Source organism: Myotis myotis, unplaced genomic scaffold, assembly GCF_014108235.1.
Source record: "Myotis myotis isolate mMyoMyo1 unplaced genomic scaffold, mMyoMyo1.p scaffold_m19_p_4, whole genome shotgun sequence".
NCBI classification, from domain to species: domain Eukaryota; kingdom Metazoa; phylum Chordata; class Mammalia; order Chiroptera; family Vespertilionidae; genus Myotis; species Myotis myotis.
In genome coordinates this window covers 117,636,764-117,708,852 of record NW_023416346.1, presented here as the reverse complement: position 1 = coordinate 117,708,852, position 72,089 = coordinate 117,636,764, and the positions used below count along the sequence as shown (strand labels likewise).

The following is a 72,089-nucleotide window of genomic DNA, read 5'->3' as shown; positions in this document are numbered from 1 at the left end:
CAGAGATCCAATTCTTCCTACAGTGTGATGGTTATCAGCCTTGATTAGCCTCGGGTATGGACCACAGGGTGAGGCAAGAGGTCTTTCAACAGGTTGTGGCAACTGCCTTCCCCCCAGGCCAAAACTGCATGGATAGCAAAGGTCCCCAGAGAATGATGTCCTCCGCAGTGTGAGGGAATGACTCAGCACAGGAAACTGGGGTGGCTGCCCTCTGAGCTCCAACCCCAGAGCCCCCAAGCCTGGATTCTCCTCACACAGATCCAGTCCACTCTGCCCTCCCTCTGTTGGAGCCCAAGGTGAGTGGCTGTAATAACCAGAATGGTGAACTGAGGTTCCCCCCCCCCCCCCAAGTCATGTCTCACGGCCCTGAAGAATGAGCACTGTGGACCAGAAGATTTAAGCAAAAGCATGGGAAATTTATTACAAGCAGAGTCACACTCTCCGTACAGGGAGGGGACCCCAGTGAAGCTAGTCAGTCTAGGGCAGGGGTGGGCAAACTTTTTGACTCGAGGGCCACAATGGGTTCTTAAACTGGACCGGAGGGCTGGAACAAAAGCATGGATGGAGTGTTTGTGTGAACTAATATAAATTCAAAGTAAACATCATTACATAAAAGGGTACGGTCTTTTTTTTTTAGTTTTATTCATTTCAAACGGGCCGGATCCGGCCCACGGGCCATAGTTTGCCCACGGCTGGTCTAGGGGTATATATGTGCTACAAGCCTGCTCTATATATACCTGTGTTGCCACCTGATTCCGTCATTATTCTTGCCCAGGAAAGGACATGAACATTCCCTGTTCCTATGCGAAGTACACCTTGTTATTGCAGTCCTTTCCTTGGTTTCACATACCTCCTGCTCTGTGTCTAAGAACATTCTATTATTTCAGCATGGTTGGTTTCTGTGATAAGGCTTGCTCAAACTGCTGTATCTGCCCCTGCCTTTGTTTTCCACTGGTCCCCTTCCCTGTTTATCTGCGTGTCAAGCTAACACCTCTCAGCTGAACACAAAATTTTGTGCGTTGGCTCTTTAAGAGGGTGCTTGCATATCCAGCTGAAGCTTGCTGGCAGACAGCAACCTTCCTGCTTTTCACAGCCAGATGTTCTGTGGGCACCTTTCTCACTTCTGGTTCTCTGGGCTTGGAAGCTCAGCTTGGGGTTTAGACCCCAGGGTTCTCAGTGGGAACCCCTCCACAGCAGAGCCACAAAGGGAAAGGCAGTTACCACATCCTGTTGAAAGACCTCTCCCTGACCCTGTGGTCCATATCCTGAAGCTAATCAAGACTGCAGGCAGAGGCATATCTCTGGAGGCTTTGAGTCTTTGCCTGATCTCCTTCTGGCCCCGGGGCTAGGAAAAGCAGACCCTGTTGCACATCGTGGTCCCTACGGGCCTTCAGCTGTTGTCTCTGGGAGCCCGGCCAGTCCTTTCCCATCTCCGCCCTTCCTCCCAGTCTCTATGTGGTCTCTACTTTCCATCCTTGGTTATCAGGGTTCTCTCCAGCTGGTCTACAGTGGATTTTTCGGGGTGGTTCTTCTGTGTTTTAGTTGTCTTTCCAGTTTGGTCCTGGGAGAGTGTCAGTGTAGCTTCCATTTACTTCACCACCATTTTTAAGACCCCACAAAATTTTTTTTACCTATCAGTAATTGCAAGATGGGTGGGAGCTCGGTTTGCAACCCAGTGTGTGGACAGAGCCACAAACAGGAAGAAGGGGCAGGAAGGAAGCAAGGGTCCACTCTACCAACCAGTGGGAGAAAGCAGCCTGAGCACAGGACCATGTGGGTAAGTCAGCCTTTGACCTGGCACCACTGTGGCTCAGGAGACTTCCTATGATTGTCTCTTAAGACAGAGTGGCGCCTGGCTTTTGCCCCGTGGGCATGTCACAGTTCCACACCAGCAGCTCATGCGAGATGTATACCTGGTGGCTGGTGCAAATCACTGTTTCTTGCTCTATGGCAGTGATGGCGAACCCATGACACGCGTGTCAGAGGTGACACGCGAACTCATTTTTTTGGTTGATTTTTCATTGTTAAATGGCATTTAAATATATAAAATAGGAGCAACTAAGATGGCGGCATAGGTAAACACCGGGAAATTATTGCCTCACACAACAATTGAAAATTACCGCAAAGGACCGAGCAAACATCATCCAGAACAACAGAAAGGCTGGCTGAGTGTAAATTCTACAACTAGAAGGAAAGAAAAGCACGCTGAGAGCCAGAGGCACTGCGGAGGTGAAGTGCAGAGGTACGGCGGCGCGCACGCGCGAGGAAAGGGGGTGGCGCCTGAGGACGCGGCTGTCTTTTTGAATCACAAACTCCCGACGGCTCTGAACTCCGGTTCCGGGAAGTCTCTGGGGACCCAGGTCTCATACGGGGAGAAGCTGGTCTGTCCGGCAGCGAGCGAACTTGAGGGCGGCTTTCCCTCAGAGGTGCTTGCAGCCGTTACCGGAACACTGAGACGCGCGGCTCCGGGCGGAGAATCGGCCATGGCCACTTTCTCCGCCCTCTGACTCCCTGAGACCCCGCCCCACCCAGGCTGCGGCAGAGGCTTTTGCATGTGAATGTACCTAACTGCAGCCGAACCAGGCAGACCCGGAACTTCCAAGAGAAGGCCCAAGGCCCCGCAGCGGCTTGCATTGCTTCACAGCTGAGCCTCTTCGTGGCTCCTGCTGTGTGGCCTCAGGCAGAGGCTGAATTAGCACCTCCTTAGATCCAGGAGCCACTGTACCCAGTGGTCAGAGGGGGTTCATCCAGACTGCAACTCCTCAGATCCATAAGGGACGCACTCAGGGAGCAGACTCAGTGAGCACCAAAGCCCCACTGAAGCAAGTCTTGCCCCAGAAGGGTGTCTTCAGCACAGAAGTGCTCCCACTTCAGACACAGCTGATTCTCACAGCCAGTTGGCCTGGAGGTCAATTCCTCCCAGTGATTCTACAACAACCAAGGCACCAAGAGTGCACCAAGAGTGTCCACCCCAGGTAACTGGGGAGGCTGAGCTACTGGGCCCTACAGGACACCTGGCGCACAGGGCCACTCTATCAACACAGGGAAGCTGCCAAAATGCGGAGACAAAGAAACAGGTCACAAATGGCAGAAATGGAGGAAAGCAAACGATTGGATATAGAGTTTAAGGCCACGGTTATAAGGTTTTTCAAGAATTTTATGGAAACCGCCGATAAATTTAATGAATCCCTCAATAAGTATAGGGAGACCATGGAGGACATGAAAAAGGACCAACTAGAAATTAAGCACACACTGACTGAAATAAAGAATAATTTACAGAGATCCAGCAGCAGAAAAGAGGATCCCAAGAATCAAGTCAAAGATTTGAAATACAAAGAAACAAAAAATACCCAACCGAAAAAGAAAAAAGAAAAGAGATTCCAAAAATATGAAGATAGTGTAAGGAACCTCTGGGACAACTTCAAGCGTACCAACATCAGAATTATAGGGGTACCAGAAGGAGAGAGAGGGCAAGATATTGAAAACCTTTTTGAAGAAATAATGACAGAAAACTTCCCCTACCTGGTGAAAGAAATGGACTTACAAGTCCAGGAAGCGCAGCGAACCCCAAACAAAAGGAATCCAAGGAGGACCACACCAAGACACATCATAATTAAAATGCCAAGAGCAAAAGATAAAGAGAGAATCTTAAAAGCAGCAAGAGAAAGACAGTCAGTTACCTACAAGGGAGTACCCATACGACTGTCAGCTGATTTCTCAACAGAAACCATGCAGGCCAGAAGAGACTGGCAAGAAATATTCAAAGTGATGAATAGCAAGAACCTGCAACCAAGATTACTTTATCCAGCAAAGCTATCATTCAGAATAGAAGGTCAGATAAAGAGCTTCACGGATAAGAAAAAGCTAAAGGAGTTCATCACCACCAAACCAGCATTATATGAAATGCTGAAAGGTATTCTTTAAGAAGAGGAAGAAGAAAAAGGAACTCTTACCATTTGCCACAGCATGGATGGAACTGGAGAGCGGATAAATACCACAGGATCTCACTCATTTGTGGAATATAATGAACAACATAAGCTGATGAACAAGGACTGATCCAGAGACGGAGAGGCATTGATTGGACTGTCGGGTCTTGGAGGGAAGGTAGGGGAGGGTGGGGGTAAGGGGGAAAGATCAACCAAAGGACTTATATGCAAGCATATAGGCCTAACCAATGGACATGGACAACGGGGGGGGGGGGGGGTGAGGGCATGAGCGGGGGTGGGGGGTAGAGGGTAACGTGGGGACAAGGACACATATGTAATATCTTAATCAATAAAAAATATATTTAAATATATAAAATAAATATCAAAAATATAAGTCTTTGTTTTCCTATGGTTGCAAAGATCAAAAAATTTCTATATGTGACACGGCACCAGAGTTAAGTTAGGGTTTTTCAAAATGCTGACACGCCGAGCTCAAAAGGTTCGCCATCACTGCTCTATGGCAAGCAAGCATTTTGTTTCTAGCCCCACTCCTGAGTAGATCGATAGGACTTGTTCAGCCTTCAGATACAGCTGGGAGAGCATGTGCTCAGTGCATCAGCTTCCCCACTGGGAATAGGGGGGGGGATTGGTGGTTCCTTATTCCTTGGTTGGAGTTGAAATTTCAGACTGTGGTCAAAAGGTACAAACTTCCAGTTATAAGACACATAAGAACTAGGGATGCGATGTACAATATGATGACTATAGTTAATACTGCTAAATGGTTTCTTTGAAAGTTGTTAAGAGAGTTGATCCTAGAAGTTCTCATCACAAGGAAATGTTTTTTTCTTTTTTGTATCTCTATGATGTGGATGTTAAGTCAACTTACTGTGGTAATCATTTCACAATTTATGTAAGGCAAGCCATTATGCCGCACACTTCAAACTCATACAATGCTATATGTCAATGATACCTCAATAAAACTGAAAAATAAATTAAAGTGAAAACAACAACAAAAAAATAAATTTCATAGTTTACTGTCTGGATCATGTCCTCTATGGGCCCACGTGTTAAGCTTGCACTTACTGTGATGGGTTTCCACTCCTTTTGTGGTCCATGATTTTAAAAAATCATGTCCCTGAGTATTTCCTGAGACACTGCATCTATCATTTTTACATTTTGGAAACAGAGTGAGGGAAAATTAGCATATATTCACTCTGAGTCAACACAGTTCTTAACCTTAATATAGTCTAAAGCAGGGGTGGGCAAACTTTTTGACTCGAGGGCCACAATGGGTTCTTAAACTGGACCGGAGGGCCGGAACAAAAGCATGGATGGAGTGTTTGTGTGAACTAATATGAATTCAAAGTAAACATCATTACATAAAAGGGTACGGTCTTTTTTTTTTAGTTTTATTCATTTCAAATGGGCCGGATCCGGCCCGCGGGCCATAGTTTGCCCACGGCTGGAAAGCCTTGTCACTGCAAATACGTTCTGTGAAATGTGTTTTAAATTTTTTTTTTTTTTGTTTGTTAATCCTCACCAGAGGATACTTTTTCCTTTTTTTTTTTTTTTTTTTTTTTTTAGAAAGAGTGGAAGGGAGGGGGAGAGACACAGAGAGAGAAACATTGATATGAGAGAGACACATTGATTAGTTGCCTCCCGCACGTGCCCCGACCAGGTCGGGGATTGAGCCTGCAACTGAGGTAATGTGCCCTTGACCAGAATTGAACCCACAACCATTCAGTCTGAGGGCCGGCGCTCTAACCACTGGGGAACCGGCCAGGGCTAAATACTCTTTTATTGATTTTAGAGAGAGAGAGAGAGAGAGAGAGAGGAGAAAAGAGAGAGAGAGAAAACATTGATTTTTGTTGTTCCACTTACTTATGTATTCATTGGTTGATTCTTGTATTGGCCCTGACTGGGGATGAAACCCGAAACCTTGGTACATCAGGACAACACTCTAACCAACTGAGCTATCCGGCCAGGGCAATGTGACACGTGTTTTAAATGTAGAATCTCAGGCTCATCTGAGACCTACAGAATCCGAAACTGCTCTTTAACAAAATCCAGATGATTTATATACATAGTACAGGTTGAGGGACATTCCTTTAAAGGTCACTTACCTTCTGTATAACCAAGCCGGGCAAAATTAGACCCTTAGAAGCTTTTGTTTCCCTGGCCTCTACCCCTTCCTCCCTGTCCTATCACTTCCCTATTGATAGAGCTTGAATTTTAGTCACAGTTTGGGGTTAAAGACCATAAATTTTATAAGTGACAATAATTTAGATTTATTATATATTTTGCTTGATTTCTTTGCTCTTTATTGCTTCTTCTATCCCATTGCTTCTTTTAATTTCATTTTTCTCCTTGTTAAGTTCTTTTGGAGCATCTGGTATGTTAACATTTTTGAGTCCTTGTAATTGAAAGTGTGTTTATTTTGTCCTCACTCTTCGACAATATAAATGGATATAGAATCCAAGTTCAAAGATATTGTCCCTCAGCACACATTGCAGATGTTACTCTATTATCTTCTTGCGTCCAGAAGAAAAAGAAGAAACAGAAAACTGTTTATTATGAACAAAATTAATCTTACAGAAAAGTAGCGGGAATAATGTAACGAACCCCTGTGTATCTCTCTCCCTTGACTTTAGCAGTTATCACTATTTTTTGCATCATTTTGGCTGACAGGAACTCTTACGTCAATCCCCTCCTCATTTTTTTTCAGCAGCTTTTGTTCTGGTAGCTTTTAGGTAGCTCTTTATCTTTCTTGTTTGGAAAATTTGCCACAGTGTCTACATGTGTGTGATTATTATTTTTTTTAAAAATACTGATTAGCACTCAGAGGTCTTTCTCTATCTAAGACTTGGGTTCAATTCTGGGAATTTCTTGACTGTTACTGTTTTTTGAATTGTTGCTTTATCTCCTTTTGAAAATGACTTTTAGAGGAATCTTGTAACTACAGTTTCATGGACACGTCTCTTCATTCTTTTCATACCTTTATCTCTTTGTGCTGTGTTCTGGGAAAGCTTCTCAATGTAACCTCTCAACTTCTTGATGTATTCTTTAGCAGTAAACACCCTGTTATTCGCTGATAAATTCAACAGCTACATTTTTCAATCCCTCAGCTTGTAATATTTTTGGGTTACAATGCTTGATTGTGGATTTCTCCCCTGTAGAGATGGGGTTCCCTGGGGCTTAGCTAGCAGAGGGGCCGGCCACACAGGAGCATGGTGGCTGCAGTGGGAGCCCTGGCCTTCCAGTGGTGAGCACCACCATCTTCCTTAGTGAGGATGGTAGTTGTAACTGACAGAATCCAAAAGCTCCTTTAAAAAGGCAAGGAATTCTATCTCTACTTTTTATTGATGGGTGAAATAAAGTACTTATAGGGCATTAATACACTATATACCTCCACTAACTTTAACATATGTATACAGTCATGTAGGCACCTCCCACGTCAAAATATAGATGAGCCCAGCCTTCTAGAAGTTCACGATGTCTCTTCCCAGTCAGTATTCATCCCCTCCATCCCCTAGAGCTAACCATTTCCTCTGATTTGCAAGACCACTGACTTGTTCCTCAGCAAAAGTACTAGAATGAACACAAAAGCAGAAAGGTAATTTGTTCAAGAAAATTAAACAGTTCACAGATCTCTGAGAGGGCCAGAGGCTGAAAGGAGTGATGGTCAAACCACATCTCCAGGTGCAGACCACTGGACATAGACCCACGGCTTGCACCTTTGATGCTAAGGACCAGATACCAGAACCTCTGAATGCTAGAAGCCAGTGCCACCCTCACTAGAAAGTGGGTTCCACTGGTTTCCTGCTTCCCATGACTCACTTTTGAATCAAAGTCTTACTTCGGTATGCCTAATGGATGAGCCCTAGGTCATGTGTGAACCTTTCTGACAAAGAAAGTTTTCTGGCTTCTTCCATGGAGACAGGACCAACATAGGAGGGTGTTCCAAATATGCTGGGAAGCCACAACCTTGACAAAATTCCCTGACAGTTGTTTTTTCTAAAGCTTGTTGTAAACTTGATTTGTGATGCCTGCACAATAGCACTTGTGATGATTGTACCACAGCTTACCAACTCTTTTGTCAACACATTTGGATTATTTCTAGTTTTTCTTTTGACTTACTTCAAATACTGCTGTGGCATTATCGACCTTTTGGGCTAGAAATAGTATTTTAGCAATTTCTTTTGATTCCAAAGAAATAACTAAGCCCCTCCCCCAAACCCAGCCTATTGTACAAAGGTACTTATTGTTTTATTTTTGCTTGAATTAACCTGTGGGAACAGAGGACAGAACATACATTCCAAGGCAATAGCTCGAGCATCTAAAACCATGGAATGATGGACTGATTTGTGTTACGATAACACACTTCTAAGATTTCCCGGGATGGCATCAGTTCCAAATATTAGATCACATTGTCTCCATCTGTTTGTTTATGCTAGGTCAGACCACGTGTCCAGTTCACATTGATAAATGTGGTCACTGTGACTAAGTAATTGTATTATAATGGGATTTTACAGTAAAAACAATGGCTATATGTTCTACCTGGCTAATACATGGAAAGTGGGTACAAAATTTTTTGGGGGTGGGAAAGAGTGACTATATTCATTACAGCCATGTAAAATGAGTGTTTACATAATATGAGCGGTCATAAGAAGGTTGCTTTTTGTTTTGGGTTTGTAAAGTTGTTTAAATACAGAAAAATAAAAGGAAATTCCCCAGTGTTTATATTCACCTCCTAGCATCGGAGGAGCTTGCCCAATAGGTGGCACTCCTGGATAAGAGCAAACAGAAACGTGTCCAGGCTGCCTCCAAACACTGGTTCTCGAACTTTGGTTACACAGAATGACCTGGTTAGAACACAGCTTGCTGGGCCCTTCCCTTGGAGGCTGTGATGAAGTAGGTCTCTGGATGGGGCCCGAGAATGGACTTTTCGGACAATTTCCCAGGTGAAACTGCTGCTGCGCTTCAGGGTCTGCACTTGAGGCTGCTGCCTTTGCACACGAGGAGCTCCCTGGAGTGTAGAGGTTAGAATGGGCCTTCTTTTCTCCTTCCTCTTAGCAGTCCCACGACCCACCACACTGCCACGTTCGCCTGTGTCCACAGAGGAGCAGGGCTGGCCACTCAGGCGGAGGGAGGTCTGCTTGGCCCCATTCGAAGGGGGGAAATGGGCAAGATGGAAGGGGTGCTCTTTATCGGTTGCTTTTCTGGAGACACCGGCAGACCTCACAAGGGCATCCAAGACTGGCCGACATGGCAAATGACTGGTATCCCCAGTTCCTATCTGACACACAGGATGGGGTGCCTCGTGTCCTGCAGCAGGCGTCTTGGGGTCCCTTGCGCGCTCCTCTTCCCTCCCTTCTATGAACACCGATCTTACTGTGACCCTGAGCCTTTGGGTTAGCTCCCTCCCGGCTTTGTGTGTTTCGTGTTCTAACTACTGAACTCGCCTCCACTTCATTGAAATTCAAACAAAAATCAGCACTGCGATTTTTAAAAGCTGTCTCCTCAAACCATAGCTCTCTCCTTCCCCTATCTTCACCCTCTCATCTGACCTTGTCCTAACTTCTTCCTTCACCAAAGAAATGCAAAGAATTAGAAGAGAACTTCACAAGTTCCAGCACCACAGCTACCCTCCCTCCTGCATCTGGACCCGTATGATCCTTCTCTCTGATAAGGTGGGTGGCTTGTTTATGCTGCAGGCAAGAACAGTCCCCGCTCAAGGCCATGGCGGCAGCATTCCTCATCTCTTTGCTGCATCACCAACTTTCTCCGATTGACCGTTCTCATCAGCAAACACGTGCTGTTATTTCTACTCAAATAGTAGTTCTCTGATTCTAATCTCCTGAGTCCACCCAATGAGGTTTTGTCCCATCTCTCTACCAAAAGTTCCCTCATCACAAATGACCCCCACATTGCTAAGTCCGATGATCCCTTAGTCCTCAGCAGTAGCATTGGACATGTTCATTTTCTCCTTCAAACACTTCCTTCCTTGGCTCCCACAATACCCCACTCACCCCGTTGTCTTCCTTTTTTGATCCCTCTTTCTCATCCTGTGTGCTGGTTTCTCTTTCTCTTTCCAACTTCCAAGTGTTGAAGTGCCCCACAGTTCAATCTTTAGACCTTTTGTGTATCTACTTTCACTTCCTGGGTGACATCAGGGGTCCTCAAACTTTTTAAACAGGGGGCCAGTTCACTGTCCCTCAGACCGTTGGAGGGCCGGACTATAGTTTAAAAAAACAAAACAAAACTATGAGCAAATTCCTGTGTACACTGCACATATTTTATTTTGAAGTAAAAAAACAAAACGGAAACAAATACAATATTTGTATTTGCATGTGGCCCGTGGGCCGTAGTTTGAGGACCTCTGGTTTAATGTCTCAGGGCTTTAAATGCCATCTGTACGTTGGTAACTCTCCAATTTATATCTCCAGCCTGGATCTTACTCCCAAACTCCAGACCTGTACCTCCAACTGCCTGCTTAATATCTCCATTTAGAATATGTGTTAGCACCCCCCACTTACTTGTCCAAAATAGAGTATTTGATGTGTACTGACCCCACTCCAAAGTACTCCTGCAAACTTCACCACCTTAGTTAATAGCAGCTCTACTGGTTCAAGCCCAAAACCTCAGGGTCATCCCTGATTCCTCTCTCTCTCTCACAACCCATATCCAGTCTGTCAGGAAATCTTCTTGGCTCAATCTTCAAACTATATATAGAATTGATCTCTCTCCCTGCCCTGGACTGCTACCACGCTGGCCCAGGCCAGCATCATCTCTCACCTGGATTACGGTAATCCTCCCAAGTGCTCTCTTTGCTTCTGTTTTGCCCACCTACAGTCCATTCTCTCTCTCTCTCTCTCTCTCTCTCTCTCTCTCTCTCTCTCTCTCTATATATATATATATATATATATATATATATATATATATATATTTCAGAGAGGGAGAGAGAGATCATTGATTGGCTGCCTCTTGCATGCCCCACACTGGGGATCGAGGTTGACACTCAACTACTGAGCCACGCCCACCGGGCCTGCAGTCCATTCTTTTTTTAAAAAAATATATTTTATTGATTTTTTACAGAGAGGAAGGGAGAGGGATAGAGAGTTAGAAACATCGATGAGAGAGAAACATCGATCAGCCACCTCCTGCACAATCCCCACTGGGGATGTGCCCACAACCAAGGTACATGCCCTTGACCGGAATTGAACCCGGGACCCTTGAGTCCGCAGGCTGACGCTCTATCTGCTGAGCCAAACCAGTCAGGGCCTGCAGTCCATTCTTAACACAGCAGCCAGTAATCTTGTTAAAACCTCTATCATTCCCTTGTTGAAACCTCCCCTCCATTTTATTCAGAATAAGACCCAAGTCCTTATGAAGACCTACAAGGCCCCTCATGCTCTGCTCCCTCGAATTCTGACCCCTTATCCATTTCTCTTCCCCTGTTCTCATGACTCCAGCAGTGTGCCTGGCATACTCCCATTTCAAAGCACTGTGCTTCTCACACCACTGGATTTCTTCTTCCCAGAAACTTATCTGCATGGCTCGCTCTCTCACCTTCTGAAATTTTTTTCCCCCAAAGCCTCTTTCTTAGTAGACGTTGAGCAAAGCAGATTACCCTCTCTAATGTGGGTGTGTTGGTTTGCAAATTGGCTCTCATAGACGGAGGGAAAGGAGAGACCGAAGGCAGAGGCAGACCACTCCAGACTGGTAGGTAGCAGGATTCTTAAGCAAGGGGACTTATCTACGATACTTGTCTTAGGTGCCACAAGACGAGTAGATCTCTACACCCCCCCGCCCGTTTACACAGAGGCCTTCACAGAGTTCAGTCACATAGTCAGCTCAGCTGGTCTCAACAACAAATTATTTCTCTTGAGGCTGTGACCTTGAAACAGGTTTCAAGGTCAGATGAGAGGGTGAAGATAGGGGAAGGAGAGAGCTATAGTTTGAGGAGACAGCTTTTAAAAAATCGCAGTGCTGATTTTTGCTTGAATTAACCTGTGGGAACAGAGGACAGGACATACATTCCAAGGACAGGGGAGGAGGTAAGGAGCCTCTGTTTGCCACAGTCAGCTTGAGGGTCAGTTGGTGGTCATGTTCTCTCATTGACCTCCTCTAACAGGTTGGGCCTCATTCAATCAATTGAAGGCCTCAAGTGAAAAAAACTGAGGTTCTCTCAGGAAGAAGGCGTTCTGGCTCCAGACTGCCTTTGGCCTTAAGATTGCAAAGTCAACTCTTCCCTCGGTCTTCAGCATGGCCTGCCCGGCAGTGTTCAGACTTGCCAGCCTCACACTCATGTGAGTCAATTCCTTCAAACCTCTCCACCTCTCATGTTTTTCTCTTTCCATCCTGTTGCTTCTCTTTATTCTGGAGAAGCTTGACTAAGACAGATTTTGGTTCCCTGGCCAGCTCATCTAGAATTGCAGCATCTATCCCCTGACATTTCACACTTTCCTGCTTTATTTTCTCTTCCTAGCACACATCATTATCTAAAAATGCTATATATTTTACTCATTTATCTTGTTTGTTGTCTGTAAGTGACTGGGGTGTAACTTATTAGGGAATGTAAATGATCAATTTTTGGATTCTGGAGGATCAAGGGTGTGTAATGGCAGTAGCAGTTGCATTTTATCATATGCTCCCACATAGTTGGTGCTAAATAAGTAGATGTTTTCCATTCAAGATTGGGAATCTGCCCGGGGGGGAGAGGGAGGGCGGGGAGCGGGGTGGAGAGGAACTTAAGTTACATGTGGATTTTAGACTCTGTGGTGGTTGGCGCCCTTAACCCCCCACATTGTTCAAGGGTCGCTTGTATTTATTAAACAACTGAATAAGTGAATAAATAAATGTTTGAATGATTGATTGAATGAGGAAATGGCTGATAGTGAAGTGGCCCCCTAAAATGACACCCACCCAAGCCTATAAAGCTTTTGACAATTTGGGGGCATGAGAAAATTCCTAATACTGTTGCTGTGATGAGATGATTTGCTGTCATTGAATGAAGTATGTCACGACCTGTTGTGACTCTAATAGCTTAATTAAGTCACAGAACATTCCCTTTTTAAAGTCCCCTCCTGAAGAGGGAGGGAAATGTTCCCAGAAAAGCAATTGTTAACCCTTCATTTCCTCCTCTTTGGGGTGATTTTAGAATCTGCTTTTTATCTACTTGACTGAGGGGTGTGAGGAAAGCCCATGGCATCAGTGGACTGTATATTCCATCTGGGCAGGCCAGGTGTAATCCTGAACTTGGAATCTTTTTTTTATCCTCACACGAGGATATTTTCCCCATTGATTTATACAGAGAGGAAGGAGAGGGGGCAGGGAGAGAGAGAGAGAAGATTGCTTGCCTCCTGTAGGCACTCCTGCTGGGGCTGGGGAACCTACAACCGAGGTACAGTGCTCTTGACCAGGAATCAAACCCACATGCTCTAACCCAGGGGTGGGCAAACTTTTTGACTCGAGGGCCACAATGGGTTCTTAAACTGGACCTGGGGGCCGGAACAAAAGCATGGATGGAGTGTTTGTGTGAACTAATATAAATTCAAAGTAAACATCATTACATAAAAGGGGAAAGTCTTTTTTTTTTCAATAGTTTTATTCATTTCAAACGGGCCGAATCCAGCCCGCAGGCCGTAGTTTGCCCAAGGCTGCTCTAACCGCTGAACTAAGCTGGACAAGGCCTAAACTTGCAATCTTAACAGGAGGTCTTTATCTGTGCTTTAGGCATTGTTCTAAACACACCTTAACTCAATCCCCATAACAACTCTAAGTGATAAGAGCTGTTATCCTCCCATTCCCAATTCACAGGCAGGAAGCCAGAGCCTAACAACCCGCCTGGGGTCACACAGCCTCCTGATGTAGAGGCTTGAATCTATCCCCAGAGGAAATAGGTTTGTCACTGTGGGCAGAGGTGCGGAGGATCTTGAATTAGTTATATTTGAACAGAGGCGTTATTTAGAGAATAGTAAATCTGCCAATCAGGTGATTAACAAATATTTGCTGAGCACCCATTATGTGTTGGAAAGGACTAAGCATTCATTCCAAGCAGTTGACTGGCCCTTCTATGCACCAGACCCCTCTGAGAATCAAAAGCAGGCAAAACAAGGAGCTACTACTCTAGTAAGGAAGACAGAATCAACAGCAACAACTTAGATAATTAATGGTGCAAGACACCAGGAATGCTGAAGACAGACATCCCAATAGGCAAAGCGTAGCATCCACTTTGTGCCATGGTGAGTTCAGTTACACGGTGTGCTGTGTAGAGGTGGCGGGGTTCGGGGTTCGGTTAGGGCGCATGCGATCCTGGCAGGAGGCACTGGGGGCACAGCTGTAGTAGGCCTGCGCCTGCCTGAGTCTGGAGCAGCTGGAGAGCCCAGCCGCATTGAGGACAGTTTTCTTTTCACGAGTGCCCTGGACGAAAGGAGGGAGAGCAGCTGACGCTGTTGAGGAATATGGCCCTGGACTATGATCATTCCTTCCAGGCAAGGAAAATTCTGAAAATTTTGGCAACCTATGTAACCCTCTTTTTTTAAAAAAATATTTTTATTGTTTCCCTCTTCTTTTTGAAAGGCATCCTGGCGTAATAGGAGGCCCACTGGATTAAGGGTCAAAACGCCTGACTTTAGCCAGAGCTTCAGCACTTGTTATCTGCAATTGGGCAATTCATTTGGCTCCACTAAAAAGAATAACACCCACCAGCTATCTTCTCACAGGGCTTTTGTGAGGACCATATGAGATAATGCTTGTGAAACCATGTCATAAATTCCAGGTTCTGTACAGCTTCTAGGGCAGTGATGGCGAACCTATGACACGCGTGTCAGAGGTGACACGCAAACTCATTTTTTCGGTTGATTTTCCTTTGTTAAATGGCATTTAAATATATAAAATAAATATCAAAAATATAAGTCTTTGTTTTATTATGGTTGCAAATATCAAAAAATTTCTATATGTGACACCACACCAGAGTTAAGTTAGGGTTTTTCAAAATGCTGACACGCTGAGCTCAAAAGGTTCGCCATCACTGTTCTAGGGCTTATCCTGGTCATTGTCATCAGTGTGAACTTCTCTACAAACTTCAGGGTACAAGTACCTCACATATCTTTTCGTTTTCCAAGTTCAATTAAGATGGAATCAGGGAGCAACTAAGATGGCGGCATAGGTAAACACCGGGAAATTATTGCCTCACACAACAATTGAAAATTACCGCAAAGGACTGAGCAAACATCATCCAGAACAACAGGAAGGCTGGCTGAGTGTAAATTCCACAACTAGAAGGAAAGAAAAGCACGCTGAGAGCCAGAGGCGCTGCGGAGGTGAAGTGCAGAGGTACGGCGGCGCGCGCGCGAGGAAAGGGGGTGGCGCCTGAGGACGCAGCTGTCTTTTTGAATCACAAACTCCCGACGGCTCTGAACTCCGGTTCCGGGAAGTCTCTGGGGACCCAGGTCTCACACGGGGAGAAGCTGGTCTGTCCGGCAGCGGGCGAACTTGAGGGCGGCTTTCCCTCAGAGGTGCTTGCAGCCGTTACCGGAACACTGAGACGCGCGACTCCGGCGGAGAATCGGCCATGGCCGCTTTCTCCGCCCTCTGACTCCCTGAGACCCCGCCCCACCCAGGCTGCGGCAGAGGCTTTTGCATGTGAATGTACCTAACTGCAGCCGAACCAGGCAGACCTGGAACTTCCAAGAGAAGGCCCAAGGCCCCGCAGCGGCTTGCATTGCTTCACAGCTGAGCCTCTTCGTGGCTCCTGCTGTGTGGCCTCAGGCAGAGGCTGAATTAGCACCTCCTTAGATCCAGGAGCCACTGTACCCAGTGGTCAGAGGGGGTCCATCCAGACTGCAACTCCTCAGATCCATAAGGGACGCACTCAGGGAGCAGACTCAGTGAGCACCAAAGCCCCACTGAAGCAAGTCTTGCCCCAGAAGGGTGTCTTCAGCACAGAAGTTCTCCCACTTTAGACACAGCTGATTCTCACAGCCAATTGGCCTGGAGGTCAATTCCTCCCAGTGATTCTACAACAACCAAGGCACCAAGAGTGCACCAAGAGTGTCCACCCCAGGTAACTGGGGAGGCTGAGCTACTGGGCCCTACAGGACACCTGGCGCACAGGGCCACTCTATCAACACAGGGAAGCTGCCAAAATGCGGAGACAAAGAAACAGGTCACAAATGGCAGAAATGGAGGAAAGCAAACGATTGGATATAGAGTTTAAGGCCACGGTTATAAGGTTTTTCAAGAATTTTATGGAAACCGCCGATAAATTTAATGAATCCCTCAATAAGTATAGGGAGACCATGGAGGACATGAAAAAGGACCAACTAGAAATTAAGCATACACTGACTGAAATAAAGAATAATTTACAGAGATCCAGCAGCAGAAAAGAGGATCCCAAGAATCAAGTCAAAGATTTGAAATACAAAGAAACAAAAAATACCCAACCGAAAAAGAAAAAAGAAAAGAGATTCCAAAAATATGAAGATAGTGTAAGGAACCTCTGGGACAACTTCAAGCGTACCAACATCAGAATTATAGGGGTACCAGAAGGAGAGAGAGGGCAAGATATTGAAAACCTTTTTGAAGAAATAATGACAGAAAACTTCCCCTACCTGGTGAAAGAAATGGACTTACAAGTCCAGGAAGCGCAGAGAACCCCAAACAAAAGGAATCCAAGGAGGACCACACCAAGACACATCATAATTAAAATGCCAAGAGCAAAAGATAAAGAGAGAATCTTAAAAGCAGCAAGAGAAAGACAGTCAGTTACCTACAAGGGAGTACCCATACGACTGTCAGCTGATTTCTCAACAGAAACCATGCAGGCCAGAAGAGACTGGCAAGAAATATTCAAAGTGATGAATAGCAAGAACCTGCAACCAAGATTACTTTATCCAGCAAAGCTATCATTCAGAATAGAAGGTCAGATAAAGAGCTTCACGGATAAGAAAAAGCTAAAGGAGTTCATCACCACCAAACCAGCATTATATGAAATGCTGAAAGGTATTCTTTAAGAAGAGGAAGAAGAAAAAGGAACTCTTACCATTTGCCACAGCATGGATGGAACTTGAGAGCGGATAAATACCACAGGATCTCACTCATTTGTGGAATATAATGAACAACATAAGCTGATGAACAAGGACTGATCCAGAGACGGAGAGGCATTGATTGGACTGTCGGGACTTGGAGGGAAGGTAGGGGAGGGTGGGGGTAAGGGGGAAAGATCAACCAAAGGACTTATATGCAAGCATATAGGCCTAACCAATGGACATGGACAACGGGGGGGGGTGAGGGCATGAGCGGGGGTGGGGGGGGTGGGGGGTAGAGGGTAACGTGGGGACAAGGACACATATGTAATATCTTAATCAATAAAAAATATATTAAAAAAAAAAAAGATGGAATCAGGACCACAAGTGCCAGGTAGATAAGAAATCCAACATCAATATTTTGGGTTCCTCCACACCCCTCCAGGTGGTCTGAGAATATTGTGGGCCTTACACAGTCCAGATGGAATATCCCAGCTGTCACCTGGTGCTGGCGTTGCTGCAGTGGTACTTGCTGCCTCCTAGTGTCACGAAGACATGCTGGCAGCCTCGCTGCTGTGACATTCCCCGGGTCCAGCTCATATCCCTGGCGTGTGTTGTGCTCCATCAGTGACTTGTTCAACCCAGGGTGCTCGGCTCATGGCTTCCATAGGTCATAGTTCTTAGTGCCTGGTCCCATCAGCTGCACAATCTGATCCCCTCCGGCGCCATGACACCTCAGAAGTGCTGGGCCAGGCTGGCCAGATGTCTGTGCTTTGTGAAACTCACAATTGCTGTCCCTTTCCCACTCCTGGGGATCTCAATGGTGCCAGAGGGCTCCTCCTGTATTCCCAGAGTCAATGGAGGGGCCATACCCTTTCTCAAGACTTTTAGATTGTCTTCTGTACTACCCTCTCCCCCTAAGCAGACAGTTTCTCTCTTTTGACCCTTAAACCCAAGAGACTGACTACCCCATTTTCTTTCTTTTTAAAAAATATATTTTTCTTGATTTCAGAGAGGAAGGGAGAAGGAGAGAGAGATAGAAGCATCAATGATGAGAGAGAATTATTGATCAGCTGCCTCCTGCACGTCCCACACTGGGGATCAAGCCCACAACCCGGGTGTGTGCCCTGACCGGGAATCGAACCGTGACCTCTTGAGCGAAGCTGGCCAGGCTGACTACCCCATTTTCTGGACACCAACACTTAGTTTCCTCCAGCAAGACTAAGCCTTTCAAAACACAGTAAACTTATTTATAGCACACATCCTCCTTTCTCCCTTGCCCCCATCTTGAGAGTTATCTTCCCTAAGGTGGCTAATATTTTCAATGCCTTTTAATATATCCACAAATATGTAGAACCATTACCACAGTCAAGTTTAGAACATTTTATTATTATTTTTAAAATCCTCACCCGAGGATATGTTTTCATTAGTTTTAGAGAGAGAGGGAGAGAGAGAAACATTGATGTGAGAGAGAAACATTGATTGGTTGTCTTTCACATGTGCCCTGACTGGGGATCAAACCCACAACCTGGGTATGTGCCCTGACTGGGAATCGAACCTGCAACTCCTTGGTGCATGGGATGACGTTCCAACCAACTGAGCCACACTGGCCAGGCAACTTTAGAACATTTTAATCACTTCCAAAAGAAACCCTATATCCTTTAGTTATGGTCTCCTTCCCCCCATCCTTTCCAGCTCTAATCAATAACTAATCTACTTTCTGCCTATAGATTTGCCTATTCTGGACATTTCATATAAATGGAATCATATACTATATGGTCCTGGTTTCTTAGTATAATGTTTTGAAGGTTCATCCACATTGTAGCATCATTATTTGATTCCTTTTTAAGCCCAAATAACATTCCATTGTATGGCTATGCTGCAGGCATCTGTTGGTGAATGTATCTATCCATTCATTTGTTGATGGACATTTGGATTGTTTCCACCTTTTGAGTCATCTGAATGGTGGTGCTATGAACATTCTTATACAAGCTTTTGAGTGGACGTGTGTTTTCATCACATGCCATGCAGTTTAACCCTGTAAATACAGAACTTTCTAAAATGCACTGTGCCCATCCCTGTGTTCCCTCCCAGATGTTATGGCGCTCCCACCCACCCAGATGTGATCTCACTGGTTCAGCCAACCAGACAGACTGTGAGAAGTCATTGCCGTCTGCTTCATGGCTCAGAGTCTTCACTCTATGACACTGTCTTGCTCTCCCTCTGCTGTTAAGCTGTGGGCGAGTCTCTCACAATTTGGGATCGATGTCCTTGCCTTTTGCAGTCCCCTTTCATCTAACTTGCTGTTATTTCCGTGAAACTGGAGAACAAAATTTGTCCGAATTATGTATAAAGAAAGCATTGATAGGCGCTTTCCGCCTTTCCCTGCCCTCTCCTAACCTCCAAGGGCCCTTCTTCTGCTTCTGGAACTTGTTTCCTGAGCCTCCACAGCCCAGCTGGCTCATTTCTACTACCTCTGTAACTTGCTAAAGAAACTTTCTCTTATGATTTGAAAGAAAAAAAGAAAGCATCAATAATGATTTAGCTCAATAAGTTGTTGTTAAGCAAATGAAGGGCGTGGAAGGTGAGCTCTGGGGTGCTTCTTTCGTGGACCAACGTGCATGAACGTCGTGACTAATTTTAGTGGCTCCAAGGCCCCTTTTGCCTCTGCCAGGGACAGCTGTGTCCCAGGGAGTTGAGGCTGCCAGGAGAGCGACTTTCAGAAAAGCACAGCACTAGAGTATGCATTGTTTTGCAAAAGGAAGAAGAATTATAAAAAGTTTAATAAGCAGTTTGGGACTGGGAATCAGAGACCAGGATTCTTTAGATCAGCCAAGAGCTATCAGGGGCCTTGGGAAGTCAGCCACCTCTCTGGGCCTCTGTTTTCTGGTGTGTGTGTGTGTGTGTGTGTGTGTGTGTGTGTGTGTGTGTTTTGTGTTTTTAGTAAAGTAATGTTGGATTAATGGTTCTTAACTGGTTTTTTTATTTTTGGTTTGCAAGCTCCTTTCTCATTCTGATGAAAGAAATGAACTCTCTCTCTTTTTTAAAAAATATATTTTATTGATTTTTTACAGAGAGGAAGGGAGAGAGATAGAGAGTTAGAAACATCGATGAGAGAGAAACATCGATCAGCTGCCTCCTGCACATCTCCCACTGGGGATGTGCCCGCAACCCAGGTACATGCCCTTGACCGGAATTGAACCTGGGACCCCTCGGTCCGCAAGCTGACGCTATATCCACTGAGCCAAACCGGTTTCAGCAATTCTCTCTTTTGTGTATGGTTTTCATGGTCTCTCTGTAACCCATCCCAGACCCCAAATTAAGACCCTAATATCATGTCACCATGATCACTTCCAATTTTGAGTGATGGAAATTCCAGAAATTATAATGTCTGATTTAGGGAAAATTTTAAAGGTATAGAATCATTCCCAGAACTCTGAAATTGTATGAGCTCAGGAAACTTCAGAAACCCAGTCCTAAATATAATGTTTTAAGTTTACAATGTGAAGTATATTTTTCTGCTGTGAACCCAGTTATAATTATTAATTCCTTGAGGTAATTTTTTATGTAAGGAAAAGGAATGTGCAGCATACAGGGTGGGAACAAAAGTACGTTTACAGTTGTTCATATGGAAAATAATACAATAATAAATAATAATACAAGAATCAACTCTGTTTTGCATACACACAACTGTAAACCTACTTTTGTATACCCTGTATCTTACTTATTAATTTTCTTTTTTTAGAGAGAGTGGAAGGGACAGAGAGAGGGAGAGAGAGAAAGATTGGTTTGTTTGTTCCACTTATTTATGCATTCATTAGTTGATTCTTGTATGTGCCCTGACTGGGGATTGAGCCCACAACCTTGGTGTATCCGAAAAATGCTCTAACCAACTGAGCCACCGGCCAGGGCCACACCCTGGATTTTAAAATCCTATATAATAAAAGCCTAATATGCAAATTGACTGAACTGTGGAAGGACCAGTGGAACAACCGGTCGCTATGATGTGCACTGACCACCAGGGGGCAGATGCTCAACTCAGGAGCTGCCCCCAGCCTGCAAGCCCCAGACCAGCTAAGACAGGTGCCAGCAGGGGGCCTCGCAGAGGGAGGCGACTGGCGGCAGCAGTGGGGGGCAGGACTGGCGAGCGGGCGGCACCAGGCTGGCCAAGGCGGGTGCCAGCAGGGGGGCACCCCCAATTGCCCCGCCGATCACCCCGCAGATTGGCCTGATTGCCAGCCAGGCCTCGGGACCCTACCCATACACAAATTTTGTGCATCGGGCCTCTAGTAATTTTATAATAAGCTAGTTGATCTGTTGTGCCTAATGATTAACTTACTTTAAGGGGGGGGGGGTGTTTCAGAACCGAGACATCTGAGTGAGACACTGTGAAGGTGACTGAGTGGCCCTCAATCCCACAGGCTTCTCTGTTCCTCATCCATTTCTCCCAGCCCCTGTCACCATCCCTCCCATTGTCCCCAGTACTCCAAACTCACCCTTAATCCACTTATGAGCACCTTTCCAGGTTCACAGAGCCACTCTGCCTGAGGTTTTATGGTGCCCCCACCCACTGGGCCCCCAGATGTGACATCATTGGTTCAGCAAACCAGTTGGTTTGTTTAAACCAATCAAGTTTGACCAATGGCACTGCTCAAGTGGCCTTGACCTCAACTCACATGACATGACACCTTCAGCTCTGGGGGCAGAGCAGAGCTCCTTGAAAGCTAGTGAGAGCCATTCCAACAGCTTCCAGGAGAATCTGACTTATTTAAGGAAGAGGAAAGACAGGCCATAGATAAATCTAGCACTTATGCTTTTGAAACTCCAACCAGCAAATGGAAGCCACAGCTCTCCTCTTTGGACCATGGGAGCGAAGACAAGAAAACAAAGTAACTGCAGAGAAGTAAGTGCCTGTGATTGGAGCAATTCCTGAGTACTAGGCATTCATCAGGGCAACATTAGAACCGAATAATGTGGAATTCAATAGAAACGTACATTGCATCCATTGGGAGCCAGATGACTTCATCACGGCTAATGTTATTACAGTGAATATAAAAGGAATTAATGATTCACCATTTAGTTACTTTCCTCCCTTCCCCCAACACCTTTTCTTTGGCTTTAACAAACTGGTCTGGAGCCAACTGTGACATCAGTCTAGTAATGACTTTAAGCACCATTTACGCTGTTATCATGGCAATTTAAATTGTCACTTTCTATTAAAAGGTCTACCTCAGAATGGTTTTAACTGAAAGCATTCCACACTGACAGTGCAATTAAACAAGGGAAAAAAAACCCCTTTTTTGGGATGTCAGTGCAAACGCATTTTAAATAGTGGTTCAGCAGCGCCTTGCTAATTTAAACTACAGTATTGCTTTCTATTGAAGAATAGAAACGGATTTAAGCCTTTCCCCCCTCCCTGGACTGTGTGACAGTTTGAATTGGCACCATGTCCCAGTCAAAGCCCCGATGTACCAATGGGGTCCCTGAACCTAAAGTGTGCCCCTCCCAAGGCAGGCACTAACGGAAATAATTCCCCCGTGTGGCGGGGCAGCATCACCTTTCACCGCACTGGCTTTTAAAATTGCCCTTTTCTGCTGCCTTTTTCCAACTGTGCTCTGCTTGATCATCAGGAAGAGAATTGTGCCTTCCGGGGGGGTGAGGGGTGGGGTGGGGAAGGCTGTTTTATCAAGATGACAACTTCCTGATTCAATAATGGGCAGTCAACTCTAGAGAAAATTTAACCTGGAAAATAGCTTGGAGGACAGGTGTGTGAGTCTTTCTCTCTCAGGTTTCTGAGTTTATTTATTTATTTATCTTTCAATATATTTTCATTGATTTCAGAGAGGAAGGGAGAAGGGGAGAGAGAGAGAGAGAGAGAGAGAGAGAGAGAGAGAGAGAGGTCAGTGATGAGAGAGAATCGTGGATCAACTGCCTCCTGTAAGTCCTACACTGGGGATCGAGCCGGCAACCTGGGCATGTGCCCTGAACTGTGATCTCCTGGTTCATAGGTCGATGCTCAACCACAGAGCCATGCCAGCCACATAGGTTTCTGAGTTTATTTATTTACTTTTAATGTATTTTTATTGATTTCAGAGAGGAAGGAAGAGGGAGAAAGAGATAGAAACATCAATGATGACAGAGAATCATTGATTGGCTGCCTCCTGCACACTCCACACTGGGGGTCAAGCCTGCAACCCGGGCATGTGCCCTTGACCAGAATCGAACCCGGCACTCTTCAGTCCACAGGCCTGATGCCCTATCCACTGAGCCAAACCAGCTAGGAGAGGTTTCTGAGTTTAGATCTCCAGGTGGCTTATGCATTTCCCCAACCTCTTCCTCAATTCACCCCAGAGAACACACTTCAGGTCCTTTTGTCTTTGAATACATTTCAACACATAAACGATAACTGAGCACAAATATTGAATGTGCCAGTATAAAATAACATGTTTTATCTACCTCATCTGTCTCCTGGACTCCCAGAGCCCCAACAATCCATAATTCCCAGGCATTTGGCTTTACATAGATTCCAGCTATCAGAGAGAATAACACAATTACATTATTAGGTGCGGGTGCCTTACATTAGAAGTTGAAGAATATTTGAACAGCAGGCATGGCTGGCATTTTAATGGTCTTAAAGCGTTTGCAGCCTCTGTGACAGCCTCTTCTGTCATGAGCAATAGTCTTGTTCTGAAGCACATTAGTTTTACCAGAAGTAAACGAGGCATAGCATTTAAGTTGCTCCTGTTACATCTCAATTGGTACAGTTATTGCTCTGAAGGACACCGAGATAGCATCTTGAGAAAAGTGTCCCAATGATGGTTATAGAGATGCATTTTTTTATGTCTACACAATTACATTTCTAACCTCACCACATTCCACACTTGACTGGCATGGAGAAGGTGATCGATGTAAACCTGGTCCTTACGAGAATAATACATAAGCTACTGGGATCGAAACTCATTTTTATTTTACAAATCAGGCACACTGGCTTTCAGTTCCATTTTCTTCCTGTTAATGCAACAGACATGTGTATTGAGCCCTGGGGCAGTTGGAAACAAAAGAAATTGCCCGTTGATTTGGGGACTGAAGGAAGAGAGGCGTCACCTTAAAAAGAAGTGTTACTTATTCAAAGGTGGAGGTAGAAGAAGAGAGACCCAGATAAACTTTCATGGGAATGCTTCACCAAATCATTAAAGATCCAGAGAGGGGCCCTGGCCGGGTAGCTTAGTTGGTTGGAGCATCGTCCTGATGCGCCAAGGTTGCTGGTTCAATCCCTGATGAGGGCACATGCAAGAATCAGCCAATGAACGAACGTATAAATGGTGAAACAGCAAGTTGATCTCTGTCTCTCTTCCTCCTCCTTTCTCTCTCTCTCAAAATCCATTTTTTAAAAAATATATATTTTATTGATTCTTTACAGAGAGGAAGGGAGAGGGATAGAGAGTTAGAAACATCGATGAGAGAGAAACATCGATCAGCTGCCTCCTGCACACTCCCTACTGGGGATGTGCCTGCAACCAAGGCACATGCCCCCGACCGGAATCGAACCTGGGACCCTTGAGTCCACAGGCCGATGCTCTGTCCACTGAGCCAAACCGGTTAGGGCATCAAAATCCATTTTTAAAAAGATCCAGAGAGGGACACAAAGATATACAAGGGACCCGGGGCAGTTTGGGAGGCAGTTGGAGTTACACGTCTCAGTCGCACTAGTTCTTTCTACTTCACTCACCAGTCACACGGTCGTCAACCTGATCCCAAGATCCTTGAGAGCAGCTTCTGGTCTTATTCCTCTCTGTAGCTCAGGCAGCCCTGGGCCCTGGGCCAGGAATGTGGCAGCACGCAAGGGCAGCATCGCAGCTTTCCATGACCTTTTCTCTATGTGAAAATGAGAAAGACCCTGCCCCTCCTCTGTGGAAGATGAAATGGAGTTGGATTATTTAGGTATGGGAAATAAGTTTAAATAACAGTCCGGCGATAACAGAAGAGATGTCTCACATTTTAGTATCATTTGGGGACGTTGCAGGGATAATTTGATGGAAATTTTTACAATAGGATGTTGAATAGTTTGCTAACGTTGACCTGTGAAGAGAACTCTTATGGGCAAATTTAGGTTTGAAGGAAGAGAAATCAGTGTGGTTACTCCTGCTCATGACGGCAGAGTGCGAAACATTGCGCTAAATCCAGATACAGGGTGATACCCTTGCTGTAGATTGAGGAATTCATCCCATTCCTAGTTAGGGAGACTTTCAGATACTGAGCAAAGAGCATAGAATTAGATCACAGTGGATGTCAGTTCTCACCACATCCCCTTGGTCAGCTAAGTCTCCCCCTGCTCCCATGAGGAGTTTGGGGAAGGGTGCTGGAAAGAAGGCCTGAAAGTCTTATTTTCTTCCTAACCCATGATTCCTTTAAGCTTTCCAGCAGCATTTATTGGATGATCTGTATAGGTCCTTTCAGGAACCTGGAAATGTAATTTATTGAATGTTAGAGGCTTAAACTTATTTAAAACCGTGAAGTTCCATTTCCTCATTTTCTTTGCACAACTATCACGACAGTCAGTTTTAGAACATTTTTGTGCCCCCTAAAAGGAACCCCGTACCCTTTGACAGTGACTCACCAACCCCCCTTTAGCCCTAGACATCATTATCTACTTTCCATGTGGATAGATTTGTCTATTCTGGACATTTTATATGAATGAAATGATACAATACGTGGTCTTTTGTGTCTGGCTTCTTTCACTTAGCATCATGTTTGCGAGGTTCATCCAGGTTGTAGCATGTATCAGTACTTCATTCCCTTTTATTGCCGAACAATATTCCATTATATGGATATCATACATTTTATTTATCCAATCATCATTTTATGAATGTTATAGGTTGAATTGTGTCACCTCCCCCCCACCCCCCCATAATGATACTTTGAAGTCTTAGCCCTCAGGACCTCAGAATATGATCTAACATGGAAATAGGGTCATGGCAGATGTAATTAGTTAAGATGACGTCATACTGGAATAGGGTGGGCCCTTAATTCAGTATGACTGGTGTCCTTATAAGACAAGGAGGAGAGACACAGGGACAACACCATGTGATGACAGAGTAGCAGCGACTGGAGGTGATGCAGCTGAAAGGCAAGGAACATCAAGGCTGACCAGCCACCAGCAGATGAAGAGGAAAGGAAGGGTTGTCACCTAGAGCTGTGGTCGGCAAACTGCGGCTCATGAGCCACATGCGGCTCTTTGGCTCCTTGAGTGTGCCTCTTCCTAAGCCTTAGGAGTACCCTAATTAAGTTAATAACAATGTACCTACCTATATAGTTTTTTAAAAATATATATATTTTATTGATTTTTCACAGAGAGGAAGGGAGAGGGATAGAGAGTTAGAAACATCAATGAGAGAGGAACATCGATCAGCTGCCTCCTGCACTCCTGCTGGGGATGTGCCCGCAACCAAGGTACATGCCCTTGGCCGGAATCGAACTTGGGACCCTTCAGTCCACAGGCCGATGCTCTATCCACTGAGCCAAACCGGTTAGGGCGTATATAGTTTAAGTTTAAAAAATTTGGCTCTCAAAAGAAATTTCAATCGTTGTACTGTTGATATTGGGCTCTGTTGACTAATGAGTTTGCCGACCACTGCCCTAGAGCCTTCAGAGCGAGCCTGGCCCTGCCAACACCTTGATTTCAGACTTCCAGCCTCCAGAACTGTGAGAGAATAAATGTGTTTTAAGCTGCAGTTTGTGGTGCTTTATTACAGTGGCCCTAGGAAATAAACCACGGTGGATGGGCATTTGAGCTGCTTCCACTTGGGATTCCATTTTAATAGTGTGTACATAGTATGTACGAAATCATGCTTCGAGCCTGCTCGAGCTCATTATCTCAGTGAATCCACACAACACACTTGCGAGGCAGGCTTAAACCTCCCCATTTTTTTTTTTTTTCAATAAAGAGTCTGAGGCTCAGAGAAGATTGTAAGGGGTTAAGGCAGGATTTAAACCCAGGTCTTCCTTATGATTCCAGGTGCAGCACTCAATAAACCAGAATGCTGAGTGAGTGATTTACAGATGGAGACACAGCTATGTCGGACAATACCTCTTTCCCTAAGAAAGATATAGCAATGGCAATAGCCAGCATTTACTGACTATTTCCTGAGTGCCAGCACTGTGCTGAGCACTTTCCTCGCCTGTGCAGACACCACCACTTGCCTACACAATTTCTTCCTCCTTAGTAAGAGAAACCTAAGCTGTCCAGGGTTGCAGTGATACTGGCTGAAAGTCACATTTCACAGCCTTTATTGCAGACAGGGGTGATCAAGTGCCATAGTTCGAGGCAGTACTATTTATGTAGAAGTTACTATGGATCTCCAATGTGGCAGAGATAGCTATACCCCCCGAGAGCCATATTCCATTCCATGGCATAGACCAGGGGTGGGCAAACTTTTTGACTTGAGGGCCACAATGGGTTCTTAAACTGGACCGGAGGGCCGGAACAAAAGCATGGATGGAGTGTTTGTGTGAACTAATATAAATTCAAAGTAAACATCATTACATAAAAGGGTATGGTCTTTTTTTTTTTTTAGTTTTATTCATTTCAAACGGGCCGGATCCGGCCCGCGGGCCATAGTTTGCCCACGGCTGGCATAGACACATTGCTGGGAAAGACTGTCCATTCAGGGACTATATTTTCTGACCCCCTTTATATCTATATTAGAGGCCTGGTACATGGCCTGCGGGATGGGGTTGAAACTGGCTCTCCGACATCCCCCAAGGGGTCCCGGATTGTGAGAGGGCGCAGGCCAGGCCAAGGGACGCCACCAGTGCATGATCGGGGCTGAGGAGAGACGCAGGAGGTTGGTCAGCTGGGGAGGGACCACGGGAGGGCTCCAGGGCATGCCCGGCCCATCTCACTCAGTCCCTATCAGCAGGACCCCAGCAGCAAGTTAACCTGCTAGTGGGAGCGTCTGCACCCTGGTGGTCAGTGCATGTCATAGTGAGTGGTTGAGTGGCCTTAGCATATCATTAGCATATTATTCTTTGATTGGTTGAACAGCCGACTGGTCAACCAGACGCTTAGCATATTAGGCTTTTACTATATAGGATGGACCTACTTGACTGAAGTCTAGCCAATAAAATATGAACAAAAATACAGTACCTCGATTCTAGCCTGATCCATAAACCTTCCTACACAACTCCCCATGCTCTCTCTTCTGTCTGTTGGTGGGATATTCATGACCCTGGAAGCCCCATATGCTAAACTGGTCCTTGCATGACTGTACTAAGCAGACCAGCCTCGATTCCTCTCTCCTAACCTCCACCCCCTGCTATCAATTGACCTTGGCAAGAGAAATAAACTTCTGTTGTGTTAATCCACTGATGAGTGGGGCTTATTTGTTATAGCACTTAGTCTGTGACTTAAAGTTGTTAACTCCCTTGGAAAAGTTTTGCTGCCTTGATTGAATCACCACCCCTTCCTCTTTTTCACTGTCAGGAATATGGATATGATAGCTGACACTGCAGCAGCCATCTTGGAATCATGAGAGAAAGATTACAGGAACTACCAAGACCTCGGCTCTGAAAACTTTGAGTCCCTTAACCAAGGTCAGTGACTACCTACCTCTGGGCTTCTTGGTGAATGAGAAAAACTAATCTCCTGGTCTTCTGAAGCAACTATTTTACTCCGGGATTCTGTTGTTTGCAGTCCAGTCCAGTCCCTAATGGATACAATCCATTATTTCAAGTAAACCCTGCCCAACTCTTCAGAGGCAGTGTTATTCCTATTCCTATTTTGTGATAAGAAATTAAGTATTTTGTTGGAGATCACACAGCTAGTAAAGAGGCAGAAACCAGGGTTTGAATCCTTAAGCCACAAAGCCAGAATGTTAACCAATGTACATATGACCTTTTCCTAAATATATCTATTGTTCTATCTCGCTTAACATTGTTCCATAAAAACTTAAAATCTGAGCCCTGGTTGGTTTTGTTCAGTGTATAGAGCTTTGGCCTGTGGACTAAAGGGTCCCTGGTTCTATTCTGGTCAGGGGCATGTACCTTGGTTGCAGGCTCCTCCCCAGCCTGGGCCCTGGTCGGGGCTTGTGCAGGAGGCAGCCAGTCAGTACATTTCTCTCACATAGATGTTTCTCTCTGTCTTTTCCTCTCTCTTCCACTCTCCCTAAAGATCAATGGAAAAATATCCTCGGGTGAGAATTAATAAAAAACAAAACAAAAAACCCACAAAAAAACTTACAATCTGACACTCAAATTCAAAAACTTACTTTTTTTTTTTTCAATTATACTGATGGGTCTGTTTTATAGATTCAGGCATCACTGTTGGAAGCTAATGCTTCATAAAAAGTGAGCATAACCGAAGTACTTGTATGCATGCATATGAGCATAACCAGTGGACACAAGACACTGGGAAGAGGTGAGGGCATGGGGAAGGTCAATTGGGAAAAAAGGAGACATATGTAGTACTATTTGTAATACTTTAAACAATAAATAAATAAATAAATAAAATAAAAAAAATGAACATAAGGACAGAGAAACAGGCTGCTTCATCAATGCAACATCTAATCAGAACTACATCACCATTTGAACTTGCCATATTAGCAATAAAGTAGGATTGATCATATAACAAAAGAATCTCTTGGTGGCTGAGTCATTTGGTCTGAAAAAAATGACTCAAAGGGAGCGATTTAAAATAATCCATCAAGCTTTCATGCTTAATATGTACTATTCTTTTCTTAATCCAGTTCCCCTCTTGGAAATAATGTGTCATGCTTTGATGCTTAAAATATACTTATTGTTTCCTTGGTCTAATTCTCTTCTTTCTGTGGCATAAAAGTACTTCTCTTCTTCCCTTCTTTTTCTCCCATATGGTACTGGTTCAGTGCCTGGGAGCCTCTAGGAGTTAAAAAAATCAGCCAAAGCTTAGATCCTCCACAGGTAAGCTAGTCAGAAGGAACAAGTAGAAAAGACGTAATGGACAGAGTAAAGAGGAACATGCTCCAGTAGCTAACTTGAATTGTCCCACGGACAAGAAGTGTCTACCTCGCCCCAAAGCCAGTGATTTCCCTTGCCACCAGTCATTGTCCCGCTAAACTCCCTCACCCTTGCTCCTGTTGTTCAAGGTGATTCCCTCTGGGAGGAGTGTTTGTACAGGTATTCCTATGTCATTGGTTACAGATAACTGTCTGAGGTTGAGACCCTACCCAAGCCAGGGCAATCAGAATCTCTTTCTCGGGAAAATTAGAGGCTTAATTCTGTGAGACTCACGTTCCATCTGGGGTGTAGGACAGCAGAGATGTAAAAGCTCAGACATTGTGAAAGAAGGAAACTTGTGCACAGAGGAGCAGGAGAGGGAGAGAGGGAGAGGGAAAGGGAGAGCGGGAGTGAGGGAGAGGGAGAGAAGGAGAGAGGGAAAGGGAGAGAGAGGGAGAGAGGGAGAGGGAGAGAGAAGGAGTGGGAGAGAGAGAGAGAAGAAAAAGAAGAAAGAGGAGGAGGAGAAAGAGAGAACACTTAAGTGAGTGTGAGGTTTGCCAAAGATTGTCATGGGCTAATTTATCTCTGATAGAACAAATTCTACTTAAAAGACAGGCAAATATAAAATGCTTGACTTATTGTAGTATGCACACCACAACATGTGTACCCATACACAGCGCACAGGTTTCAAAGGCTGTTTGCAGTTGTGACTTTCAGAAAGCAGCGGCTCTAATCCTGGCTGTACATTAGCATTTCCCAGAGAGCACTTGCAAAAGACCACTGTCCAGGTTTCACTCGACACCAGCGAATAAAAATCTTTGGGGTATAGTCCAGTTACCACTATTTTTTCCCCAAAGCTTTCCTTAGGTTATTCCAGTGTACAGCTATGGTGTGAAAACCTTTGGTAAAAAGCCATTTAAACATGGCTCATGACATTTAAAAAATGGCCGTTTTGGTAAGCTGTTAGCCTTCAAGCAATGATTCTAAACTAAGCATATCTTGTACCTACACAAGGCGCAATTTGTCTTGATTGTCCTGAGTAGTTCTTCATCCCACAAGGTATTAAGTGTGTCCATCATTCAACAGCAGTTTTTTACGAAGGAAATAGCCCTAAAGTAAAATTCGCCAGCCAGTTTGCGTCCTATCTACCAGATGATTGACGACTTCATGTTGTACTTTGCAGCTGATTGATTTTACTTGAGATGGAACCATCACTAACCATGAAACATTTACAAGCTTTCCTCACCACTGTGTCAAATGGAAGCTTCTGGTTGGCCCGGGTTTGGAACACTCTGAGGCTTGCAGAGCAAGCTGTTTTCATGGTCGAGTGTTTCACACAGCTTGGCTTAGGTCAGGTCCACGTTCATGGGAACCTCGCCCCTGCTGAACTATGAAATTTCCTGATTAAGGAAACGAGAGGAAACAAGTCATTAACTATCACCTATGCTCAGCACACCATCTTGGGGAGTTCTTTTTTGCTCTCTTCAGGAGAATTAGAAACAGAAGATGCTGCTGTTACAATTCCCCGAAATAAGATGACAAAACCAAGGATGAACATTTAACAGCTGTTTTGGAACTGATTCTGGAAATAAACAAAAAACTGCCTATGATTTCGCCACAGTTAAAAAGCACAGATTCTTTGTGATTCATAAGCGGTCTATAGCATGCAAGCTGAGCCAAAGAAATGATGCCAAGAAAAGACAATGACAAAGGGAGAGGCTTAATCATCATGACAGTTGCAATTATAATTAAATGTAAACTCCAGAAGAGGATTGCTTCATTCTGGTAAGAAGGCCAAGGTTTGGGGGAAGTCTACAGCGAGTGGACCAAAGGCTGTTGTTAAAACTCTCTCCCAATGTAAAGAATTTCCAACTTTAACTTATTAATATTTATAAAATACAAGAAAAGAAAATGTTATTTTAATAGCTGGTATGAGAATTCCTCTTAGAGGATCCCAGTTCCTTCAAAGTTCCTCCCTCCCTCCCTCCCTCCCTCCCTTCCTTCCTTCCTTTCTCTCTCTCTTTCTCCTCTTTCTCTTTCCTTCCCTCCTCCCTCCCTCTCTCTTCCCCTTCTTCCCACCCTCCCTTCTCTTTCTCCCTCTATCCCTCTCCCTCTCTTTCCCTTTCTCTCTCCCTCCCTCCCCCTCCCCTTATCTGCCCTCCTGCCTTCCTTACATTTTTAAAAGAAGCCTGTTTAGAGTAGAAGTTGAGATGTCAAGGGGTGGAAGTGTGAGCAGAACTGCCTGGCATGAGACAGGAAAGGAATTTATGTTATGAACCAGAGAGGGTCAGGGGAAGAGAAAAGTAAAACAAGGAGAAAGTGGAGTGAGTGGGCAAGAGGGATGTGCTGTGTCACCCCCAAATCTTTAGTGAAGTTCTAAACTTACAAACTGTTTGTGGTGGGAGGCGATTGGCGATCTTGTGCAGCATCTGGTAAAGGGTCTGACCTTTGGCAAGGAAAGGAATCAGAACACACACAAGAGCAACAAATTAGGACCGTGAAGTAGAGAGTTGACAATCTGCAGAAATGGTGGGGAGGGCTGTGGACTCTCATTGTGAAACTTGGGGTTTCAGCCAAGTTTACCTTAATCTCCCAAGGCCAGACAGACTTCATCTGGGATATATTTGCAAGAACCAAGAGAAGTTTTTCATTGAAGCTACATAGCTATGAAACCCTGAGTATTTTTTCATAGAGTTCTGTGCACTGTATGTTTTAAAAAACATATTTTTATAGATGTCAGAGAGGAAGGGAGAGGGAGAGAGAGATAAGCAATAGTGATAAGAGAATCATTGATCAGTTGCCTCCTTCATGCCCCCCACTGGGGATTGAGCCTGAACCCTGGGCATGTGACCTGATTGGGAATTGAACCATGACCTCCTAATTCTTCATTCAGTGCTCAACCACTGAGTCACACCGGCCGGGCTGTGCACTGTATTTTTTGGTAACAGCTTTATTGAGATATAATTTATATGTAACATATAATTCACTCATTTAAAGTGAGAATCAGTTTTTAAAAAAATATTTTTTATTGATTTCAGAGAGGAAGGTAGAGGGAAAGACATAGAAACATAAATGACGAAAGAGAATCATTGATTAGTTGCCTCCTGCACACCCCACACTGGGGGTCGAGCCTGCAACCTGGGCATGTGCCCTGACCCAGAATTGAACCATGACCTCCTGGTTCATAGGTCAATGCTCAACTACTGAGCCATGCTGGCTGGGCTGTGAGAATCAATTTTGAGAAAACCCAATCCAAGATGAGGATTAATGAACATAAATGGGCCATTCCAAACTTGGTGAGCCAAGTAAATCTTGGGCTAACAATTTTTGAAAATGAATTGCAGTTATGTTTTCTACAAAATGTTCTCAATATAGGGAAGAAAATAATCATCTTTTCCAACTGAATTCCTGTATTTACTCAGTATTAGAAGAAAAAAATTACTAAAAATTTGAAGCCGAGAAACATGAACATTTTTAGAATATAGCCTACCTATAAGAACTGTGGAGGAGACGCCACATCTGGTGAGGTACCTGGGACACACAGGAGGGACCGACTTCTCAAATGTGTATGGTATAGTATTTAGGCTAAAACACATCTGCGAGCCCCCAGAGCTCTGAGTGGATAGTTACCCAATTAGAGCCTCTTACCTCCAGGACTGGCCACAGCTGTCCTCCCACACGCTGATCTGCTTTGTAAAACATCCCATAAAACTTTACAACGTTGGGATGATTAGGAAGAAACTGCAAAATGTTGTATTCTGCCTTGATCTCTTCATCCATATCAATGATTGGATCCAGAACTTTTACTGTGGCCAGGCTCCCATCTCTTTTTAGTTACCTTGCAGACCTTGCCATGGGTACCTTTACCTGTGGTCTCTATCATTTCCCAGGTATCCGTGGAGTCTGGAAACCATTCAAATCCAAGTATCGTGGGGTTGTAATGAAACAATCCATACAGATGTTTCCTTATAGCTCTGGAGGTCAGAACCCTGACATAGGGGTTTCCTTGCCTTTTCCAGCTTCTAGAGGCCACCTACACCCCTTGGCTGTGGCCCCCTTTCCAGCTTTAGAGCCAGCATATACCATCTTCAAATCTCTATCTGACTCTGACCCCTCTGTGTGCTGTATTTTTAAGAAATATATTTTCGCCCTAACTGGCTTGGCTCAGTGGATAGAGCGTCAGCCTGCGGACTGAAGGGTCCCAGGTTCGATTCTGGTCAAGGGCATGTACCTTGGTTGTGGGCACATCCCCAGTAGGAGGTGTGCAGGAGGCAGCTGATTGATGTTTCTCTCTCATTGATGTTTCTAACTCTCTATCCCTCTCCCTGACTGGGAATCGAACCATGACCTCCTGGTTCATAGGATGACACTCAACCACTGAGCCACGCTGGCTGGGCTGTATGCTGTATTTTTAAAGTCATACCTGGAATGATCAAGTTGCTGTGGGGTATGTGAATCCTGAAAGCACACTTCCCAATTCTGACTGCAGTAGGGGACAGTCTAGTAGGATAGGAAATGTCCATCACCCGGCCAACCATCAGTCCATCCATCTGCTAACTCAATACACATATTGAGCACTCTCTCTGTTTAAGGCACTGTACTAGGAACTTGGGGATAAACAAATATGACATGATATAGATCCTGATCTCAAGAAGCTTACAATGACAACTTGAATTGTGTCCCCCACTCCATTAGAATGGGCCCTAAATCCAGTGACAGTGTCCCTATAAGAGTTAGAAAAGGAGATGACAGAGAAAAGATGGCCATGTGCAGGAGGTAAAAGGAGATTAGACTCGTGCTGGTACAAGCCAAGGAATGCCAAAGGTTGTCAGCAGCCATCAGAGTCTAGGAGAGAGGCAGGGAATGGGTTCCCCCTCAGAGCCTTCAGAGCAGTGGTTCTCAACCTTGGCTGCACATTAGAATCACCTGGGAATCTTTTTTTTTTTTAAATATATTTTATTGATTTTTTACAGAGAAGAAGGGAGAGGATTAGAGAGTTAGAAACATCGATGAGAGAGATCGACCAGCTGCCTCCTGCACGCCCCCCAGTGGGGATGTGCCCGCAACCAAGGTACATGACCTTGACCCGAATCGAACCTGGGACCCTTGAGTCCGCAGGCCGACGCTCTATCCACCGAGCCAAACCGGTTCGGCAACCTGGGAATCTTTTTAAAATCCTGATTTCTGGGCCTCATCCTCCGGAAATTCTGTTTCTTTGTTATGGGGTGGGGCCACAACATTAGTAACAAAGAAATAGAATTTCTGGAGGATGTGGCCCAGAAATCAGGATTTTAAAAAGATTCCCAGGTGATTCTAATGTGCAGCCAAGGTTGAGAACCACTGCTTTAGAGGGAACCAGCTCTGCTGACACCTTGGTTCCGGACATTTGGCCTCCAGAACTATGAGAGAATAAATTTTTATTGTTTTTAGCCACTTAGTCTGTGGTTATTTGTTACAGCAGCTCTAGGAAACAAATACAGCAACTTGTTCTGAAATAGCTAGAACATTATCAAAAGAACAGAAAAGAATAAGTGCTGATGAGGACGCAGAGAAGTTGGAACCTTTGTGCATCATGGTAGAAATGTAAAATGGTGCAGCCATTATGGAAAGCAGTATGGAGAGTCCTCAAAAATTAAAACTAGAACTACCATATGATCCAGCAATTCCAGTTCTGGGTATATATCCAGAAGAATTCAAAGCAGGATATTTGCACATCTATGTTCATCACAACATTATTTACCATAGCAAAGGGGAGGAAGTAATCCACCCAATTGTTCATTGACAGATGAATGGATAAAGAAAATGTAATATATACATAATAATAGAATGTGCTACATGCTACAACATGGTTGAACTTTGAGGTCATTGTGCTAAATGAAAGAAGCCAGCCATTAAAAGGCAAATACTGTATGATTCCACTTACATGAAGTATCTAGAGTAATCAAAATCATAGAAACAGAAAGTTGAAAGGTAATTACCAAGAGCTGGAAGAATTGGTGTTTGATGGAGGTAAAGTTTTTAATATTGCAAGATGAAAAAGTTCTAGGGATGCATTGCACAACAAGGTGCATATACTCGACACTACTGAACTGTATGCTTACAATGTTTATGACAGTAAATTTAACGCTATGGGTTTTTCTTAATCACACAAACATACAAATAGCTGAGTACCAATCAGAAAGGGATAAATGCTTCAGTAAGAGTATACTAGTAGCAGGGTGCTTTTAAAATTTGGATGGAAAAGAGCTGATTTAAAGTTGGTGGGAATGACAACATTCGTGATGGATCTTCAGGAAAAAAAATATGATCTTGACTCTCTCAGATGATGGTGGACATGGAATAGGGAAAAGCAATCACAGGCAAATGACCAGCTTGAAAACCTGAGATGACTGTGGGGCCCAGGACCACTGCTAGCCGCTATGGGACCTCTGTGCAGAATAGAATAAGATGCTGCTTTCTCCTGGGTGCAGGACTTGGGGAACAGCGTGTGACGGGGTTCCAGCCGAGGACCCTTTTGCAGTTCACATTCTGCAGAATAGAACTGGCTGTCCTAGATCTGCATACTGAGATAAGAAACTCGGTTTGGAAGGGAAAGATGATGAGCTCACTTTGGGGTATAGTAAGTTCCGGGTGTCAGCAGAACATCCAGGCAGAAATAGGAAACAGAAGTCTGAAAACATGGAACCAGTGTTTGGAGGAAAATTTAGGACTAAAAGTGTAGAGTGGGGGAGTCACATGGTGTTAAAACTTTCCTATAATAAATTGGTCACATGGTACCAATTAACTCCACATGTACTTCTTATGGCACATTGGTGTGGTGACCAAGGAGGCAGACAGCGCCCCCTGGTGGAAATCCAAAACACTCCTTATCTCTACCACTCACCCTCATTAAATAATTTTGAGTATGCCCAGCTGGTGTGCTCAGTGGTTGAGCATCTAGCTATGAACCAGAAGGTCACAACTCAATTCCTGGTCAGGGCACATGCCCGGGTTGTGGGCTGGATCCCCAGTGGGTGGCTGCAGGAGGCAGCCGATCCATGATTCTCTCTCATCATTGACGTTTCTATCTCTCTTCCTCTCCCTCCCTCTTTGAAATCAAGAAAAATATGTTTTAAAAAATATTTTTGAGCAAATAAAATTCAAGGACATTTTGTTTGAACAGGTATTTGATCCTTGCTACCTGGGTTGCCACATGAATCTGTTTAGCCCTGGTTGTGCCAGACATTGGGGCTCCCCCACTCCTCCCTGAAACTATTCCTGCTGAGTGTCTGGGTGCAGCAGACATCGTGTACACTGTTCACACTGTTCCACACTAAGGTGTCGAAGGCGGCTGGACCATGTAGAAATCCTGAGAAGCCCTATTACTCTGCCCCTTATAGCCTAGAGCACAGCCAAGACTGGGCAGGCAATGCTTTTCTTTCGTTCTCCCCCCCCCCCCTCGGGTTTCACCTGGTTCCCCCAAGGAAGAGAGCCCTTCCCAAGAAGCAGCTTCAGCCAGCTCCATCTGACCACCTAGTATTCCTCCATGTTCTACTCCCCCATTGTGTCAGTTTGCCATAAATCCGTCCAGGGATCCTTCTGAACCTGAGGGCGGTGGGTAACAGCAGAAGCCCTGAAGACTAACTTGATCCTCACAAAACAGTCTATGAGTTAAGTACTGTTTCTCGTCACTTTATAGTCGAGGAAGCTGAAGTTGAGAGGTTGCATACTTTTCAAAGGTCAAACCATTAATAAGAAATGGCCCTAAGCAGTCCTTTTTTTTTTTTTGAAATTGAGATGTAATTCACATACCATAAAATTCAGTGGTTTTAGTACACTCACAAAGTTGTGCAAACATCATGACTATCTAATTCTAAAACATTTTCATGAATCTAACAAGGAACTCTGTACCCAGTCAGTCCCCATTTCACCCTCTGCCCAGCCCCTGGCAACCACTGATCTGCTTTGTCTCTATAGATTTGCCTATTTGGGACATTTCATGCAAATGAAATCATACAATATGTGGTCTTTTGTGACTGCCTCTTTCACTTAGCATAATGTTTTCAGGAGTCATCCATGTTGTAGCATGAATCAGTACCTCATTCTTTTCCCACCCAGAATAATATTTGATTGTATGGATAGACCACATTTTGTTTATCCATTCATCAGTTGATGGACATTTGACTTGTTTTTAATTTTTGCCTATCCTATATAATAAAAGCATAGTATGCAAATTGTCCCTTCGACCAGGAGTTGTTCGGGAGTTCAACCAGGGGGCGGGGCCGGCTGAGGGGAGGGAGGCCCCAGCCAGCAGCCACTAGGGACCCTACCAATGCATGAATTTTGTGCACCGAGCCTCTAGTTATGAATAATGCTACTATGAACATTCATGTACAAATTTTTGTGTGAACATTGGCTTTCAGTTCGCTTGGTTATATACCTAGCAGTGGGATTGCTGAGTCCTGTGGGAACTCTCTGTTTAACTTTTTGAGGAACTGCCAGACTGTTTTCCAAAGCAGCTGCATCATTTTACATTCCCACCAGCGATGTGTAAGTGTGCCAACTTCTCCACATTCTCACAAGCAGAACTGATTTTCAAACTCATTTGCTTCCTCCCTCCCTATCTTTCCCCCTTAAATATACATTTATTGCTTACTATGTAGCAGGCACCATGCCCAGCACCGGGACTCAAAGATAAATATGCCACTGCCTCCCTAGTCTAGGAGTCCTCAGTCCAGGGGAGACACGGCATGTTTATCTTTGCACAGGGGTCCCTGCCTCCTGTGCTCTGCCCCAGGTGTCACTTCTTACAAAATATAAAGATGAAGTGTAAAATTCATGCTGATAACAAATGTGTGTTTACTTAGAATGACATTAAATAGCAAATAAAACTGCCATGACAAGTTGAGAGAGGAGAGAGAGAGAGACAGACTGTGGAAGAAAGAAAAAAGCTCTATATTTAAGTAGGTGACATGGCACTCATTTGCTGCTTTTTTGTTGTTGTTGTTAATCCTTACAGGAGGATATTTTTCCATTGATTTTTACAGAGAGTAGAAGGGATGGGGGGGCAGAGAGAAACATCGATGTGAGAGAGACACATAGATTGGTTGCTTCCTGCACGTGCCCCACCTAGGGCCAGGGATCGAGCCTGCAACCCAGGTACGTGCCCTTGACTGAAATTGAACCTGGGACCCTTCACTCTGCAGACTGGCGCTCTATCCACTGAGCCAAACTCGCAAGGGCTCATTTGCTGCTTTTTGAACAGAGTCCCTCATTTTCATTTTGCACTGGGCCCCACAAATCCAGGCTCTGCACCTGGCTGAGTACCACAGCAGAGGACACAACAAAATTACGTGGCAACCCTGGCTGGATAGCTCAGTTGGTTAGAGCATTGTCCTGATATGCCAAGGTTTTGGATTCAATCCCTGGTCAGGACACATACAAGAAGCAACCAATGAATGCATAAACAAGTGGAACAACAAATTGCTCTCTCTCTCTTGCTCCCTCCCTCTATCCATCCCCCCCTCTCTCTTCTCTCTTTCCCTCTCTTAAAATCAGTAAGTTTTTAAAAAATTACATGGAAAAGGCTGTGAATATGGGAAGGGGTAAAGAATTAGCCCCTCTATGCATTCTATAGCCTGGGAAATTTTTATTTTGTAGGGACAGAAGGGAGTGGAGGCTCTCAAAATACTCAGATCTTTAAAATTACTTCTCAAGAGTGATAAAGGATGACATCGGATTCAGTGGGAATTATTGACCATATGTAGATTCTGTTTAAAATTTTAAAATGAGATGATTTGGAGCCAAATACTAGTTTATCTCTCAGCTTCAAAAGGGAAAGTCTTAGCTGGTCTTGCTCACTGCTGACGTCCTTGAGAGGTTAGTTTTGCTAAGGAGACCATAAATTACTCTGATTAGATAGTCGCTGGAGCCCTAGGGGAAGCTAGAGAGAAACCATGGTAGACAAAACCAGCCAGAGAATATCTGACTTCTTCCCTGCCCCACCACATTAATTTTCTCTTCTTTACATAAAACCTCTTTGCTATTATCTTCTTTGTATTTGTTGATCAGATTTCTATAATTTTTATTACAAACTCGGTGGAATATGCAGACATGTGTTCAAGGTCACTTAGCTGGTAACCAGAACACCCAAGGCTAGAATCCATATGTCCTTTTTAATTGGAATGAGAGTTGCACTCTATGTTTACTGTATACTATGAAGTCATTTTTGTAAATATCATCTTGGGGCAACATATTTTTATTATTTGGCCTTTTTTTTTTTACTTTAATTGCTGAAAGATAAATCCCCATCTGGCCCCCAAAAGTTTAGTTTGCACATAAACATTATCATGGATCATTTTTAAGACTTTGAAAAAGTTCTTCATTGGCAATTCTATTAACCACTGGACAAGACATTACAGCAACAAACCCACTGTCTGCTTAATTCAGCTCTTCAGACGAGTTTTACTTAGGAATATGTGTTTCCATCCCAGAAATGATTAGTGGATGGTTAAATTACAAGAGGGGGGAGAATGAACATTTTGAATGAAAGGGTATGTAATGAGAGAGTTTGAAGTGGAAGAAAATTGCTCGCAAATAGAATAGGATTTTGAACAAGAGACAGACTGGCTCAGCTATTTATATACATTACCAGTTTCAATCATTCCATTCTGGGCTCCTTTTCAATTCTGGCCAGTGTTTCTTAACCTGCTGAGTGCTTATATTTTACTGTCCAGAGTTTTTCCAGGAATTACACTGCTAAACAGAGGGGTGCGTTGTCCAGAACTCCCCAAGAAGCTTCCGATTTGATGGCTTATGAGCAGGATAAAGCTAGTCTCTCTCCCTTCTCTCTCTCTCTCTTTTTTTTTTTTAAATAGTTTTTATTGAGTTCAGAGAAGAAGGGAGAGGGAGAGAGATAGGAACATCAATTATGAGAGAGAATCATTGATCAGCTGCTTCCTGCACACCCCACACTGGGGATCGAGCCTGCAACCCGAGCATATGCCCTGACCAGTAATCGAACCCTGATCTCCTGGTTCATAGGTCGATGCTCAACTCCTGAGCCACATTGGCTGGGCTCTTCCTTCTCTCTTTTATTTCTCTTCTCGTTACTGGGCCCACAGTGGGTGGGGTCCATGGGCAGATGCATTTGCAGAGGGCCTTCATCCACAAAGACAGAACCTTCTCTCTGTGGCCAGGGAGAGAGAGGCAGAGCTCTGGCTGATTGCTCATAGGAGCTCTAAGAGGCCAGGGATGTCATCTAGGCAAAGCCAGGTCAGCCAGGTCAGGTGTAAAGTTTTTCATCCTCTTTAGGACTTGATCCTGCTAACATGGTGGTCATATAAATCACTGGAAACTCTCAGGGAGGCAACACATTTTTTTGTCCTGTCTGGGTGGCCCAGTTAAATTGGAGTGTTGTCCCATACACCAAAAGGTGTCAGGTTCAATACCCGTCTAGGGTGCGTGTGAGAGGCAACTGATAGATGTTTCTCCCCCACCCCTCTCCTTTCCTGTCTCTCTCAAAATCAGTCAAAACATATCCTTGGGTGAGAATTAAAAAGCAAAACAAAACAGAAAAACAAAAAACAATGTTTTAATTTATCCATTAATCTCCTGCATATTGAAGAAATGTTTAAGATCTGCCAGGCAGGGGACACCCATGGGGACTGCTCAGTCACTCTGGCAAGTCCACATGAGGATGGCCTGGCGGTAAAGGCTCCCCTCCTCTGGTCTGGGGTGGACCATTTTGAGGTGGCTTTTGTATATTGCTTCTGCCTCAGGCGGGCCTTTGGGCAGTTGAGCTACTCTTGGTAAAAGGGAGAAGCTTCTACAGTGAACTACCTGAACACATGTCCCAAACACATGACAAGAGACTCCTAGGACCTCCTGGTGCATCTGCGAACAACAAAAGTCATTCCCTTGATGACCAGTCCAGCAGTTCAAGGGAAGATTGCCCTGACTGCTGCAGACCTGGACCCTACAGATTAATGTCCTGCCAGCTGACCTTGTCAGGAGAGACTGAGGACGTGGAAAACAGCCTTGCTGGTAGTTAGCTAGCTCTTTTTATTTTTTTTTTTTAGGGAGAGAATGGAAGGGAGGGGGAGAGACAGAGAGAGAATGGAAGGGAGGGGGAGAGACAGATGTGAGAAAGAGACATTGATTGGTTGCCTCCTACACACATCCCAACCAGGGCTGGAGATAGAGCCTGCAACCGAGGTGCGTGCCCTTGACCGGAATTGAACCATGGGCTGACGTTCTATCCACTAGCTAAACTGGCTAGGGTTGGTAGCTAGGTTTTAATGTTCCTAAATGAAGATAAATAGCGCTCATAGAAAATAATGTCCATGTTGGAAGTAGACAGAAACAAGGCCATTTCTCAACAAGGAAACTGATTAACATCCCTCACCTTTGACTAACAAGATTCACTGCTGCTCCTTTACCAATCACAATACCAGCCCCTTCTTAATATTCCCATCTCTCAAAGAAAAGAAAATTGTGAATTATTATATTGCTTCTGCCTCTTGACAACATGGAATTTAGAATGTGCCCCTACTCCTTAGGAATCCCTCAGCACTTGCTCTGGCTGGGTAGCTTAGTTGGTTAGAGTGTCCCCCTGATATGCCAAGGTTGCGGGTTCCATCCCCGGTCAGGGCCCCATACAAGAATCAACCAGTGGGCCCGGCTGGTGTGGCCCAGTGGTTGAGCATCGACCTATGAAGCAGGAGGTCACAGTTCGATTCCCAGTTGGGGCATATGCACAGATTCATGCACATTGAAAGGAAGTTAATTAGAAGAAATATTTTAATATCGCTATTCGCCCTTTCTCTATAATAGAAGTGTCAACCAAATTCACGATCGACAATGACAGATCGAAACACACGCATGCGATTGGCACCAGCGAGAGCCTTATATGTATTGCGCATGTGCGAGTCAGCTTAGCCTTTTATATATATAGATATATATACTTAAATCCTTCACCTTCTTTCATCTAGCTCCCCATCCACCTCCTCTCTGATAGCTGACAGTCTGTTCCATGTATCCATGCCCCTGGTTCTATTTTGTTCATTAGATTCCATATTTACATGAGATCATGTGATACTTGTCTTTCTCTGACTGGCTTATTTCGCTTAGCATAATACTCTCCAGGTTATGACTTGACATCTTGAACAGTAGGCTCTATTTGAATGAGAGATAAAGGAACCTGGTGGAAAGGACCAGGGCTTGGGAATATGGTGAGGTGAGTGAGGTACTTGCACAACAGTTAATGAGTACCAACCAACCAAACAAAAAAGCTTCTGTAATCAAGATTTAAAATTTTAAAATAAAATATTTTTAAAAAATCAGAATTAAGGCCAAAAACCCACCCATGATGAGCACAGTCTCAAAATTTGAAGTGAAAGTTTGACCCTGCACTCGCATGACTCTGAGAGTGAGCACCGCACTTGCCTCACCCTAGTCCTAGCCTGGTAAGGACAGTGGCCAGCCATGCAGGGCCATCAGCTCTCTCCCACCTCTAGGACTGAGCCCCATTGAGAATATGGGCCACTCCTTACTAACCCCCAAGAGGGAGAGTCTGAATGCACACACTGCGTTAGGGAATGGTTGATCAGAGGGAAGTTGTTTCTACGTACATACAGTAGTCAGTCCCCTCTTGTGGTTTGGCTTTCTCAGGTTTCAGTTACCCACAGTCAACCACAGTCCAAAAAAAAAAAAAAATTAAATGGAAAATTCTAGAAACAAACAATCCATGTTTTAAATTGTGCACTGTTCTGAGTAGTATGATGAAATCTCATGCTGCCTGCTCAGGATGTGAATCATTCCCTTGGCCCAAATCTCCACAATATAGATGCTTGTCAGTTACTTAGTAGCTTCTCATTTATGAGATCAACTGTTGTGGTATCTTAGTGTATGTATTGAAGTCCCTCCTATTTTGCTTAATAATGGCCCCAAGGTGCAAGAGTAGAGATGCTGGCAATTAAGACATGCCAATGAGAAGCCATAAAGTGCTTCTTTTAAGTAAAAAATATGTGTGTATAAGAAAAAACATAGTTTATATAGGGTTCGGTACAATCAGCAGTTTCAGGAATCCACTGGAGGTCTTGGAAAATATATTCTGAAGACAAGGGGGCACTTCTGTAGTTCAATGTCAAGTAGATCTACCAGGGGCTCTTGTTGGAACAAGGAGATAGAGCAAATAAAAATGCCCCACTATGCAAATCTCCATAAAGAGCCACTCTATGACTGTAACTTAGTTGAGTGACTCTTGGGAGATTGTTAGAGTCATGTCTATGAGTCAGAAACAGTTTTGTAATTGTAAACTGCCAGGCTTGGATGACCTGTGAAAATATGCAAATATGCAAGGACTAGAAGAAGGTAAGACCCTGATCAAAGTGACTGTGTCAGAGAAATAGCAAAATGGTTGAATAACATCTTTTAAAGTTTTTCTTAGTGTTTTAATGTAATTTTTTCAATTAATAAAAAAATGAAGAAAGTGTCATAGCCACAAAGTTACCTATTGTACACAGCCTGGAGTTCAGTACACTTAAATGACGTGATTGTCTGAGCATGAAAGATGTGAGAGGTTTTATCAAGATCAAGATCTTGGTTTTCCTAACGGTCATCTTATTAGAAAACGCTAGATCAAGTTCTTATGAAGATACAATTCCTGTGGGAGGAGGCCTAACATAAGCATTCTGTATTAAAACTTACAAACAAGAGGGTTTCGGGCAGGGTCCTGTTAGTAGATTCCCTGTGTCCCATCATTTCTGAGTGGCCTCGCAGGCAGGGATTTGCCTGCCATGTGGGTTCTGCTCTTTCTCAGCTACCTGTAAATTGTCCGTTCTCACTTCTGAAATCTAAGATCCCGTTCCCCCTCTTCTCCTTTGTCCAACATGTCTTGGTAATATTCATGCCTATATGAACTCCCCATGTACATGTATTAAACTTTGATGTTTTGCCTGTTTAAAAAACACAAAAAACTATGGCCAGTGATTCTAATGTGTAGCCAAGATTGAGAACCAATGAGACCAGTGCTGTCCAACAGAATTCTCGCAGTGATGGAAATCTTGTACCTGCCCTGTCCAATAGACTGGCCCCCAGCCACATGTGGCTCTTGAGCTTTGAAATGTGGCTAGTGAACTGGATTTTAAATTTTGTTTAATTTTAAGTAATTTAAATTTAAATGTAACTAGCCTGGGACTCTGCTCTTTATTAGCTCACCAGGAGATTTTTCACAGTTGCATTTGGCAAACTTCCTGGGGATCTTGGCAAAATGCAGATTCTGATTTAGTTGGTCTGGGGTGGGGCCCGAGAGTCTGCATTTCTAATAGGTGCTTAAGGCCTGCCAATGCTGCTGGTCTAGAGACCACGCTTTAGGTAACATGGTTGTAGATTTTGGTTGTATTTGGGTGTTTTTTAAAAGGTAAATTCAAATTCCAAGTGGATGCTGTTAGCCATCTCCTTTTTTTCTTTGTTAAACTATATTTTTATTGATTTCAGAGAGGAAGGGAGAGGGAGAGAGAGATAGAAACATCCATGATGAGAGAGAATCATTGATTGGCTGCCTCCTGCACGCCTCACACTGGGGATCGAGCCCACAACCCAGGCATGCGCCTTGACTGGGAATTGAATGTCACCATAGGTTGACGATGGTTCATAGGTTGACGCTCAACCACTGAGCCACGTGGGCCGGGCCTGTTAGCCATTTTCAAATGTTCTTCTCAGTAACGTTTTTCAAAAATTAGTTTTCAAATTGAGGTAAAATTGACATATAACATGGAAATTTAAGGTGTCTACATTGATTTGATACATTTATCTATTGCAGTAAGATTGCCACCCTAGTGTTAGCTAATACCTCTATGACACCACATAATTATCATTTTTGTGGTGAGAACATTTAAGATTTAGTCTCTTAGGAATTTGGAAGTATTGTTGACTAGAATCACTATGCCGTGCATGAGCTCTCCAAGATTTACTCATCTTCTAGTTGGTAATAACCTTTGATAACATCTCTGCAATTCCCCCACCAGGGCAAGAGCTGTCTGGGACATCAACAGACCTTTCACTTCCCTCCTCCTGGTCACATCTGGTCAGCTACACTTTATCCTCATGCCCTAATTCCCTACACATTGAAAATGCTAGCAACACCTTGAAGACTAGAAAGAAGTAGAAATTCAAGGTAAGTGGCATCCTGGTCATATCTATATTTTGTGCAATGCATTATTTTTCTTTCACAATTTACTGCATGTTCCAGAAAAAAAGAGAACCTGTGTGTGTGGTGAGAGGGTTAGTCAATATGCATAGCAAGATGGTTGTTTCAGAAATTTGCTAATTGCCACAGATCACCGGATCTGCTTATGGCACGGAAATGGGGTTTGACGTGTATGTGCCAATGTTAAACAGTTGTATTTCCTATAGATAATAGAAAATTCCCTAAGATTATTGCTAACATTTGATAATAAGTGAAAATTCCTGATTAGTAAATAAAAGAGAAAAGGGGATATTTAGTGGGTCAGAAACATTAAATTGTCTTAACATGGACTGTCTTTTTAAGTCTCAGGAAGTTAAATGGATCTTTTAATGGGAAATAATGGGCACCCTCTCTCCCCTCCCCCCACATACTGGTGTGTTCTACAACACCACCCATAAGGCATGTAATTGCTCCTTTCTTAACAATACTACAAGGCTACAAAACTCGTATTTAGATAAAAGAACCTAATTATGCACTGTGCATCTCAGTTGCAGTCTTTCACAGATTGTTGCTACAGGAGAAAGGAAGGCTGTGTGAAAAGGCCTAGTCCAGCCAGCATGGCTCAGTGGTTGAGTGTTGACCTATGAACCAGGAGGTCACGGTTCTATTCCTGGCCAGGGCACATGCCTGGGTTGCAGACTTGATCCCCAGGGATGAGCGTGCAGTAGGCAGCTGATCGATGATTCTGAAATCAATCCTATATAATCCTATATAATAAAACCCTAACATGCAAATAGACCGAAGGGTGGAATGACCAGTTGCTATGATGTGCACTGACCACCAGGGGGCAGATGCTCAATGCAGGAGCTGTACTCAGCCAGAAGTGGGCTCATGGCTGGCGAGAGCAGCAGCAGTGGCAGGAGCCTCTCTCGCCTCCTCAGCAGCACTAAGGACCCCTCGGGGGATGTCTGCCCATGGGCCTATGTTGGCAGGCAGACATCCCCCAAGGGGTCCTGGACTGCGAGAGGGCACAGGCTGGGCTGAGGGGACCCCCCATGCTCCCAGTGCACGAATGTCATGCACCAGGCCTCTAATATATATATATCTTCCTGCCGAGTGAGACATACAAGTTTTTGACACTTCTTAAACTGTGCCTTCTCTTGTCCCACAGCGTCCCTCTGTGGTCTTTTGTAGGTTCTTTCACCATCAATTCCTCCTTTACTAATAATATCTCCATTTCTGTTTCTTATGGCATTGACCTACTATCTCTTTATTTCTTATAAATTATCATATAGCTGAGTTTTGTTTTGTTTTTAAAGTCATTTTGACATTTTTGGTTTTTTGATAGAATTAAGTCTATTCATGCTTGGCCAGTGTTGCTCAGTGGTTAGGCATCGACCTATGAACCAGGAGGTCGAAGTTTGATTCCTGGTTGGGCCACATGCCCGGGTTGTGGGCTTGATCCCCAGTGGTGGGCGTGCAGGAGGCAGCCGATCGATGATTCTCTCTTATTATTGATGTTTCTATCTTTCTCCCTCTCCCGTCCTCTCTTTGAAATCAATAAATCATATTAAAAAAAGAATTAAGTCCATTCACATTTCCTGAAATGACTGATATATAGTCATGTGTTGCTTTATGAAGGGGATACATTCTAAGAAATGCATTGTTATGTGATTTCATCATTGCACGAACATTATAGAGTGCACTTATACAAGTCTAGCTGATATAGCCTACTACACACCTAGACCTCTGTTTTTATTCATTCATTGTTTGGTGAGAATGATTTCTTGAGTATTTTCCTCAAATAGGTCATGTGGTTGTTAAAATTTTTTAATTCTTTTTTTAAAATATATTTTATTGATTTTTTACAGAGAGGAAGGGAGAGAGATAGAGAGTTAGAAACATCGATGAGAGAAAAACATCGATCAGCCGCCTCCTGCACATCTCCTACTGGGGATGTGCCCGCAACCCAGGTACATGCCCTTGACCGGAATCGAACCTGGGACCTTTCAGTCCGCAGGCCAACGCTCTATCCACTGAGCCAAACCGGTTTCGGCAAAATTTTTTAATTCTTAAAAAATTGAAAAAGTTCTTTTTTTACCCTGATGGATGAATGAAATACTAGCTGGGTATGAGATTCTTGGGCTGCAGTCCTTTACTTTTATTATCTCTAGATGTTATTTCAACATCTTCTAGCTTCTAGGACTTTCAGTGTTGTATAAGAGAAATCCAATATTCATCTTACTTTTTATTTGTAGATAACTTATTCTTTCTAATTGGAAACTTAATATTTATTTTTTATTCTTGAGATTTAGAATTTGACCAAGGTATACCTTAAGTGTGTATTTCAGCTATTGACACAATAATGCTGTGTAACTAACTACCACAAAAATCTCATCAGGCCCTAATCTCATCAGGTCGTTTGGCTCAGTGGATAGAGCGTCGGCCTGCAGACTCGGGTCCCAGGCTCGATTCTGGTTAAGGGCATGTACTTTGGTTGCGGGCACATCCCCAGTCGGGAGTATGCAGGAGGCAGCTGATTGATGTTTCTAACTCTCTATCCCTCTCTCTTCCTCTCTGTAAAAGATCAATAAAATATATTTTTTTAAAAATCTCATCGGCATCTATAATAATAAAAGCCTAAGTGACCATCGCAACAGAACGGACGACTGAACAGGCTGTGTGGGGCAACTAGGCCGGCAGGGGGGTTAGTGAGGGACGACCAAATGACTGAGCAGCAGGCTCTGTGGGGCAACCAGCAGAGGGGTTTGTGAGAGGCAACCAAATGACCGAGCAGCAGGCTGCGTGGGGCGACCAAGCCAGCAGAGGGGTTAGTGAGGGACGACCAAACGACTGAGCAGCAGGCTGCGTGGGGTGACCAGGCCCGCAGGGGGAGCACTTGGGGGTGACCAGGCTGGTGGGGGGGCAGTGAGGGGTGACCAGGCTGGCAGAGAGGGACATCCCTCAAGTGGTCCCAGATTGGAGAGGGTGCAGGCTGGGCTGAGGGGACCCCCCCCCATGCATGAATTTTGTGCACCAGGCATCTAGTTAAACAATAAGCATTTATTGGTCACTCACACATCTACAAATCTAGGCTGGGTTCAACTCTGAGATTCAGGTTGGGTCCATGTCTGCTTGATATATTTCTCATCCTACTCAAATCAGGTGCCTCAGAAAGCAGAAGTATAGAATGGTGAGCCCACTATGCAGGTGTAATTCAAGCTTCTGCTTGTATCATATCCACGAACAGTCCATTGGTCAAAGTGAGTCACATGGCCAACTTAAAGTCAAGATATAGGGAAGTACAACCTGCTCATTCATGTTAGATAAAGGGGAGGGGATTGTTAATTGTTGAATACTAATTTAATATACTACAATGTATAGATTAACTGTTGTAATTCTCATGGAACCTACTGGGACTTCTTGCACTTTTTCTCCCTTCCCTCCCTGTACTGCAACACAGAAATTTATGTGTGCACAAATGAAAGCATGGTTTTACTGGCAGGATCAGATGATTTAAATTGTAGATTTTAAAATTCTTTTAACTATCGGATAAATCAATGGCACATCCTCATTTCAAAAGAATTTAATGGCTACATCTGTTCTTCAAGTTTCTTATCTTTTCCCCTATGAGTTCCATATTTTTGAGATATTATGCTTTGAGATATTTCTTCCCCTTCACCCAGATTACTAACTCTGACTACAACTATAGCCATTCTCTCCTTTAACTCACCTAGTGCATTTTAAAATTTGAAATCATAGCATATAATTACAGAAAGTATGGGAAGATGTGTGCATGTATAGGATGACCACTTTATCCTGGTTTAAGCAGAATGTTCTGATTTTAGCACTGAAAGCCCCACAACCGTGGAACTCGCTCAGCCCTAGGTGAAATGAGACAGTTGGTCACCCTAATGCTGGGATTAGGGTGAATCTCTTCAAATCCTAATTTTATTTTTTAAGTTGTTATCTGTGTCCTCTATTAATCCTGTTTTGCTGGGTGCATGTCCTGTTTGATCTTCCTCCTCCTGGCTGCTGGGAACTCTTACATGACTTGTTATTTCTCTTTGTCTGCTAGACTGAGACCATCTGGGTCTTGCCTGTCATGCACAGGGCTTGGAATGAATTTAGTCATCAGCTTTATTGGTATTGGGGGAAAGGAAAACTTACAAGGCCTATGTTCCAGTGGAGGGACTTGCACCCTTATTGCTCTGCTTTTATAGGGTGAGCATGAGAAAACAATCCCAGCAATGAAAGGAGGCACCAAGTACTTGGGTGCTAGGCAGTCTGGAGTTGGACTCTAGCTATTTAAAGAAATTACCTGGGAATTCCAGCTGCCAGCACATGAAGTTTGTTGGGAGACACTTCTCCATGGGTTTCTCTTGCTTGTGCACATTTTGTGAACAAAGGCACTGATGGCTTTTATTTTGGACTAACTTTCTAAGGAAGTTTGTATAGTGAACAGCCTTAGGAGACAGAGGTAGTGAGGCCCTCTGGTGCCAAAGGCAAATTTGTTTGTTAATGGGCATAATACAGACAGTGTCTGCCTCTAGAGTAAAACTTGGGCAGGTTTACTTGCAGCCCCATTTAAAATACTGGGGTTTCCTAAGTGTGGGTTCCTCCCCAGTGGCACACACCCACTTGGGCCCACCTCAGTGTTGGGAACCAATGCAAACATGAAGTTCATGCTGCCTGTTGTGCTACGAGTAATAAAGTCATTTATCTCTGACCCAATATTCTTGTACCTTCTGTTGGTATCCATGAAACTAACTTTTAGCTTGCAAGCAGGGAAAGTCTTATACCCGTCACAGTTTCTCAGCAGAGCCCTTTAGAAGTGATGTGCCCTCCTGTCAAAACTCTGAGTTCAGTGGAAGTGCCTCCATACTCTGCTCCACCGAGCAAGCCCAAATGAGGCTACTTTAGATAATTCTGCTTATTTTAATACGGTGAATAACGGGCAACTGCATGGTGTTCTGTAGTCCCTGATCTCTCTCTTAGTTGTCTCCTAAGGATTGATTTATATGTTTTTTCTACAGCAGTAACTTTGTAGACGGCAGTTAGATGTAGTCCTAGTTATTCCTAGTCTGGCCCTCTAAACTTATTAAACAGCTTTAGTTTCACTAAACCATGGGTTCTGGAGCCAGACTATCTAGATTCAAATCCTGACCCCTCCATGAGCCAGGTGTGTGACCTTTGACAAGTTACATTAATCTCTCAGTTTCCTTACTTGAAAATGGAGGGTCATTTTAAGAATTGAATGAATAATGCATGCCATGTGAGCAACTCCTTTCCAACCTACTGTGATAACCATTTAATGTTCTGGCCACTTTGCCCTAGCTAGTTTGGTTCAGTGGATAGAGCGTGGGCCTGTGGACAGAAGGCTCTGGGTCCTGGGTTCGATTCTGGTCAAGGCTACATATCTTGGTTGCAGCCTCCTCCCCAGCCTGGGTGATGTGTCTCTCTCACATTGATATTTCTCTCTGTCTTTCCTTCCCTCTAAAAAAAATAAATAAAAATGTTTTAAAAATATATTTAAAAAATAAATCTGGCCACTTATGTATAATGTAAGCAAACTTGATCATTACCATAGTCTTGCTCATGTAACATATACTGTTGGAGATAATGCTTATTACTTACTTCTGTTTCCAGGGGAGGGGCTTCCATTAGAGCAAGTACTCCTTTTTAAAAAATATATTTTTATTGGCTTTAGCTGGTGTGGCTCAGTGGATAGAGCGTTGGCCTGCAGACAAGAGGGTCCCGGGTTCAATTCTGGTCAAGGGCATGACCTCAGTTGCAGGCTCCTCACCGGCCCAGGCCCTGGTGGGGGCGTGTGCAGGAGGTAACCAATTGATGTGTTTCTCTCACATTGATATTGTCTTTCCCTCTCTCTTCCACTCTCTTTAAAAATCAATGGAAAAATATCCCTGGGTGAGGATTAAAAAAATATATTGATTTCAGAGAGGAAGGGAGAGGGAGAGATAGAAACATCAATGATGAGAGAGAATCACTGATTGGCTGCCTCCTGTACATCCCTCACCAAAGATGGAGCCCACAACCTGGGCATGTGTCCCCAACTGGGAATCAAACTGCAACCCCCCCCCCCAACTCCCCTGGTTCATACGTTGACACCTAACCACTGAGCCATGCAGGCCAGGCTAGAGCAAGTACTCTTAACCTGAGTTCCATGGTCACTTTTAGGAGACTCATGGACTTAATAAGAAAAAAACCTTATATCTTTATTTTTTCTGACCTCTAACTAAAATGTAATATTTCCTGCAAATATGAATATGGATAACCAACCACTGTAATAGTAGCAATGTCTGTGAATCTGTATCAAATAGAAGTCACAGATGTTTTCAAGACATTTCCCTGGTTGCAGATATCTCAAAACATCATTCATGCTCATCACTACTTTGAATTTATAACAGTTATTAGCCCTGCCACTAAGTCTTATTATTTAACGCAGTAACAAAAAGCACATATATTATCTATCTATCTATCTATAAAAATAAAATAGAGAGATATGTTAATTAACCTTGACCCAATAATGGGTCCACTGGACAGGAGGAAGATGCCCGCTCACCGTCGGGGGCGGGGCAGCAGGGGCCTACGTGCGCATGCGCTGCGGGAGGACCTGATCAGTTGCAGCCAGGGTCCGGGAAGTGAGGCAGGGCCAGAACGCTGACTTGAGGGTGGGCGGCGCCGCGCAATTTTGAATTGTGCGCTGGGCGCCTAGTTTATCATATATTTATTTATTTAGAATTCCAGGGTTATATTTTAGTGTAATTAGCTTTCTTTGTAATGCCGTATATTTTATTTTATGCACACCAAAAGATTATTCTGAGAACAGATCCATAGTCTTCACCAAATGCCAAAGAGGCCTGTTGCCTATTGCCTAGGGAGTAAGTAGCTCTTCATTAGAGTAAAATTGGCCTTGCTCTGCCCACTCAATTCTCCCCAGTGAGAGGGCCAGACCCATGGGGAAGGCTCTGCAATTCTCCAGCCCTGCCTGTGAGAGAGTGGAAGAAGCTCCCTAATAAGAGGGTCCAATATTAGGAAACCTACCTGGTCCAGTCCAGATCTAAATTATGTCCTCGGATGTATGAGCATCACATATAAGGAGAATATATTGATGTCTAGCTGTCTGACTCCTGAATCTTTTTCAAGTGGTTCCAAACTACAGCAGAGATGTCAGTTGCTAGGTCCCCTCAAACAGCAGCCTATGACTAAATGACAGACTGTAATCTGTCATTTCAAACATGTATCTTGGGGTCTTTCCAGGCATATGGTGGGCCCACTAGGGATGGCTCTATGTCTTGCCCTCCATGAGGCAGGGGAGAGGGCAGTGTGGTAAAAGACACAGTCTCTGCCTCCAGGAGGCTTGGGTCCAAATCTAGGCTCTGATACTTCATAATGGGTGACCCAGAGCAAATTACTTAAAGTGCCAATGCCGTTTTCTCATCCATAATCGCAACTTCCTTACATGGTCTTAGCAAGGGCTGAATGGGTTAAAACATCAAACAGAACAGTGCCTAGTATGTAGTGAGAACTGCGCATTGGGGGAGGGGGGAGAGATCCTGTATTTTATAGCCTAGGTATTTTTCCTTTTTTTTTTTTTACACATATGTCCCCCTTTTTCCCCCCATTGACCCCCTCCAGCCCACTCCACCCTCTACCCTCCACCCTCCACCCCAGGCCTTCACCACCCTATTGTCTATGTCCATGGAGCCTAGGTATTTTTCAAAATGCAGTTAAAGCAGCTATGTGTATTTTCCCTGCAGATAAAATGCTGAAGTCCTGGAGATGGATTGTCTTATTAGATTTTATGGAAAAAGATACATAACTAACTGAAATGTTATTAAGCCTCTGTGAGGGTTGCCCTCTCCCTTACCAGTAAGAATAAATTCAGCTTTCTCTCATGAACATGTGGTCACGGTGCTTCCAGGAGGCAACACACAGCAAAAAACAAAGACAATATTGGTGTCAGTTAGAAGATGGGAGAAGTGGGAATGGGACCCTGGGGACAATCTGTCTAGCAAGGAACCTAAGATATTTCTGTTACTTTTAAGATTAAACAAAAATTTCTTAGGAGAATTGGGTGATTCCTTTCAAATTTTTCAAGACAGAAATCTAGAATGAAATAATAGATTTTTAAACTTATCATCTATAAATAAATACAAATTCTCTATGCAGATACACATACCTGGATTTCATGGGGTGGACAATACTTTTCTGGGTGGAATCTTCTTCCCATTATCTCCTTCGTCTGTGTTCTGCCCTCTGACTTGCAGCAGGGTGACAGACACTAAAATCTTGAGCCCTCTGCTATTTCCCATCCTCTCTACGGTGTACTCATCTTTGTATGTGTAACATTCATTATTCCATTGAGACTTCATCATAGTGGGAATCCAGCTAAAACTGCTGAAGTGTAAAATTACATGATCTATATTCTAAAGAGGTATTTTCCCCATCCCACCTAGGGCCTAACACAATACCAGGGACATGGGACTCCACCCTACATATTGTTTGAATCAGTACATTTTCTGGGATTTTACTTCAAGGGTGATATGCTTTCCTCAACATTGCTATGGCAGTTGCATCATATTACCAACATTGGTGGGAACCATGAGAAGATATGAACAAAGGCCACAAAAGGTTATCTGAAACAAAACTAACTTTATTTGTTGACTGGGAAGGGAGGGCTAAAACAAGCAGCAAAAGGGAAGAAGTACATCAAATCTGGGGAGAGTCTGAGTTCAGGTCTCTGGTTGGTTCTCAAGGCTGAGCATAAACTCTTCTTTGTAATTGGTCATCGCACTGGTTCACTTCTTCAAAGTGTGGGTACTACGGCCGAAGATGTCCAGGATGGGCTGCAGAAGCTTGAACGGGCACAGTATCACTCAGATGACATAGCTGAGGTGTTTGTTGGAAGTCAGTCAAAAATCTCTCCTTCACGGGATCCGTAGCACATTAGTACAGCTGACTTCACCAATAAGACTCAGCGGTTACCTGCCCCTTCACTCATCTCTTTTGGAACTGACAGACCAAATTTCCTTCTTTTTGTTAGGGCAAAAGGCACAGGGACATACATGTGTACTTAGAAAAGCAAATTTTATGTGGACAGGTTGCCCTTCAAGTTGTAACAAAGCAAAATATTAGAGATACACACAACCTGTGGACAATGTTCAAAGTGACAGTATACACCATAGCTCATAGGCGGAAGCAACCCAAATGCCCATCAGTGGAGAATGGATAAATGGATGTGGCAAATTCAGAGAACCAGACCTCACTCAGACATGAAAAGGAATCACACACTAAAACATGTGACAACATGGATGAACCTCAAAAACATTATGCCAAGGAAAAGAGGCAGGTACAAAAGGCCACACAGTGTAACTCCATTCATTGGAAATACCTAGAACGGGGAAGTCCATCCAGACACAAGGCCAACTGGTGGTTTCTGGGGCTGGGGAGGGGAGGATGGGAACCTAGTGCTCAGGGGCTACAGAGATCTTTTGGGTGATGCAATGTTTTCCAAAGAGGGATGGCGGCAGCAAACACTACATTAGTGAATGCCACGGAATTATACACTTCACACGAGTTGTTTCTTATGCGAATTACATCTCAATAAAAAGAAAGGAAAAAAGACAACAGAAACGTTCAGGCATCTTTTGAGGCCATTGAAAGACCCCAGAGGCAGAAAAGAGCTGAGGGAGCAGGACTGGGGAACAATTGCTCCGTGAGCCAGGAGAGGGAAAAGAAAGAGAAGGGGGCCAGGTTCCACTTCAAACTCTAACAAGGCCACAAAAACTTGAAAGGCAGCTGAGCCCGTGTGGCTCAGTGGTTAGGCGCCTCGCCATGAATCAAGAATTCACCAGGTCGATTCCCAGTCAGGGCACATACCCGGGTTGCGGGCTGGATCCCCAGTGGGGGGCCATACAGGAGGCATTCAGTTGTGCCTCTCATGGATGTTTCTATCTCTCTCTCCTTTCCTCTCTCTCTAAAATCAATAAAAACATATTTTTTAAAAAACTTGAAAGGCAAACAAATAAAACTCACTTCCAAATGGTTCGTTATGTACATTTCTGCTAAAGACACTACACTCTGAAAACTAGAAATGATTTTATAAAGGGAGGAAACACGACATCCCAGAAATGCCTTTTCCCAGCCTTGGTTGCAGCCTGGAGGAAGAGAGCTGGGCTCTGTGGTGGGCGCCTAGGGCACAGTCTTTGAAAGGCCTCTGACACCGCCTCTGCCCGCAGCTATGCCCTAGCCCTTTCTGCACATTGGGAGGTCTCCCATGTCCTCCACATAGGGTGACAGACATCACTTTTAGTACTTTTAACACTTTTAATAACCACATTTGTAAACACTGAGGCGCCAAAACCACTTGAACTAAATAAGCAAATACTAAAGTACATTCTTCAGAAAGATGTTGCTAACATTTCATAGGCCCCTTCCATATATATTATGTACAGTGAAACCATGTGAAAGGCTGTGACCTTCCTGTCGCCTGCTACAATATGGATGGACATCATACTAAATGCAAGAAGCCAGCCAGAAGACACTTACTGTGTGACTGCACGCACGGGAAGTGTCTAAAGCTGCCGGACTCAGGGAAACACAAACGGACAAGCTGGCTGCCAGGAAATGGGCCGCTGGGGCTCAGGGAGGATCCAGGTTCACTTTGACAAGATGAAACAATTCTAGGGACCTGTTGCACAACACACAACTTTCAAGGGCTCAAGATGGTACAGTTTAAGTGGTACAGTGCTTCTTCACTCAGCAAACATTTAAAAACACACTCATCTTGGTAAATTAATATAACTTCATCAGTATTGTAAAGTTAATTGATTCAGAAAAACCACAGGCTTCAGGAGGTTAAACTGAGCCAAGTGTGAATTTGATACACTTTAGAACATTAAAAGAGAAATCACTATGACAACAGCAGCGACCAAACAATAATGCAAGCAAAACAATCCCAGGTTATTAAATCACTCCCACTTCTATGTAAAAACTACGGGGTTGTGCCTCAGTGTGCAAACTTTGCACTTCTTAAATTGAAAATACTGACACATTAAAATACCCCAGAATGAAGCAAAAACTCAGAACTCACTTTGGTAGATGCTCTTTTGTTTTTCAAAAGAGAGAACACAGGGCAGGACTCAGCATTTGGGAGTGCTGGGCAGGCCTCCATTCTCTGGGCCTTTGGGCTGGCCTGCTGTCTGCCGGCCCCCAGCTGGCTGAGCTGGTTGGACTGATGCTGTTGCCACAGTCTGTGGGAGATGCACGATTCTCCACTGGGACTGTGGCAGCTTCTGGAAGGCAGCTGGGAGCTGGACCCGCAGCTGGGAAGGCCTTTGTGCAGGCTGAGACAACTCAACTCTCTGGGACTGCAGAACACTTCCTACTCCATTGAGGTTAGTGACAGCAGCTTGAGGAGCAGACAGGCCTCTTTGTGGCCGGCTGGAACCCTGCACACTGGAAACCTGCACCACGGGCTGCGGAAGATGAGAAGTGGGGGGCTGCTGCTGCAGCGGCTGTGGAATCAATGGGTAAAGCACCTGCTGCTGCTGCTGGGCCTGCTGCAGGATGGCCGAAATATCCGACCCCTGTGGGACCCAGAGAACCTTTACCGGCCTGAGACTTGAAAGGTTTCCTACCGCATACTGAACACCACCTACAGGAGCCTGAGGTGCAGCCGGCCCTGCATTCTTTGGCTGGCCTCCTGAGGGCAGGCTGCTGGGCTTCACTCCTGAAGGAGCCCTGGCCCTACAGGGAGAGCCCCGAATGGGGTTGCATCCTCTCACCACAGTCCGGATGACGCGGACAGGGCCCAGCAGTTGAACGACCTTGGAGTCATCAGAGGAGGCCTTGACCTGGATGACCGGGGTTGCTTGTGATGTGCTGGCAGAAGTCACGGTGGCTGTAGGAAGTGTGCGGACTCGCTTCACCTGCACAGCAGGTTTCTGGGGAAGACTTGGTGGCTCCCAAGCAGGGGCAGGAGATGGAAGCTGCGGAATGCGAATGTGGCCTGCCTGCTGTGAAGTAAAAGGCTTACCCAAGGAGCTGTTTCCTGAGCTGCAGGGAATGCGGATGACTGGCGGTGCGTGTTGGCCTCCCTGGTCCTGTGCTGCAGACTGAACTGTCACGGCCGAAGGCTGTTCTGCTGCTCTCCCTGGAGAAAGCTGGATGAGACTAGGGGAGACACTGGAGGGCTCTGCCACCCTGACTGCACATTTGTCCCTCTTCACCAATTTCTTGGACTCCCTGGTGGCTTTCCTAGCACGAGTCTTTGACCCAGGCCTTAAACAATAGGAATGGTCATCTGTGTAGCAGTAGGGGCGAGGTGTCCGTCTCCCACATCTGACTTTTTCAGGTGACCTTTCTCCAGAGATAAATGGATCATTCAGAGACTGCATGATGGGTGGCTTTGTTGTCTGGGATGAATCGCCAGCTTCACATCCAAATAGAGAATCATCTGCCTCAGAGTCTGGCCAGATTAGTGAATTTGCATCATCATCATCATCATCATCCTCATCCTCATCCTCATCCTCATCATCATATTGGAAAGGCCAATGTTCAGCGAATTTTTCCATATCCAAATCAAAAGGGACCTCCAAGTCAAGGGCTAGGTGTTTCCACATATCTACACAATTTTCTGTGAAAATTTCACGGTCATCCTGCTGATCTGCTTGGCTTTCTTGGCTTTGTTGGTCAGGAGCCCATGCCCTTAGCTCAGGAGGGGGTGGACTGCAAGGCAGCTCCTGCTGTGGATGCAGGGAGGCTGCAGAATAGTCCTCCTGTAAGTTCCTTTCCATGGCAGGAGTGTTCTTCTTTTGCTCATTACAGACCAGCTTGTTTTCACTGCAGGCTACTGATACAGAAGGATCAGGACACAGGGGCTCAGCTGCAGCTAAGATCGGCTGGCTCTCAAGTGAAAGTCTGTCTTCCTGGGCCCGTGTCTGGTTATTGGTGGTTATGGACTCTGTATCGGAAGCTAACGTCTGCATCGCGGGGCGTAAGAGAACATGCCTCCTTTCGTAACGACAGCGGTCCGCGTTAGTGCACTGTCTAAAGTCCCGCACTTCTGTGATGACACACCCGCTCTGAAAAACGTTAACCCGAGACCTTTCCAGGACATCTACCAAATCAGGACACAGTTGCTCTGCATCCAAGTATTCAAGAAAGTCCCTGTCCTCATAGGGCAGTACAACAAACTCTGAATAAACTTCCGTTTCTACCTTCAGCAAGAGCGAATACTCCTCGCCTGGGTATAGGCTGACCACTAAACGGGGCAAGGACTCCCGCCGAACAAGCTTCTCCAGCAAGTTCACATTGCGCGTTAATTCCTCCGTACCTTCGGGCTCCTTCCCGAACTCCTCAACATACATGTCATACAGCTTTTCATGCAGAGATTTTTCCTCAGCGAATGAGGCTTTCCTCTTAGGAGGTCTCTGTTGGGCGCTTTCAGTGCCACACTCTGCATGGTCCAGAGCGCGTTCTAAAGCTCTTCGCATTGTGACATAAAGCGGGGGCCCTAAAAGTAGAGAAAACGTAAGTGCGCTGTCGCACGGCTGCCTAACCCGTCTGCAACATCGATGTATCGTTTCTGCAAACGCCGCGACGCGACAGAGCGGCGACCCGCTTCACCTCACAACGGCCACCAGGCACCCGCCTCCCACAAGGCCATGCCCGCCGCCCACAAGGCCATGCCCGCCGCCCACAAGGCCATGCCCGCCTCAGCGCGCCCGACCCATCTCGTCCACAAGCGGCAGGGACAGTACTCACGCCGGGAGAGCCGCCTGTCGCCTGTCCGTGCACAAGCCGCGTAGAGCCGCCGCCTCGCCTCGCCTCGCCTCGCCTCGCCTCGAGGTTGCAGCCTGGGCCGGAAGTGGGGGGGGGGCGCCTGCTCTCCTTTTGGCGCCAAGGCTGGGGGCCAAGTGTGCGCATGCGTGCACCGGCTGGGGGGCTTTCGCGCCCACCCTCTGCGGCCCTGCAGCTTTGCCGCCTCAGCCCAGTGTCGCTGCGGCCGCCGCCAGGGGGCTCCAGGCCCGAACCCGCACTTCCTGTTGTGGTGCCCTCACTTTCCCCTGGACCCCTAGGCCAGGCGCCACCCTTGGTTGTGCGTTTACACTGAAAAGCAGGCACACCAAAGCAGACGCGACCAACACACAAACACACACTTTTGGGGTGCGGCTTAAATTCACTTAAACACACGGAGTTTCGCGGGAGCGCAGTTGTTGGCAAAGTCGCGGGAGGTGCACTGCTGTTCTTGATAAGCGCTTCGTCACGGATCGGTCACTGTTCTCAGAATCGCTTGTCGCCAGTGGCAGGGCTGCTCGTGGTGTCCCCAGTTTGCACACACGCCGAGGGGTCCGCATGTGTGGCGCCTCCCTACGTGGAGGCTTTGGGGAAGCATTGGAAGTCATTGAATCTTCCAGCCGTCTCCCGCCCAATGGTTTCATACAGATGTGCGCCTCGCAGGCGTTCTTATACACAAGTACTTACCTCTTAGCTCCCCATGTATTACATACGTAAGGACGTTTTGTAATTTTTTAAATGTATTGTTATTGATTTCAGAGAGGGGGGGAGGGAGAGAGTGATAGAAACATCAATGATGAGAATCATGGGTCAGCTGCCTCCTGCACGCCCCCTCTGGGGATCGAGCCCGCAACCCGGGTATGTGCCCTTGAGCGGAATGGAATCCGGGACCTTTTAGTCCGTAGGCGGACGCTCTATCCACTGAGGGGAATCAGCCAGGGCTTGTAATTCCAGGGCTTGTAATTTTTTTAAACGCATGTGGCAGGTAAATTATATTGTCTATGAATTACAGCTCAGGATTAAATTGTTTGTTTTTTTTTAAAATATATTTTATTGATTTTTCACAGAGAGGAAGGGAGAGAGATAGAGAGTTGGAAACATCGATGAGAGAGAAACATCGACCAGCTGCCTCCTGCACATCTCCCACTGGGGATGTGCCCGCAACCCAGGTACATGCCCTTGACCGGAATCGAACCTGGGACCCTTCAGTCCGCAGGCCACCGCTCTATCCACTGAGCCAAACCGGTTTCGGCTAAACTATTTCTTTTATTTCTTGCTTTGCATCGGAGAGGGTGGCGAACTGTTGCTCAGTGATGGCAGGTAATTTAATTGATTGCTGTAAGTCAGTGGTTCTCAACCTTCCTAATGCCGCGACCCTTGAATACAGTTCCTCATGTTGTGGTGACTGCTAAGCATAAAATTATTTTCATTGCTACTTCATAACTGTAATGTTGCTACTGTTACGAATCCTAATGTAAATATCTGATATGCAGGATGTATTTAGGCGACCCCTGTGAAAGGGTCGTTCGACCCCCAAAGGGGTCGCGACCCACAGGTTGAGAACCGCTGCTGTAAGTGCACACCGGAGTTGCAGTCCCGGTGGTGGGTTTGGGTGATGTGGAGTCTTAGAGAATTATTGGGACATTGTTTTTGCGTTACCTCTGTTACTTTGAAATCTGCCAGCCTTTTGGGGCAGCTTTTTTAAAGAACCTCTTGATGCTTATATGTAGACAGAATGAGAAAATGATATGTGTAGTGAAGTCTCACAAATGAGAAGAATCCCAGGCAATTTGGTGCAACTCCTGAATTACACACTATTATAAAATAAATGTGCATTTTCAATCAATAGCAATGATGATAATTATATACATAGTAGATACAGTTTATTGAAATAGGATTAAAAACTCCTCGACTAAGAGTTCCTTAAAGATGACCTTCACTTGGGAATAGATAAGAATAATTTTCTTCCGGCATATCAATTGTCTTGGAGCAAATGTGCACTTGTGGAGTACCTCAAGGGGGCTTGAAAGCAGTTTAGTTTCTTAACTCTTTTAAACATCTTTCCCTGACTCTCTTTCTTCCCGTCTACATGCTCCACCTTAGGCGAAGCATAAGACGGCATAGCTAAATCATATTTTGCTATTCGATAATCTAAATATCCAACTTTAAGAAAGCCCTAATTATTGAGGTCAGCATGAGCTCTGACCCTCATTCAAAGCACTGCCTTGTTCTCTCAATTGAACACAGGAACTTAGTTTCCAACCTGACTCATGCAGGCTTCTCACCAACCATGATCGCTTTCACCTTCTGTCCCCGGGAACCTGCTGAGTGTTGGGTTGAAAAGGGCCAGTCAGTCTGTAACGATATTCCATTTAGGTGGAGAAGCCCATTAGACAGGCGAAGCTCTGCTTTCTTGTTGGTCTGAACTAGACACTGTTGGATTAGAAGTGGCACAGTGGCCCTGTGTTTGAGTCAGGTTATCCTGCTAAAACTGACAGAAGTCCAAGGCTTCTGCCGGCTGCTCCTGGCCGGCAGACCAGCCTTTCTGGCTTCTTAGCCTGGCACAGGGGGTCCCAGAGCACCAGCAGGAAGGAGACACCCACTCCCCTGGTTGTGTGAGTCCCATGAGGTCAGTGCCTCACATGCTTCACTTGCCCCACCTTGTCCCAGCCCTGCAACTAGGCCCCCCGCCGCCTGGGCCTGCCTCCTTCCCACCTCATCTCTCTCTCCTCTTTCATGTTGCTATGCTGTGAACAGTCACCGTGCCACAGACATGCCCCCTCTGTCAGGGCTCTGTGCCCTTGCAAAAGGCTGTTTCCTCTGTGAGAGGCCCCTGTCTGCTTAGCCACTTGCCAATCCCCACCGATCACCGCACATATCCCTTCCTGACTCCTAGGAAGCATGCCTCCTTCTCTCTGCTCTCCTACAAAGCACACCTACCGCGTGCCCTATTAGAGCCAGGCTTCACATTGGAAAGGCTTTGAGTGTTTGCATGGTTTCTCCACACACAGCCCTGGATTCCCTGAGGGCAATGGGTGCACCATTTCCATGACTGTTTGGTCACCAACTGGGTTACTATGGGGTCCAAGGTTGGCGCTCTGGATTGAAGGAGTAATTGACTCCCCACTCTCAGTACCTCAACTCAAGACTCATAAACACCTTGTGAAGGAAATATCTCATCCTCTCTTCACAGTGAGAGCAGCACCCAGCGCCAGGTCTTCTGACTCTGGGGCTGCACTGACTGTGCCAGGGTTTCTGGACCAGGTCACTATTGACATTTGCTGTGGGGGCGGTTGTGTGCGCTGTGGCGTGTCTAGCAGCATCCTGGCCTTGCCCACTGAACGCCGGTTGTGATCACCAAAGTGGTCCTGATATTGCCAAGTGGCCCCTGGGGGGCAACGCGTCCCCTGGATGAGAACAGCTCAACCCCCTGCTCTGTAAACCATGGGTGTGTTTCCTAGCTGCCACCCAGTGTGCGTGTCACTCAGTGGACAGGCGTATCTGCCCACTGCGTCATGGGATGTGCTGGCTCTTCAGTGGTTGCGGGGACCGTGTCTGAGGTTGGCTTTCCCCAGGAGGCGGACCCTGACGAGGTGATGTGAGTGCAGGTCGTTTGGGGGTCAGCTGCTGCAGTGCTGCTGAGCGCAATGGGAGCTGAGTCAGGGACCGGAATGGGAACGAAGACAATAAAAGGCCACCGCAGGCAGCTGCTGTGGACCACTGGTCCCTGCTGTGGCCTCTGGGAGACAGGACAGAACAAGCCTCAGGTTGTTTTAGCTCAAAGGCAATGAAGCTCAGGCGTTTATTCATCCACTCCTCTCTCACTGGCTGAGGACAGTCCTGGGGGCATTATTCCCTGTCATTCTGGGTGGCCATGTACGAGAGCCACCCGTGCTGCTGTGGCCCCAAAATGCCCTCATACAGAGAGTCGCAATTATTGGCAGTAAGACTGTCCGTGTGTATAGAATGGCAAGTGCACGGGGGAGATGGGCAGGGCACGGGCAGCATCTGCTGCACCTATGACTGAAGGTAAGTGGGAGAAGTCAGCCTTCCTCCTCCTCCTCCTCCTCCTCCTCTTCCTCCTCCTCCTCCTCCTCTTCCTCCTCCTCCTTCTCCTCCTCCTCCTCCTTCTCCTCGTCCTCCTCCTTTTCCCACCAAGGATTTTTACCATCAATATTTAGAAAGAGTGGAAGAGAGAGGGAAAGACAGAGAGAAATATCAATGTGAGAGAAAGACATCGATTGGTTGCTTCCTGCATGTGCTCTGACCAGGGCCCGGCCTGGGGAGGCGCCTGCAAATGAGATACATGCCCTTGACCAGAATCAAACCTGGGTTCCTTTGATCCACAGGCCGACACTCTATCCACTGAACCAAACTGGCAAGGGACATTCATTTTTCTTAAAAATTTTATTGATTGATTGATTCTGATTTGAGAGAGAGAGAGAGAGGGAGAGAAACATTGATTTTCCGTTCCACTCATTTATGCATTCATTGTATGCTTCTTGTCTGTGTCCTGACCGGAAATTGAACCCACAACTCTGTCTCTCATGGTGACATTCTAGCCAAAAGGCCCATTCATTTTTTTAAAAAAAAAAATAAAAAAATTTATTGATTTCAGAGAGGAAGGGAGAGGGAGAAATAGAAGCATCAATAATGAGAGTGTATCATTCCTCCTGCATGGCCCCTACTGGGCATGTGCCCTAATCAGGAATCGAAGCATGACCTTCTGGTTCAGAGGTTGATGCTTAACCACTGAGAAACACTGGCCGGGCATCATTCTTCATGATATGGATAAATGTGCCATGTACTATATCTGAGCATATGGAGAAGGGAAATTGTACTCTATCCAAGTGAAACGGGCAACTTCATGTGACTTTTTTGTCAGCTATTAAAGCCAACATAGCCAAAAATGGAGGCTCTGACCCACTGCTTTCTTCCCACCGGGAGGGCTCCGAGGCTACAGGAGTCCTGGGCTATAGGTGCGCTGATGAGGCTCTGAACCCGGCTGTGCTTGTATTCCATTGTGCATTAGTTGGCCTGGCAGTGCTCATCATGGCTCAGCCATTCCCTTCACTTGAGTTCCCTAATTCCACAAGATGGGGGCTTTTAAAGTTACTGTGCATACCATCCTTGCAACCTTCCAAGTACGTTAATGAACAATCTGGCTAATTATTAGGATTCCAACTCCTGCTCTTCCCTACTGCAGCTTGACACAGCTGCACATGCAGGGAAAACTCATGGCCATATTAAGAGGTGCTAGTGGAAGAAGAGATATTTGATTCAGTTTATTTAAGCCAAAACTGGGAAGCAGAATCTCAATGGGTTGAGATAATGCTCCACAGAATGGCAGTTTTGCACCTTGTTTTTAAATCAAAAGAGGAGACTTAAGTGGGTTATGTGAAGTCCATTGGTGATAGATTAGGGAGGCGGGAGAAAGCAAAGCGGGGGAAACCTCGCATTGGATAAAAAGTAAAATGATGGACACATAGTACTTATTTTACTTAGGTGGGTGCAGGATAGTTAACAGTCAACAATTAACTCATTAACGGTGAGGGGATTTGTGGTCTCCACACAGTGGTGTCTGTGCTTTGAGGGGCCCAGAAAAGGAAAATTACTTTGACCTTCCAATGATACGTTATTATAGATGCAAAACACTAGTAGGCTCAGTTCAGATAAAGATTGACTTTTGGTCCTAGCCGGTTTGACTCAGCAGATAGAGCACTGGCCTGTGTACCAAAGGGCCCCGGGTTCGATTCCGATCAAGGGCACATACCTTGGTTGCAGGCTCCTCCTCCCCAGCCCCGGGCCCTGGTGAGGGCTCGTGCAGGAGGTAACCAATTGATGCATTTCTCTCACATTGATGTTTCTCTGTCTTTCCCTCTTTCTTCCACTCTTCCTAAAAATCAATGAAAAAATATCCTTGGGTGAGGATTAACAAAGAAAAAAAACAGATTGACCTTTGTCAGGAAAGATACTGGCCTAGGACATGACTACCCACCATAAACTCTTTTATAATTTTAAAAGTCAATTTCAGACCATCTTTTGTGGTTACTTTAGATCTCTGAGTTTGCAAGGCCATCACACAGGCCTTCCCTGAGCTAGTCAGGTTAGCATGTGGCCCATTTTTATCCACAACATCTAGGTCAGTGGTTCTCAACTTTCCTAATGCCGCGACCCTTTAATACAGTTCATGTTGTGGTGACCCCCAACCATAAAATTATTTTCATTGCTACTTCATAACTGTAATGTTGCTACTGTTATGAATCATAATGTAAATATCTGATATGCAGGATGTATTTAGGCGACCCCTGTGAAAGGGTTGTTCGACCCCCAAAGGGGTTGCGACCCACAGGTTGAGAACCGCTGATCTAAGTCTTTGCCACCTTTCCTTGCTACAACTACTTAGGAGGAACCAACCAGAGAAGTTGGAACTATAGGGCACAGAGCCTGAGAAAGGTGAACATACATCCATTGCTTATTAGTCTTACCTCGGGCTAACTCTCTATCACTCAACCTGAGAATTAATGTGTTTCTCCTGTGATCAAGCCCCAGGCTCAGTATAGCAAATCCCAGGGAATGTTGTAGCTCTGTGAGATTATATGAGTGAAGATCACTCCCACAGCAGTGTGTCTTCCTTTTATTTTTATTTTTTTAAAATATATTTTTATTGATTTTAGAGAGAGGAAGGGAAAGGAAGAGATAGAAATATCAATAAGAGAGAAACATCTATTGGCTGCCTGTTGCACGACCCTCACTGGGGATCGAGCCTGCAACCTGAGTATGTGCCCTGACCTCGAATCAAACAGTGACCTCCTGATTTATGATCCAACGTTCAACCCCTGAGCCACACTGGCCGGGCTGTCTTCACTTTATACTCTGATTATTACATAGCTTACATTTTTCAGGCAGCCATGCCCCATAAATACATATATTCCAGGTTTGTTTACCACATGCAATACCGGACAAACCAAGTGCATCCTCCTAAAAGCATTCCATAGATAAAGACTCTCCCACTTGCTAATACTATTAGCGTGTTGGCCAGCAGGTGTGTCATTAGCATGTGTACAAGGAGATCTGATTGACTCACTTTTCTTTCCTTCCCAGGATGTCCTTCAGTAGAAGGAGAGACTGGGTTACAGTCTTCTCTTACCCCCTTTTTCCCCAGATTCCAAGGGACAGGAATGGGAGGCAGCCTGTCTTCTGTGGCCATGTATGGCTGTCATGATTGTGGAAGCTCTGGGAGAAATGTGGGTTTTCAAGTTGGACATACGGACAAATGACTCAACCACTGAAGCTCAAATCTCATTCTTTCCCCTTTCCATGTTGCATTAACAAAAGAAACCATCAGCCGAAACCGGTTTGGCTCAGTGGATAGAGCGTCGGCCTGTGGACTGAAAGGTCCCAGGTTCGATTCCGGTCAAGGGCATGTACCTGGGTTGCGGGCATATCCCCAGTAGGAGATGTGCAGGAGGCAGCTGATCGATGTTTCTCTCTCATCGATGTTTCTAACTCTCTATCTCTCTCCCTTCCTCTCTGTAAAAAATCAATAAAATATATTAAAAAAAAAGAAACCATCAACAAAACAACAAGAAAACCCACTGTGTGGGAAAACATATTTGCCAATGTCATATCTGATAAGGGCCTAATCTCCAAAGTTTATAGGGAACTCATACAACTTAACAAAAGGAAGATAAACAATCCAATCAAAAAATGGGCAAAGGATCTAAATAGACACCTTTCAAAAGAGGACATTCAGAAAGCCAAGAGACATATGAAAACATGCTCAAAGTCACTAATCATCCGAGAGATGCAAATCAAAACAACAATGAGGTACCATCTCACACCTGTCAGACTGGCTATCATCAACAAATCAACAAACGACAAGTGCTGGAGAGGATGTGGAGAAAAAGGAACACTTGTGCATTGCTGGTGGGAATGCAGACTGGTGTAGCCACTATGGAAGACAGTATGGAGTTTCCTCAAAAAACTACAAATGGAACTCCCATTTGACCCTGTGATCCCACTTCTAGGAATATATCCCAGGAAACCAGAAACACCAATCAGAAAGGATATATGCACCCCTATGTTCATAGCAGCACAATTCACCATAGCTAAGATCTGGAAACAGCCTAAGTGCCCATCTATAGATGAATGGATTAGAAAACTGTGGTACATCTACACGATGGAATACTATGCTGCTGTAAAAAAGAAGGAACTCTTACCATTTGCAACAACATGGATGGAACTGGAGAGCATTATGCTAAGTGAAATAAGCCAGTCAATGAAGGAAAAATACCACATGATGTCACTCATTTCTGGATAATAGAGACCATTATAAACTTATGAACCAAAATAGATCCAGAGGCAGAGCTGCCTCGAACAGACTGTCAAACTACAGCAGGAAGGCTGGGGAGGGTGGGAGGGTGGGAGGGGGGTGAGTAAGAGATCAACCAAAGGACTCGTATGCATGCATATAAGCATAACCAATAGACATAAGACACTGGGGGGTAGGGGAGGCCAGGGGATTGTCAAGGGCGGGGGGGGGGGGTGGAAGGAGACATATGTAATACTTTTTGTAATACTTTAAGCAATTAAAAAAAAAAGAAAAGAAAAAAAAATAAATAAGTCTTTACAGCCCTAGCCAGTTTGGCTCAGCGGATAGAGCGTCGGCCTGCAGACTGAAGGGTCCTAGGTTCGATTCCAGCCAAGGGCACATGCCCGGGTTGTGGGTTTAATCCCCAGTCAGGGGTGTGCAGGAGGCAGCCAATCAATGATTCTCTCTCATCATTGATGTTTCTATCTTTCTCTTCCTCTTCCTTCCTCTCTGAAATCAATAAAGAAATATATTTTAAAAAGAAAGAAGTCATTACCTCTCAGTCACTTCATCTGAGGAATGGGAACATTATCTACCTCACTGGTTTATTGTTATGACTACATGAGTGCATGTATCCTATATAATAAAAACCTAATATGCTAAGTGACCAGTCAACCAGTCGCTATGACACACACTGACCACAAGGGGGTAGACGCTCCAACCTGTAGGTTAGCTTGCTGCTAGGGTCTGGCCAATCGGGACTGGGCGAGACAGGCCAGACACACCCTGGAGCCCTCCCGTGGTCCCTCCCCGGCCCCGGTCATGCACCAGTGGAGTCCCTCGGCCTAATCTGCGCCCTCTCATAATCTGGGACCCCCTCAGGGGATGTCGGAGAGCTGGTTTTGGGCCGATTCCCACAGGCCAGGCCGAGGGACCCCACTGGTACATGAATCTGTGCACGAGGCCTCTGGTATATATATAATTGATTTCAGTGAGGAAGGGAGAGGGAAAGAGAGATAGAAATATCAATGATGAGAGAGAATCATTGATTGGCTGCCTCCTGCACGTCCCACACTGGGGTTCAAACCTGCAACCCAGGCATATGCCCTGGCCAGGAATCAAACCATGATCTCCTATTTCATAGGTTGACACCTAACCACTGAGCCACACTGGCCATGCTGATTACATGAGTCCTTGGTGTGAAAATACTTCTTAAACTGTAACAATCTGTGTCCAGGTACTATATTATTGCTATTATCAGTGAATGTCTGCAGTCCTTTCTATTTGGGTGCTCATTTGTGACTTGTTCTGAAGCTGGTAGCTCTGGGCTCTGACTACAAGGCCTATTAGTTGCCAAAGGTCTCTCAGCATCATGGCATCCTGGATGACAGGAATCCTTTGGTTCGAAAACATAATCTGGATCCTGGATCCACTCTTACAGCACCACATTTTTCATTATATTTCTTCTCACAGTCTACAATTATATATTTGTATAAAAATAATACCATTTAACACTATTAAGCATTTACTACCTGATAAGTACTTTTCTATGCACTTTTTAAGTGTGATATCCCATTTAATCCTCCCCTCCCAACAATCCAATGAGGTCATTATTTTTAATGATAGATTTTAATTGCTACAGAAATAAAGTTGTATATGTTCAAAATGTTATGCCCTGTTTCAATAAATTAGTACTAGATTGTGAGAAATTTTTCATGTTATAGTTGCCATGATTAACTTTTAAAAAGTTGTCAGACTTTTAGCCTGTCTTTAATTTTTCATAGAGATAAACAAAAATATAAAGAAAATATTTGTACATAAAAATTCTACTTATCTAAATCTTTCAACTTTGTTCCTGTAGTTTTTTCCTCTTAACATTGTTGTTGTTATTGTTAATCCTCACCAGAGGCTATTTTTCCTTTGATTTTTAGAGAGAGTGGTTAGAGGGGGAGAGAGACAGAGAGAGAAACATCAATGTGAGAGAAACACATCAATTGGTTGCCTCCTGCATGTGCCCCGAGCAGGGCCAGGGATAGAGCCTGCAACCAAGGAACGTGCCCTTGACCAGAATCGAACCCGGAACCCTCCAGTCCACAAGCCGATGCTCTATCCACTGAGCCAAACTGGCTAGGGCTCCCCTAAAAATTTTTATGGAAATGTTACATACATATAGAAAAGTTCATGTGAATGTTCAGCTCAATGAATTTTCACAAAGTGAACATACTCATGTAACCAGTACCCAAATCAAGAAATAAAGTATTACCTGAACTTCAAAGCCCCCATCATATCTGCTTCCTTCCAGTAATCACACAGTCATCTTCCACCAAGGGTAACTACTATCCTAACTTCTGATACCATGATTTCATTTTGTCTATTTTTGAACTTTATGTAAATGGAGTCACACAGTGTGTACTTTTGTGTTTGGCTTTTTTGATTCAATATTTACGTATTTTGTGTGTGGTTCCAGTTGGTTCATCTCGAAGAAGATAAGTACAGTGCTGTTATTAACCCTACTTAATAGGTTAGAAAACTGAATCACAGGGAGATTAAGCGAACTTTCTCAGAATCACACACTATCAAGTGGCAGAGCTGGATTTTGAACCCAAATAGTTTGACTCTATTCTATTAACCAATTTGCTATACTGCTCCTCATAGTTATTTACTTAATGTCTATCTCCTCCCCTATAGTGTAAGCCCTATTTTTACCCAGCACCTAGCATGCACATACCAGATGATCAATAAATATTTCCTGAGTAAATGAGGAATGAATAAATATCAGATAGGCCTGCTTCTACAATTCAGTGTTTTTGTCTAGGTTATTAGAAATACATCAGAAGGCTCTGTATCTTCCTTTTATTGTTCTTGATTATGGCCATCTCCTTAGACTCATTCCCACCACCTGTGGTCACTGCTCCCTGTTATCCATTTGGCCGCAGCGCCATGTTGAAGAAAGATTTGCATCTGTGTCTAGACCAGGGGTGGGCAAACTTTTTGACTCGAGGGCCACAATGGGTTCTTAAACTGGACCGGAGGGCTGGAACAAAAGCATGGATGGCGTGTTTGTGTGAACTAATATAAATTCAAAGTAAACATCATTACATAAAAGGGTACGGTCTTTTTTTTTTTAGTTTCATTCATTTCGGGCCGGATCTGGCCTGCGGGCCGTAGTTTGCCCACGGCTGGTCTAGACTTTGGATTGTTCCTGGGCCTCATCTTCTCCTCCCACGTGAGGGAGACACAAGGGTAATGCCATTTGGCCACTGCTCTAGGAGTTGGGATGACCCCTCTATGAGTTCCTGCCTCTACAAGTCTCAGAGAAGTTGGAAATGATTACTGCCCTCTTAACCCTCAGTTTCCTGTGCAAATGTTGATGTCCACGGACAGTTGTTCTCCTGAGACAAGAAGGAAATCCTGCCATTTGCAACAACATGAATGGACCTGAAGGCGCTATGGTAAGAGACAAGTCAGTCAGAGAAAGACAAGTACCACATAGTCTCAGTTACATGTGGAATCTAAACCCTCCCTCTCCCCCCCCCAAAAAAAAACTCGCAGAAAAAGAGGTCAGATTTGTGGTTATCAGAGGCAGGCAGGGGGTGAGAAGAGAGGGGATTGGAGGAAGGTGCTCAAAAGTACTTGGGATGTAATGTACAATACGGTGATTATAGTTAACAGGGAGCTGGGCTTTCCCACTTTTATACTTGTCTGTCCCTGGCTCTTTCTAGCTCTTCAAAGCAGTTCCAATAACCTAAGAGCAGTTTTACAGGAAGTCACAGATACAGACCATTAGAAGCAAAAGCACACAGAAGCCAGGAGCATGGGGAAACTGTAAATGGGACACAAGAGGATCAAAGAATACC

The 72,089-nt window shown here is 44.9% G+C and overlaps 1 protein-coding gene and 1 long non-coding RNA gene across 2 annotated transcripts; one reads left to right on the top strand and one right to left on the bottom strand.

Moving 5' to 3' along the window:
• Positions 1-21,786: 21,786 nt before the first annotated feature.
• LOC118653736 lies at positions 21,787-46,084 on the top strand. Its single transcript, XR_004966876.1, has 3 exons — positions 21,787-21,857; positions 28,437-28,546; positions 45,934-46,084. It is a non-coding gene; the product is annotated as an uncharacterized LOC118653736 (long non-coding RNA).
• Positions 46,085-57,259: 11,175 nt separating this feature from the next.
• LOC118653613 (transcription factor SPT20 homolog) lies at positions 57,260-59,614 on the bottom strand. The gene is made up of 2 exons (XM_036304244.1): positions 58,771-59,614; positions 57,260-58,587 (listed from the first exon to the last, which is right to left on the bottom strand). Exons 1-2 carry the CDS (start codon positions 59,612-59,614, stop codon positions 57,260-57,262), a joined length of 2,172 nt encoding a protein of 723 aa, XP_036160137.1.
• Between the last annotated feature and the right edge of the window lie 12,475 nt (positions 59,615-72,089).

Excerpts from the sequence above, each read along its gene's own strand:
- LOC118653613 (XM_036304244.1), bottom strand. The coding sequence starts at position 59,614 with ATGCGAAGAGCTTTAGAACGCGCTCTGGACCATGCAGAGTGTGGCACT. Across the intron at positions 58,588-58,770 it reads AGCAGATCAGCAGGATGACC|ACTCTGAGGCAGATGATTCT; the intron begins GTGAAATTTTCA and ends TAATCTGGCCAG.